The 72089-nt window shown below is 43.4% G+C and overlaps 2 protein-coding genes across 3 annotated transcripts; one reads left to right on the top strand and one right to left on the bottom strand.

The window, feature by feature from the left end:
• Positions 1-11732: 11732 nt before the first annotated feature.
• Positions 11733-33624, top strand: rps10 (ribosomal protein S10). Of its 2 annotated transcripts, none has more exons than XM_078197781.1 (6): positions 11733-12044; positions 13005-13154; positions 18393-18567; positions 26149-26220; positions 33024-33079; positions 33544-33624. In XM_078197781.1, exons 1-6 carry the CDS (start codon positions 12003-12005, stop codon positions 33580-33582), a joined length of 534 nt encoding a protein of 177 aa, XP_078053907.1. In that variant the 5' UTR covers positions 11733-12002; the 3' UTR covers positions 33583-33624. The 2 variants fall into 2 exon arrangements, with proteins under 2 accessions (XP_078053907.1, XP_078053908.1); XM_078197782.1 differs by having other exon boundaries at positions 12025-12073.
• Positions 33625-36793: 3169 nt separating this feature from the next.
• On the bottom strand, positions 36794-70243 carry LOC144479178 (polyglutamylase complex subunit TTLL1-like). Its single transcript, XM_078197784.1, has 10 exons — positions 70149-70243; positions 69934-70055; positions 64539-64747; positions 57251-57431; positions 50995-51129; positions 46579-46687; positions 40467-40610; positions 39550-39636; positions 39295-39458; positions 36794-37947 (listed from the first exon to the last, which is right to left on the bottom strand). Exons 2-10 carry the CDS (start codon positions 70044-70046, stop codon positions 37824-37826), a joined length of 1266 nt encoding a protein of 421 aa, XP_078053910.1. The 5' UTR covers positions 70047-70055; positions 70149-70243; the 3' UTR covers positions 36794-37823.
• Between the last annotated feature and the right edge of the window lie 1846 nt (positions 70244-72089).

The raw sequence follows: 72089 nt of genomic DNA, 5'->3' as shown, positions 1-72089 counted from the left end.
CGCCCCATCAACCAGGGCTAGATTTCAAAACAGATAAAGGGCCGGATTTTCCCCTTCAGCCTTCATCCCTTGAACTCCATGTTTTCTCCATTTTCCCATGCCCCTTCCTTAGCTCCTCATGTTCCCTCCATACCTCTTCCACATCCGCTTGATTGGCACCACATCCACAAACGTCCACTCCCTCCACCACCGACGCTCAGTAGCAGCAGTATCTACAAGATGCACTGCAGAAATTCACCAAAGATGCTTAGGCAGCACCTTCCAAACCCACAACCACTTCCATCTAGAAGGACAAGGGCAGCAGATAAATGGGAACACCACCATCTGCAAGTTCCCCTCCAAGCCACTCACCATCCTGACTTGGAAATATATCGCCGTTCCTTCGCAGTCACTGGGTCAAAATCCTGGAATTCCCTCCCTAACGACATTGCGGATCAACCAACAGCACGTGGACTGCAGCGGTTCAAGAAGGCAGCTCACCACCACCTTCTGAAGGGCAACTACGGATGGGCAATAAATACTGGCCAGTCAACGATGCCCACAACCTACAAATGAATTTTTTAAAAGCCTTCTATAACCCCTTTAATAACCCCCATGCTCCTTCCATATCTCTTTTCTGAGCCCCATGACCCCCATGATATCTGTATATCCACTCTCTCAGTATCCACTATGTACAGAACCAATGAGCCTTTGACAAGTCTTTGAAATGCTCCTGAAATCAACATAATAAACAAAAAGGTTTTAAAAATCTCCTTTGGAAAAATACTGCTCGTCCTACAACCTCAAAGTGTCATTAAATCACAGCCATTCAATGAATGGGGTAATGCAAATGGTATGGAAGTGGCATGGGAAGTGGGGGGGACATGTGGATAGGAGGGAGCACAGGAGGATATGGATGTGACAGAAAGATGAGGGGCAGGACCCTGAACAGCACTGATGTACAAAGGGATCTGAGGGTTCAAGTCCATAGCTCCCTGAAAGTGGCCACACAAGTGGATAGGGTGGTAAAGAAGGCTAATGGCATTCTTGCCTTTATTGGTCAGGGCACTGAGTACAAGAATCATTTGTTGTCATTTGCAGCTTTATGAAACTTTGGTTAGGCCTCACTTTGAGTATTGCGTTCAATTCTGGTCGCCACATTAGAGGATGGATGTGGAGGCTTTGGAGAGGGCGCAGAAGAGGTTTACCAGGATGTTGCCTGGATTCGAGGGTGTGAGCTATAAGGAGAGGCTGGACAAACTCGGGTTGTTTTCTCTGGAGCGGCGGAAGCTGAGGGGAGACCTGATAGAAGTCTATTAAATTATGGGAGGCGTAGATAGGGTTGAGAGTCAGAATCTTTTTCCCAGAGTTGAAATGTCTAACACTAGGGCCACGCGCTGAAGGTGAGGGAGAAAGTTCAAAGGAGATGTGAGGGGAAAGTTTTTTACACAGAGAGTGGCAGGTGTCTGGAATGCGCTGCCAGAGCTGGTGGTGCAGGAAGATACAATAGGGGCATTTAAGGGGCTTTTAGATAAGCACATTAATATGCAAAGAATAGAGGGCTATGGACCAAGGGTAGGCAGAAGGGATTAGTTTAATTTGGTGTCATGTTTGGCACAATGTCATGGGGCTGTTCCTGTACTGTATATTGTATGTTCTAATAAGGAAAATGAGGAGACATGGAAGGTGTGTGGGGGTATTGGCAAGACCTGCTATCTTTTCTTGTCAAAAGGTTCTTGACTCCGGAGCAGGTTTCCAAATCCCTTGTCACTATTCAAATAGCACGGGGGATGATTTCCAAATTTCTCCTTATAAGAAAATTATATATTTTTATAATGGTCTTTATAATGGTGACCCTCAAGTCACAGGATGTGTGTGCGGGACCGCAACCTGGTACGTTTTTAAACTGAGGATGATAACATCGATCATGAATGGAGGGATAAGTTTGAAATTCCAGCCTTCTGGGTTTCATTTTACCCATTCCTGATTCAATTCTGGGCATGCGTGGAGAGGAAAATCTCCAACCCAAGGTGTCAAAACCACACAATCCTTTACACCATTACCTTCACTAAATGCAACGTTAGCATTCATGTCGAGAGAGCTAGAATACAAGAGCAGGGATGTACTTCTGAGGCTGTATAAGGCTCAGACCCCATTTGGAGTATTGTGAGCAGTTTTGGACCCTGTATCTAAGGAAGGATGTGCTGGCCTTGGAAAGGGTCCAGAGGAGGTTCACAAGAATGATCCCTGGAATGAAGAGTTTGTCGTATGAGGAATGGTTGAGGACTCTGGGTCTGTACTCGTTGGAGTTTAGAAGGATGAGGGGGGATCTTATTGAAACTTACAGGATACTGTGAGGCCTGGATAGAGTGGATGTGGAGAGGATGTTTCCACTAGTAGGAAAAACTAGAACCAGAGGGCACAACCTCAGGCTAAAGGGACAATCGTTTAAAACAGAGATGAGGAGGAATTTCTTCAGCCAGCGTGGTGAATCTGTGGAACTCTTTGCCGCAGAATGCTGTGGTGGCCAGATCATTGAGTGTCTTTAAGACAGAGATAGATAGGTTCTTGATTAATCAGGGGTTATGGGGAAAAGGCAAGAGAATGGGGATGAGAAAAATATCAGCCATGATTGAATGGGGGAGCAGACTCGATGGGCCGAGTGGCCTAATTCTGCTCCAATGTCTTATGGTCTAACTGAAGTCATCAAACTGCAGCACTTACTTTAACTGGGATCTCAAACTACTAAGAAACAATCTTTCATGAAAACTAACATTCTATCAATGCTTTTAACTGACTGTACGAAACCGGTGGAATAACCAGGAATGCATTTTCTGGATTCTGTCCTGCCTTTAGATTTCCAGTGTCCACAATTTTCCTTTTTTAGTCCAATTATATTCATTTTTGTGGACCCAGCCTCCCCTAAAAGGGCAATATTACAAATCAACCAATAATGGGAAAGTCTGATCAACACCACATTGCTCAACAATGCTTCCTGGTGGCTGCACCAGGGAATAGCACCGGCAACAGCCTCAGAAATCCCATAATCTTTAGCATAAAATGGATCTAGACAGCTTGCTTCAAACAGAGTGGGAGGATAGTAAACTAACAATTACAAATAAAGCATCTTCAGGTTTTAAAATATTTTCTTTTTTATTAAATGCAGCCCTTCTTCCAATTTCATCAGTTAAGTTTAATACTAGCTACACTGTTCCCCAACCATGTAAATTCAACCAGTCTTAAAGGTGGAACTCCTGTTTGTAGATCCATCCAGAACACTTCTTTACAATTTAATTTTGAATTACCCTTTTCTACCTGTACTTAGATTTTTAAAAATGTATTCTTAGTTATTCCAAGCTAATTTGCAATGTTTATGCTTTACATTATATTAATTATTTTTGTTGCTGTTCTTCCACCATTCAAAGGACACACAGGTGATTGGTACTAGAAATCATAGAGTGCAGAAGGAGGCCATTCGGCCCATCGAGTCTGCACCGACCACAATCCCACCCAGGCCCTACCCCCACATATTTACCCGCTAATCCCTCTAACCTATGCATCTCAGGACTCTAAGGGGTAATTTTTAACCTGGCCAATCAACCTAACCCACACATCTTTGGACTGTGGGAGGAAACCGGAGCACCCGGAGGAAACCCACGCAGACACAAGGAGAATGTGCAAACTCCACACAGACAGTGACCCGAGCCAGGAATCGAACCTGGGACCCTGGAGCTGTGAAGCAGCAGTGCTAACCACTGTGCTACCGTGATACTAAGAGAGTGGGTCAGTTAAAACTACGGAAGTACAGGCCTAGAGTTTTAATAGAAGGCGTTCTTTAGGGAAATGCCAGGAATTAGCAGAAAAATCCATATACACTGGGACCAAAAGAGAAAACGCTGGAAAATCTCAGCGGGTCTGGCAGCGTCTGTAAGGAGAGAAAAGAGCTGACGTTTCGAGTCCAGATGACCCTTTGTCAAAGCTAAAAGGCAGAGAAAGTGGGAGATATTTATACTGCAGGGGGAGGGAATGAAAGATGAGCCATAGCCACAGAAACCAGGGAAACCAGTTAATAGCTGTCCACAGAAAGAATAAAGGGTGTGAATGGGCAAACGGCAGAGAAGCTGTAAGCTGTGACAGGCGAAGACAGGTTGGGGGAGGGGGAAGAAAAGATGGGACAGCGGTAGAATGTAGAAAAAGGGAAGTGAGGGGAGAAAAGGTAAGGGAAGGGGGATAAAATAGGGGGAAAGAGTGGGGGAAGAAAAATGACAATAAAGAAATAAAAGGTAGAGAACAGTAAAAAAATTAAATAAAATAGAATGAAAACAAAGGGGTGGAGGTGGGGTAGAGCAAATCATCTGAAGCTGTTGAATTCGATGTTGAGACCGGAAGGTTGTAAAGTGCCCAGCCGGAGGGTGAGATGCTGTTCCTCCAGTTTGCGTTGAGCTTCTCTGGAACATTGCAGCATGATGTGGAGATGCCGGCGTTGGACTGGGGTGAACACGGTAAGAAATCTCACAACACCAGGTTAAAGTCCAACAGGTTTATTTGGTAGCAAATACCATAAGCTTTCGGAGCACTGCTCCTTCGTCAGATGGAGTGGAAATTGCAGCAGGCCAAGGACAGACATGTGGGCACGGGAGCAGGATCGTGTGTTAAAATGGCAAGCAACAGGAAGCTCATTCTACCTCTGTCCCATCATTTCCACCCATGCCCACCTCCTCCCCCCCCCCCCCCCCCCCCACATCTCCATCTGTCACAGCTTACAGCTTCTCTGCCATTTGGCCATTCACACCCTTTATTCTATCTGTGGACTGCCATTAGCAGTCCTTTCCCCTGGTTTCTGTGGCTACGACTCATCTTTCATTCCCTCCCCCCTGCAGTATAAATATCTCCCACTTTCTCTGCCTTTTAGCTTTGACAGAGGGTCATCTGGACTCGAAACGGCAGCTCTTTTCTCTCCTCACAGATGCTGCCAGACCTGCTGAGATTTTCCAGTGTTTTCTCGTTTGGTTTCAAATTCCAGCATCCGCAGTAATTTGCTTTTATCCGTATACACTGGGTATCACAGACCTAAGGCTGGAAAACACAATCCTTTAGTTTTAACACACACCTATCATTCTTATCATGAGTGCTGAGGCAGCCGTATCCTCAGTATGTCTCAGTGTGCAGTTTGGGACTTTGTTTTTGGTGAGCTGACGGTCTAGCATATGCACGGATCCATCACCAAGCTCCAAGTCAAATTACTGAGAAGATCGGGTTTCAGTTGCTGCAAACCTCATTACAGCCTTGGGACAAACACAGACACAAGAACTGAATTCCAATACTGAGGGGAGAGTGGCTGCCCTTGACAGGAAGGTAACATTTAATCGAGTGTGACACTAATGAGCCCGAATAAAATTTAAGTCAATGGGGATCTGGAGAAAATGTACACACCTGGCCTGTAGAAAGACAGTAAGAAGTCTCACAACACCAGGTTAAAGTCCAACAGGTTTATTTGGTAGCAAATACCATTAGCTTTCGGAGCACTGCTCCTTCGTCAGATGGAGTGGTCTCTGTTCTCAAACAGGGCACAGACACAGAAATCAAATTACAGAATACTGATTAGAATGCAATGACATGTAGAAAGACAGTCATGATTGTTAGAGGCCCACGCCTCAGCTTAGGACAATGCTGTAGGGGTTCCTCGGGGCAGACCAACCTCCCCATTGCCAAATCAGAAGTAGGGTTGTTTGCTAATGATTGCACAGTATTCACCGCTCTTCACAGATCGTGCAGCCCATCCATGCCTGCCTGCAACAAGACAAGCTCATTACTGAAACCCGGGTGCTCAGAGGCAAATAGCATTTGTGCCACAATGATGCCAGGTAATGACTATTTCCCAAAGGGGGAACATAATCAATCATCACTCGTTAATCTTTTAGGGGAAACCAAATAAACCAACTCAAAGGAACTTAGGGACAAAGGAAAAAGGGCAGCTCCCCAAAAGGAGGGGGAACAGCCCGAACAGAAACAAAGTGCAAAGGAAACTTAAAACATCAAATCAAAATGTGATTATCGGGGTCTATAACGCACCCCAGCCCCTGCGGTGCCCAACGGGCATGGAAGGCGTCAACTGCGCCCGTGGACACCGCATGCTCCCTCTCCAGGGACAACCGGCCGCGAACGTAGCCGCGGAGGATGGGCAGGCAGTCAGGATGGACGACCCCCTTGGTCGCCCGCTGCCTGGACCTGTTAATGGCGCGTTTCGCCAGGCCCAGGAGCAGGTTCATCAGGAGGTCACCATCCCGACCCGCCCCTCTCAACTCGTTAACACTCAGCATCATTAAATCCCCAGCCACCAATAATCTGTGGACTTGATCAGAAACTCAGACTTAGTCCCAAAGTCCCATATCTCCCCCTCCACCAAATGGAGGGTGGTTGCCAGTTGGTGAATTAGGCAATTGTAGGTATTAATCCTAAATGACTCCAGGCATTCACTCATCATAACTATCTTGCGATGTGGCCAGGTGTGATTCGAACCACTGTACATTTTCTCCTGATCTCCATCCTCCTGGTTATTGCAAAGACACACAGACTATCTAATCAAATGGCAGTCCTTAGCCACTGGAGCTGCAGAGCTTTGGCAATAGCTTCTTTCCTCTTTGGAACCCATTTGTAGAAGGTACCAACCTTCTAAAAAGCATATCCTATTTCCAGTTAATGCCCTTCAGCAGTGCGAACCCAAATTTCAGAGCTTCCTTATCAGCTATCTGGGAGGCTGTGGTGAACCATCGTTGGTTCCCACTAGATAGTACTGAGCCAGGGTCTGGCCAGTACTACGAGTATGTATATATGTTGCTGTTGGGTTAGGGATGGGTTGTTCTACTTGTTGCTGTTGGGGTTAGGGTTGGGTTGTTACACCTTGTATTATAGTTATTGTGGTACATCCCAGTCGGGCTCCGCCTCCTGGGAGAGGTATAAAGGTCCCTGCTCTGGCTGGGACCCCTCAGTCTGGGATCGTGTATATAATTGGTAGCTGCCTTGTTACAGCAAATAAAAGCCTTTATTTCCTGAGCATCAAGCCTCGTGTATGATAACGCGCATCAATTTTATTTGCTGTAAATAAACTCTCGTCGAAGAAGGAAACAAAAAAGAGTATGGAGCAGATACTGAAGCCTGAACGCCTTACACGAGATCCACGTGCGGTGGGCACCTCTAACACCTTCGACCACTGGCTGAAGTGTTTCGAGGACTACCTGGCAGCCTCCGCAGCGGTCACCACAGATGATGACAGACTCCGGGTCCTCCATGCGAGGGTAAGCGACACTGTCTACCTCGCGATCCGTGCGGCCACCAATTACACAAAGGCCCTCGAGCTTCTGAAGAAGCGTTATATTAAACCGCCCAACGAAATACACGCTCGTTACCTCTTAGCCACTCGACGACAGCAGTCTGGCGAAACGATGGAGGAATACACGAACGAGCTCCTACAGCTAGCCAGGGGCTGTAACTGCAAAGCTGTGTCGGCTGAGCAGAGTATGAACGACCTCGCCCGAGATGCGTTTGTGGCGGGAGCCGGATCGTCGTACATTCGACTCAAACTACTGGAGAAAGGTAACCATGACCTTACCCAGGCAATAGAACTAGCGGAGATGCTGGAGACGGCCTCCAAAAGCCTAGTATTGTATCCTGAAGACCACGTGGAGACAACGTGGCAGGAGCAGTCGCTGATCCCTCCTCGTCCCTCGGGTTCGAAATGCTGCGTGATGGCGTGCTCACACTCGGGCCAGACGACGGCAGCAGCTCCGGGCGGCCCGCGGTGTTACTTCTGTGGGGGAGCGAAGCATACTCGGCAACGGTGTCCCGCTAAAGCTGTGTTGTGCTCTGCCTGCGGTAAGAAGGGGCATTATTCAAAAGTGTGCCGATCTAAATCTAGGAACAGCAGTGCGGCCTGCGATTCCTCAGAGCCTGGTTCTTCGTCGTCGAAATCGTCGAGGGTTTCGTCCACGTGCGAGGCCAGGACGACACCATTACGGTCGACGGAGTCGGAGATGTGTGACCACCAGGGGTCGCTGAGTTTGGCGCCATCACCCACGTGCGATCTATGGGAGTGGCCATGTTGGTCGGCACCGACCGCGAACGACCAGCAGGGGTCATCCTCATCAATTTCAACTGCCTGCAGTGGCGCTCATGAACCAACGGTGGCGTCGATCATCCTGGACCAGGCCAAGCCTCATAGACTTGACAAATCTATGATGGACATTCAGGTAAATGACCACTTGATTTATTGTCTGTTTGACAGCGGGAGCACTGAGAGCTTTATCCACCCAGACGCTGTGAAGCGGTGTGGACTCCGGATTCAACCTGTCAAACAGACAATTTCTATGGCATCAAGGTCCCGATCTGTCACCGTGCTAGGGAGTTGCGTGGTAACTTTAACGGTGCAAGGCACAGTTTACGAGCGTTTCAAGCTCCTAGTGTTGCCGCACCTTTGCGCGCCAATACTTCTCGGACTAAACTTCATGGTCCACTTGAGGAGTGTAATCCTACAGTACGGTGGGCCACTCCCTTTGCTTTCAGTGGGAGAACAGCAGCCTCCAAATTGCCCAACGCGCCCCGCCTGTAGCCTCTCGACGCTGAAGATCACCACACCCTCCCTGTTCCAGAATCTTGTGCCAGGCTGCAAGCCCATTGCGACTAAGAGTAGGCGTTACAGCGCTGAGGATCGGATCTTCATTCGATCTGAGGTTCAGCGGCTCCTCAAAGAAAGGATCATACAACCCAGCGCTAGTCCGTGGAGAGCGCAGGTCGTGGTGGTCAAGAGCGGGAACAAACCCCGGATGGTCATTGACTACAGTCAGACCATTAATCGATACACGCAGCTGGATGCGTATCCTCTCCCGCGCATATCTGACATGGTCAATCAGATTGCGCAGTACCGGGTGTTCTCCACCATAGACCTCAAGTCTGCCTACCACCAACTCCCCATTCGCCCAGACAATACACGGCTTTTGAGGCGGATGGTCGCTTGTATCACTTTCTCAGGGTTCCCTTTGGTGTCACCAATGGGGTCTCGGTCTTCCAGCGTGCTATGGACCGAATGGTGGACCAGAACGGGCTGCGGGCTACCTTCCCATACCTGGATAATGTCACCATCTGCGGCCATGACCAGCAGGACCACGACACAAATCTCCTGAATTTCCTACGCACTGCATCTCGCCTGAACCTGACCTACAACAGGGAGAAGTGTGTGTTTCGTACGCGCCGTTTAGCCATCCTAGGATACGTGGTGGAAAACGGGGTCATTGGCCCTGATCCAGACCGTATGCGCCCCCTTTCTGAACTTCCCCTGCCCACTAGTGCAAAAGCACTGAGAAGATGCTTAGGCTTCTTCTCTTATTATGCGCAGTGGGTTCCCAATTACGCGGACAAAGCCCGTCCGCTCATTAAGTCCACTACTTTTCCCCTAACGCCAGAGGCCCGATTGGCCTTTGATAAATTAAAAGCCGACATCACGAAAGCTACGATGCATGCGGTTGATGAGTCCATCCCCTTTCAGGTGGAGAGCGATGCATCTGATTTCGCCCTGGCCGCCACACTTAACCAGGCGGGCAGGCCCGTCGCATTTTTTTCCCGCACCCTCCAAGGCCCCGAAATTCGGCATTCAGCGGTGGAAAAGGAGGCCCAGGCCATTGTGGAGGCCGTCAGGCACTGGCGCCATTACCTGGCGGGAAAACGGTTCACCCTGATCACGGACCAGCGGTCCGTGGCGTTCATGTTTAATAACACGCAGAGGGGCAAGATCAAGAATGACAAGATCTTGCGGTGGAGAATTGAACTCTCCACCTATAACTATGACATCATGTACCGTCCAGGGAAACTCAATGAGCCCTCGGATGCCCCCTCGCGTGGAACATGCGCCAGTATACAGGAGGACCGTTTGCAGGCTCTCCATAATGACCTATGCCATCCTGGGGTCACTCGGCTCTACCACTTTATAAAAGCCCGCAATCTGCCCTACTCGGTGGAGGACGTCAGGTCCATAACGAGAAGCTGTCATACAGGACCTTGGTGAGGCCACACCTCAAGTATGGTGTTCAGTTTTGGTCTCCTAATCTGAGGAAGGACATTCTTGCCATTGAGGGAGTCCAGCGAAGGTTCACCAGACTGATTCCCAGAATGGCAGGACTGATGTATGAAGAGAGACTGGAATTTAGAAGAATGAGAGGGGATCTCATAGACATATAAAATCCTGATGGGACTGGACAGGCTAGATGTGGGAACAATGTTCCCGATGTTGGGGAAGTGCAGAACTAGGGGTCACAGTCTAAGAATAAGGGGTAAGCCATTCAGGACTGAGATGAGGAAGAACCTCTTCTCTCAGAGAGTTGTGAACCTGTGGAATTCTCTACCACAGAAAGCTGTTGGGGCCAGTTCGTTAGATATGTTCAAGAGGGAGCTGAACGTGGCCCTTGCGGCTAAAGGAATCAACGGGTATGGAGAGAAAGTGGAAGTGAGATACTGAAAGTGCATAATCAGCTATGACCATATTGAATGGTGGTGCAGATTCAAAGGGCCAAATGGCCTAGTCCTGCACCTATTCTCTGTTTCCAAAGCCTGCGTAAGAGTCAGTGCAGACTCAATGGGCCAAACGGCCTCCTTCTGCACTGTAGGGATTCTATGTTAACAGTAAGAGTTTTAACAACACGAGGTTAAAGTCCAACAGGTTGATTCTATGTTCTATGTTCAAGGTGTGGTCTCAGCAATGCTCTGTATGACTACAGCAAAAGATATCCTTACTCCTATACTCAAATCCTCTTGCAATGAAGGCCAGCATGCCATTAGCTTTCCTCACTGCCTGCTTTACTTGCATACCAACCTTCAGCGACTGTTCCACCATGACACTCAGGTCACATTGCACTTCCCCTTTTCCTATGATTCTATGTTCCCAGACATTACAAGTAAAGCAGACACATGTAACCTGGAAGATTAGTGTGTCCTGGATATGATGTGTGTTTCCAGGATTTGACGCTGTCTGTTGCTGAGTGGGTTTGCTGTGTGATGTGGCTCAGCCTGAGCTGCTGTTAATTGTCACTCACTGCCGGGGGTAGGGGGGGCGGGGGGGGGGCAGGTGCTTCAACCTACAAGGAAACTACAACTCCCAGCAGGCACGGAGGTCCAAGCATATCTGTCTCTAACTACACCCCACAAATTAAGCTAATGGGAAATAAATTCTTTCTCATGTTGGCCATGATGCGTTTGCGGCCAGGTGTCCCTGGAAAGGGAGCATGCGGTGTCCACGGGCATGGTTGACGCCTTCCGCGCCCGTTGGGCACCGCAGGGGTTGGGGTGCGTTATTGACCCTGACAATCACAGTTTAATTTGATATTTTTAAGTTTCCTTTCTACTTTGATTTCTGTGCGGGCTGTTCCCCCCTCCTTTTGGGGAGCTGCCCCTTTTGCTTTGTCCTGACTTAATCTGAGTTTGTTTATTTGGTTTGACCTAAAAAGAGGCTCCTCAGTCCCAATCAAACTGCCAACAACCACCTTCCCCCGCCTCACTGCGCAGGCGCGCCCGCCTTAAACCCACCCTCTGCGCCCGCCTTAAACCCCCTTCACTGCGCAGGCGCGGCCGCCTTAAAACCCCCCTCTGCGCCCGCCTTAAACCCCCTCACTGCGCAGGCGCAGCCGCCTTCAACCCTCCTCACTGCGCAGGCGCGACCGCCTTAAACCCGCCTCCCTGCGTAGGCGCGCTCACCTTATCGCCCCTGCTTCACCGCGCAGGCGCGTCCGCCTTACCGCCTTCTCCTCAAATCTGACCCCCACCCTCGAGGCCCCCAAGTTGGCTCGCGCGCCTTGTGTTTACCCCCGATTACAAAATAACGACCTTTCATATCTATTAAATTAGTGCATCCATTTGGAGGTCAGAACGCTGCTTTATTTTAAACGATTCGGGAATTGGAAGCTTGTACTTTTAATCAGGCGCGCAGCACAGGCTCCGATGCTCAGGGTCCTCAGCACAGGAGGAAGTGGCAGGGAGTGCGCATGCTCCGTCTTTTCCTGCTTCGGCCCCATGTTGAGGTGAAGGTAAGAAGAGGCAGAGAGAGTGTAAATGGGTGAATATCCCCGCCATCCTGCCCAGGGACACCTCCAGCAGCTCAGTAACGGCGCACATACACCATGTGCATTTATCCAGCCAATCATTTCCATAAACGCTGGGGTATTAATTTGGATGGTTTATGTGTTGCCTCCTAGCTGTGATGATGGAGGTTAGGCCTCAGGCTGTACCAACTAACTGAATAAAAGTTACAGGGACACGCTTCCTTAATACCTATAGCATCGCAAAGCCGTTTATTTTGTGTAGTCAACATTAGCATCGAGTTAATATTTTGCACAAGCTCCCTGGCATCAGCAGTGTGAAGTGTTCCACTTCTGTAGTTTCAAAGATAAGTTCCTGTAACAGTGGATGGTGAGCGTTTAATATTAATATAGAACATGAATCATGAGAGAAAACATTTAAGCAAAAGCAAGTCAAAAGATCCTAACTTGTTTGGAGGAGTTGTATTCTCAAGTTTGCACCTTAGTTCCTCTTGGAGTATATATTCCAAGTTGCAATGTTTTATCTGCAAAGGTAACTAAATCTAAAATCAGAACCTAACGTGATTCATTTACTTTGTTTTAGCTTCAATGTGAATGTGCAAATTCACTGTTCAGTAATAAATGTTTGGAATATACTTAATATACAAGTCATGATGAATGTATTTGCATGATTTAAGACCATAAGACATAGGAGCGGAAGTAAGGCCATTCGGCCCATCGAGTCCACTCCACCATTCAATCATGGTTGATTTCAACTCCATTTACCCGCTCTCTCCCCATAGCCCTTAATTCCTCGAGAAATCAAGAATTTATCAATTTCTGTCTTGAAGACGCTCAACGTCTCGGCCTCCACAGCCCTCTGTGGAGGCCGAGACGTTGAATAGTTTAATAGTGGGCGAGATTGTGCAGAATTCAAATATTGAAGTATCTCGTCCTGTCTTCTATCAGATGCTGATGCCCAAGAAGAACCGTATTGCTATCTATGAGCTCCTCTTCAAGGAGGGGGTAATGGTGGCCAAGAAGGATGTGCATATGCCAAAGCATCCAGAGTTGGCAGACAAGAATGTCCCTAACCTGCACGTAATGAAGGCCATGCAGGTATTGTATTTCTGCAAATACTTCCATAATTATATAGCACCTTTTAACATAAGCCATCCCTAGATGCTTTTTGGGAATATTATGAAAAAAAATTTGACACTGAGCCACGTAAGGAGATATTAGGGTAGGTAACTGAAAGCTTGGTTAAAGAGGTATGTTTAAAGAAGGAAAATGATGTGGAGGGTTGTAGGGAGGGAATTCCAGAACTGAGGGCCTTGGCAGCTCAATGCAGAGCTAATGGCAGAGGGGTTGAAGTTGTGAATGCTCACGAAGCTAATAAAATAGACGTGAATATAGCTAAGGGTTATCGAGTGGAGGAGATTATAGAGATGGGGCGTGGCCGTGGATGGATTTGAATGCAAAAATTAGAATTTTAAAATCGAGAAGTTGCTTAATAAGGAGTCATTGCGTGTCAGCGCAAGGGCGAACTGGATTTGATGTATGTAAGCACCTGGTAGCAGTTTTGGATAACCTAAAATTTATTTGGGTTAGAACATGGAAGGCCAGCCAGAACTATGTTGGAGTAGGGTTTTAGTGGCAGGTGAGTTTAGGCAGAGCGGAATTAGGAGATGTAACGGAGGTGGAAGTAGACAGTCTTGGTAATTGAGCTGATGTATGGCTGGATATTATTTTTGGGGTCTGGTTCACCCTCGTGTGGTTGCCAGGGAGAGAGAGAGAGATAGATCTAGGGTAGGGAATGGAGGTTATAAAGGTGGCTTAAGACAATAGCATTGGCCTTTCCAGTTTGATTGATATTGGAATAGTGTAGATGGGCTTTAGATTGGTTTCACAGGTCGGCGCAACCTTGAGGGCTGAAGGGCCTGTACTGCGCTGTAATGTTCTATTTCTGACCATTTATAAGCAGTGGAGTGATTGAATGAGATGGAGATGAGGCAGAGTTCGGTGTCGTCGGTATACATGTGCTAACTGATGTTTTTGACAAAAAAGTAGACAAATTCTTGCATGCTATTGCCAATCTGGTGTGATTGCAAGCTGTCCTGCATTATTCCATTTCTTTTTCAGAAGTAATCATAAGGTGGTATGCTTGGCCCCTTTGCCAGTTATTGATAGTTGAAGTACTTTTGGGGATATTCTGGACCCATGGGAAGAAAGATCCATTGTCCAAAATCCTTGGATCTGTATTTTAAAGACAAATATCAGCAGGAAATACCAAAATCCAGAGTATTGGATGTACATATGAGCGTTGTACAAGAGATAGTAGTGAAGTCCAGTTCATTGCAATTAGTTAATTTTGGCTACAAACAACAAAGGTAAGAAACTTAAAGAAGTACTCAGCAGCCCTGAGTATCACAGAAATATCTCTTCATCACAGAATTTGGAAGGCAGTGGTATAATCAGACAAAGTCAACATGGATTTACAAAAGGGAAATCATGTTTGACGAATTTATTGGAATTTTTTGAGGATGTAACTAGTAGATTGAGGAGAACCAATGGATGTTTATTTAGACTTTCAGGAGGCTTTCGACAAGGTGTCTCATGACAGACTACAATGTAAAGTTAAAGTGTTGGTGAGGCCAAACCTGGAATATTGTGTGCAGTTTTGGTGTCCTTATCTGAGGAAGGATGTCCTTGCTATAGAGGGAGTGCAGCAAAGGTTTACCAGGCTGATTCCTGGGATGGCAGGCCTGTCATATGAGGGGAGGCTAAGTCAGTTAGGATTATATTCACCTGGAGTTTAGAAGAAAGAGGGGATCTCATAGAAACTTATAAAATTCTAACAGGGTTAGACAGGGTAGTTTCAGAAAGAATGTTCCCAATGGGGCTTGTGTGGCTTTTGCTGCCAGGTAAACCTGTTGGACTTTGACCTGGTGTTGTTAAACTTCTTACTTGGCCACAGGAGACAGAGGGTAGCAGTCGCAGGGTCTTTTTCCGGCTGGAGGTCTGTGACCAGTGGTGTTCCGCAGGGCTCTGTACTGGGACCTCTGCTATTTGTGATATATATAAATGATTTGGAAGAAGGTGTAACTGGTGTTATCAGCAAGTTTGCGGATGACACGAAGATGGCTGGACTTGCGGATAGCGATGAACATTGTCAGACAATACAACAGGATATAGATAGGCTGGAAAATTGGGCAGAGAAATGGCAGATGGAATTTAATCCGGATAAATGCGAAGTGATGCATTTTAGAAGAACTAATGTAGGGGGGAGTTATACAATAAATGGCAGAGCCATCAAGAGTATAAAAACACAGAGGGACCTAGGTGTGCAAGTCCACGAATCCTTGAAGGTGGCAGCACAGGTGGAGAAGGTGGTGAAGAAGGCATAAGGTATTCTTGCCTTTATAGGACGGGGTATAGAGTATAAAAGCTGGAGTCTGATGATGCAGCTGTATAGAATGCTGGTTAGGCCACATTTGGAGTACTGCGTCCAGTTCAGGTCGCCGCACTACCAGAAGGACGTGGAGGCTTTAGAGAGAGTGCAGAGGAGGTTTACCAGGATGTTGCCTGGTATGGAGGGTCTTAGCTATGAGGAGAGATTGGGTAAACTGGGCTTGTTCTCCCTGGAAAGACGGAGAATGAGGGGAGACCTAATAGAGGTGTACAAAATTATGAAGGGTATAGATAGGGTGAACAGTGGTAAGCTTTTTCCCAGGTCGGAGGTGACGATCACGAGGGGTCACGGGCTCAAGGTGAGAGGGGCGAGGTATAACTCAGATATCAGAGGGACGTTTTTTACACAAAGTAGTGGGGGCCTGGAATGCGCTGCCAAGTAGGGTGGTGGAGGCAGACACACTGGCATCGTTTAAGACTTACCTGGATAGTCACATGAGCAGTCTGGGAATGGAGGGATACAAACGAATGGTCTAGTTGGACCAAGGAGCGGCACAGGCTTGGAGGGCCGAAGGGCCTGTTTCCTGTGCTGTACTGTTCTTTGTTCTGTTCTTTTGGTGGGGGAGCCTAGAACTCGGGGTCATAGTTTGAGGATAAGAGGTAAACCTTTTAGAACTGAGGTGAGGAGAAATTTCTTCACCCAGAGGGTGGTGAATGTGTGGAATTCACTACCACAGAAAGTAGTTGAGGCCAAAATGTCTGATTTCAAGAAGAAATTAGATGTAGCTCTTGGAGCTAAAGGGATATGGGGAGGAAGGCGGGGATCAGGTTATTGAATTCGATGATCAAAATGAATGGCGGAGCAGGCTCGAAGGGCCGGTTGGCCTACTCCTGCTTCTAGTTTCTGTGTTTTTAATTTGCCATTCTTTATCATTCCTGCAGTCTGGGGATACACCTCCCTAAATGCAGAAACTAGCAAAGGAAAATGCTGCAACTGTGGCAGATTATTTTGGTTGCTGCATAGTATTTTTTAAAGTATTGCGTTAAGTTTAAAACACCGCAGGTAGGTTGATGACCCGAGTGGACACCTTGAGGTATCGGCCTGGTGAAACTGAAGCACATGAATTGTTGCATGCTAAACAGAATTGAATGATCCCAGAACCAACAGATAAGATCCGAGCTCTGCAGTCCTGCTACATCCAGGTGTGAATAGAGGAGGAGGCTCCACAAATGTCCCCGTTCTCCGTAATGAGGAATCCCAGCCCATCCGTGCGAAAGATGATGCTGAACCATTTTCAGCTAGAAATGCTGAATGGGTGATCCACCTTGTCTTCCTCCAGAGGCCCCAGCATCGCAAAAGTTTAGTTTCAGCCAGTTTGATTCACTGCAAAAGCCATTGGCCCTGACAACATTGCTGTAACACTGGATTTACCTGACAGTGGAAAAATTGCCAGATTTCGTCCACAAAAAGCTTGACAAACCCAGTCTGGTCGGCCACAGTCCCATCAACCTCCTCTTGATCATCAGTAAAGTGATGGAAGAAGTCACTGGCCGTGCTATCAAGTGACACTTACACAGCAGTAACCTACTCACTGGTGCTCAGTTTGGGGTTTCACAAGGACCACTCAGCTTCTGACCTCATGACAGCCTTCATCCAAACATGGACAAAAGAGCTGAACTCGAGGTGGGAGTGACTGCCCTTGACACAAAGGCGTCATTTGACCGAGAATGTCATTTAAGGAGCCCTTCCAAAATACAAGTCATTTGGAATTGGGGAAAGCTCCCCTGGTTGGAGTCCGTACCTTGCACAAAGGAAGATGGTTGTGATTGTTGGAAGTCAATCATCTCAGTCCCCCGGGCATTGCTACAGCAGTTATTCTGCGTAGTGTCTTGGGCCTGCCCATATCAATCAGTTGCTTAATCGTTGGCCATTCCTCCATAACAAGGTCAGAAGTGGGGATGGGGGTATTCACCAAATGTTCAGCACCATTCCCAGCTCCTCAAAATACTGACTCCATCTGTCCCTGTGCCGCAATACCTGGACAGCTTGGGCCCATAAATGGTAAGTAACACTCAAACCCCACAAGGATGAGGCAATTGCTATCTCCACTGAATCCCCCAGTATCCCCACCTCGGGGTGCCCATTTATCAGTAACTTGACTGGACTAGCCATACAAATACTGCTACAAGGCAAGCAACTCACCTGATTCTCCAAAGCTGTCTATCTCTACAAGACGTGGGTCAGGAGTGTGATTGAATGCTCTGCACTTGCCTGGATAAGTGCAGCTCCACCAACACTCGAGCTGGACACCATCCAGGCCAAACCAGCCTGTTTGATTGGCACCCTATCCATCACCATCAGCATTCACTTCCTCCACTGCCAATGCACAATGGGAGCATTGTGTACCGTCCACAAAGATGCCCTGCAGCGAGGGTCCTTCGACTGCACCTAGGGACAAGAGTAGCAGATACATGGGAACACCGCCTGCTGGAAGTTCCCTCCCAAGCTACACTATATCCTGATTTGGGACTATATTGCCAGTCCTTCAATGTCACTGGGTAGCTCATCACCACCACTTGCTCGGGCAGTTAGGGGTGGGCATTAAATGCTGATCTCGCCAGGGACGCCCACATGAAAGAATTTAAAAAACATTCATCAATCTAGAGAAGATTATTTGCAAAATACTAAAGTACGTGGACCAGTAACTTGAAGGTTAAACTGGTAACAAGGGAATAAAAACTTTGGCTGTTGGAACCAAGGGATAGATTTCTGCTTTGGGCTAAAAGTGGCAGGCCAGTCCTTGTAGTTTGCTTTACTCATGTTACTGGTTCTGATTTCTGTAGGTTGTATTTTAAATCTGAAGAAATCGGAAACACATTGTATACCAGATATAGTGAAAGCAGTTGGAAACACCTGGTGCTAAATTGTTCTTTTTTGATCTGCAGTCTTTGAAATCCCGTGGTTACGTAAAGGAGCAGTTTGCTTGGCGACACTTCTACTGGTACTTGACAAACGAGGGCATCCAGTACCTACGTGACTACCTTCACCTTCCTCCAGAAATTGTTCCTGCTACCCTACGTCGCCAGACCCGCCCCGAGACAGCCAGGCCAAGACCCAAAGGTTAATTTTTCTGCTGTTTAATAGTACAGTTATCAACAGTATACTTGCTCAGCGAGAGCTCACTCATTTATATAAACACGGTAAGGGAACTGTGGCCAAAAAATGGCTTACGAGGAAAATTAGAAATAGTATTAGATTCAAGGAAGAAGCATACACATTGGTAAGAGAAAGCAATAGGCCTGAGGATCGGAGCGGTTTAAAATTCAGCCAAAGAGAACCAAGGGATTGATTAAAAAGGAGGAAATAGAGTATGAAAGTAAGCTGCAGGGAACTGACTGTAAAAGTATGGGTATGTAAAGAGACACGGATTGACAAAAGCAAATGTAGGCCCCTTACAGTCAGAAACAGGAAAATTCATAACGGGAAATAAAGAAATAGTTGAGGAATTAAACTCGTACTTTGCTTCAGTCTTCACAAAGGGAGACATGAATAATGTACCAGAAGTTCTGAGAGAAACAAGTTTTAGTGAGGAGCTAAAGGAAGCCAGCATTAGTAGGGAAATTGGGATTGAAAGTCGATAAATCTCCAGGGCCTGATGATCTTCATCCCAGAGTACTTAAGGAAAAGGTCCTGGAAACAGTAGATCCATTGGTGGTTATTTTCCAAAATTCTTTGGACTCTGGACTGGTTACTACAGATTGGAAGATAGCTAATGTAAGCCTGCTATTTGAAAAGGGAAATAGAGAGATAGCAGGGAACTGTAGACCAGTGAGCCTAACGTCGGTACTGGGGAAGTTGCGAGAGTCCATTATCAAGGATTTCATAACTCAGCATTTGGAAAGCAGTTGTATAATCGGACAAAGTTAGCATGGATTTACAGAAGGGAAATCATGCTTGACGAATCTGTTGGAATTCTTTGAGGATGTAACTCGTAGAGTTGACCGAGGAGAACCAGTGGATGTGGTTTATTTAGATTTTCAGAAGGCTTTCAAAGGGTCTCACATAACAGACTACTATGTAAAGTTAAAACGCATGGAATTGCAGGTAATGTCTTGAGATGGATAGAAAGCTGGTTAGCAGATGGGAAGCAAAGAGTGGACATAAATGGGTCATTTTCTGATTGGCAGTCAGTGACTAGTAGGGTATCGCAGGGATCTGTGCTAAGACCCCAACTATTCACATTATAAATGATTTGGAAGAGAGACCTAAATGAATTATCTCCAAATTTGCAGATGATACAAAGTTGGGTGGGAGGGTGAGCTGTGAGGAGGATGCACAGATGCTTCAGTGTGATTTGGACAGGCTGAGTGTGTGGGCATATGCATGGCAGATGCAATATAATGTGGGTAAATGTGAGATTATCCACTTTGGTAGCAATAATAGGGAAGATTATTATTTGAATGGGTGTAAATTGGATACTCAGCAAGACCTTGGTGTCCTCGTGCATCAGTCGCTGAAAGTAAGTGCGCAGGTACAGCAGGCAGTAAAGAAGGCAAATGGTATGTTGGCCTTCATAGCGAGAGGATTTGAGGATGGGGATATTTTGTTGCAATTGTAGGGCCATTGGTGAGGACACACCTGGAGTATTGTGTGCAGTTTTGCTATCCTTATCTGAGGCAGGATGTCCTTGCTATAGAGGGAGTACAGCGAAGGTTTACCTGGCTGATTCCTGGGATGGCAGGTCTGTCGTATGAGGAGAGACGCAAGCTGGTTAGGATTATATTCGCTGGAGTTTAGAAGAGTGAGAGGGTATCTCAGCTGGGCTGAGAAGTGGCAAATGGAGTTCAATGCGGAAAAGTGTGAGGTGATGCACTTTGGAAGGAGTAACAGGATTACAGAGTACTGGGCTAATGGTAAGATACTTGGTAGTGTGGATGAACAGAGATCTCTGTGTCCATGTGCATAGATCCCTGAAAGTTGGCACCCAGGTTGATAGGGTTGTTAAGAAGGCATACGGAGTGTTAGCTTTTATTGGTAGAGGGATTGAGTTTCGCAGCCAGGAGGTCATGTTGCAGCTGTACAAATCTCTGGTGCGGCCGCACTTGGAGTATTGCGTACAGTTCTGGTCGCCGCATTATAGGAAGGATGTGGAAGCATTGGAAAGGGTGCAGAGGAGATTTACCAGGATGTTGCCTGGTATGTTGGGAAGGTCTTATGAGGAAAGACTGAGGGACCTGAGGTTGTTTTCGTTAGAGAGAAGAAGGTTAAGAGGTGACTTAATAGAGGCATACAAGATGATCAGAGGATTAGATAGGGTGGATAGTGAGAGTCTTTTTCCTTGGATGGTGATAGCTAGCACGAGGGGACATAGCTTTAAATTGAGGGGTGATAGATGTAGGACAGATGTCAGAGGTAGGTTCTTCACTCAGAGAGTAGTAAGGGCGTGGAATGCCCTGCCTGCAGCAGTAGTGGACTCGTCAACATTAAGGGCATTTAAAGGGTCATTGGATAAACATATGGATGATATTGGAATAGTGTAGGTTAGAGGGGCTTTAGATTGGTTTCACTGGTCGGCGCAACATCGAGGGCCGAAGGGCCTGTACTGCGCTGTAATGTTCTATGTTCTATCTTGTAGAAACTTATAAGATTCTAACCGGGTTAGACAGGGTAGTTTCAGAAAGAATGTTCCCGATGGTGGGGGAGTCCAGAACTAGGGGTCATAGTTTGAGGATAAGGGGTAAACCTTTTAGGACTGAGGTATGGGGAAATTTCTTCACCCAGAGGGTGGTGAATGTGTGGAATTCACTCCCACAGAAAGTAGTTGACGCCAAAACGTGTGATTTTAATAAGAAATTAAATATAACTCTTGGGGCTAAAGGGCTCAAGGAATATGGAGGGAGATGGGGGGGGATCAGGATATTGAATTTGATGATCAGCCATGGTAATGAATGGCAGAGCAGGCTCGAAGGGCCGATTGGCCTCCTGCTTCTAGTCTCTATGTTGTATCTTCATCCAGAATGAAATGAAATGTTTTGTCATCACAGAAATTGGTGATAAGTAAGAGTGATGGTTATAACTTAAGTCCAGCTCCAGATCTACAGATGCCTGTGAGCTCCAGTGTCCAGATGCTTCTCTGGTACTCGAACACCACCTGCACATCAAAGCAGCAAATGCAGAGGCTTGATGGGGGCCATTTAACAAATCTGCAGCCTGTTTTGGCCACAGATATTCAGTACAGGAAATGTCAATAAATAACTTGAACCTTGGTGATCTTTGGTAGTTGAGATTTTGTACTCCTCAAGTATTAAAACACTTTGATCACTCAGGTGAAGCTGTGATTGGCAGTACTTGGTGTTCCATTTGTTTTGCCAATGTTTTGTACTTGAGTTGTCCAAATTTAGTGATGATAACCAGCATGTTTGTATCTCTGTGATTCATAGGCTACTCTGTTTGTCAAACACACATTTACCTGAGGCTGCTGCATTTCAAAGTAATTCACAGTACATTAAGTTCTTTCAGACTAAATTCTTTCCGACATTTCTTAAAATGTGGTGAGACACTATATTAAATGTTTAAATGAACATAGATGGTAACTTCTTGTGCTATAATTCCAGAACTCACTTTATGCCAAGATTCTGCCCATCTAAACTGAGGTTGTTCTTTCTTCGTCATCTTGATTGAGTTTTTTGAAGAGGTGACAAAGATAATTGATATGAGAAGGGCTGTGGATGTAGTTAGTCTTACTTCGGTGGTCGGTAAGTTAATGGAAAAGGTCCTTAGGGATAGGATTTACGACCATTTAGAAAGATGCGGATTAATCCGGGATAGTCAGCACGGATTCGTGAAGGGCAAGTCGTGCCTCACAAATTTGATAGAATTTTTTGAGGAGGTAACTAAGTGTGTTGATGAAGGTAGGGCAGTTGATGTCATATACATGGATTTTAGTAAGGCGTTTGATAAGGTCCCCCATGCTTGTCTCATGAAGAAAGTAAGGAGGTGTGGGATAAAGGGAAATTTGGCCGATTGGATAGGTAACTGGCTATCTAACAGAAGACAGAGGGTAGTGGTGGATGGAAAATTTTCAGACTGGAGACCAGTTACCAGTGGTGTACCACAGGGATCAGTGCTTGGTCCTCTGCTATTTGTGATTTTTATCAATGACTTGGAGGAGGGGGCTGAAGGGTGGATCAGTAAATTTGCGGATGACACCAAGACTGGTGGAGTAGTGGGTGAGGTGGAGGGCTGTTGTAGGCTGCAAAGAGACATTGATAGGATGCAGAGCTGGGCTGAAAAATGACATGGAGTTTAACCCTGATAAGTGTGAGGTGATTCATTTTGGTAGGACAAATTTGAATGCGGATTACAGGGTCAAAGGTAGGGTTCTGAGGAATATGGAGGAACAGAGAGATCTTGGGGTTCATATCCACAGATCTCTGAAGGTTGCCACTCAAGTGGATAAAGCCGTGAAGAATGCCTGTAGTGTGTTAGCGTTTATTAACAGGGGATTTGAGTTTAAGAGCCATGGGGTTATGCTGCAACTGTACAGGACCTTGGTGAGACCACATTTGGAATATTGTGTGCAGTTCTGATCTCCTCGCTATGAGAAGGATTTGGAAGCATTGGAAAGAGTGCAAAGGAGATTTACCAGGATGCTGCCTGGTTTGGAGGGTAGGTCTTATGAGGAAAGGTTGAGGGAGCTAGGGCTTTTCTTTTTAAAGCGGAGGAGGATGAGAGGCGACTTAATAGAGGTTTATAAGATGATAAAGGGGACAGATAGAGTGTACGTTCAGAGACTATTTCCTTGGGTGAATGTAGCTGTTACTAGGGGGCATAACTATAAGGTTCATGGTGGAAGATATAGGAGGGATATCCGAGGTAGGTTCTTTACTCAGAGAGTGGTTGGGGAGTGGAGTGGACTGACTGCTCTGATAGTGGAGTCGACACTTTAGGAACTTTCAAGCGGTTATTGGATAGGCACATGGAGCACACTAGAATGATAGGGAGTGGGATAGCTTGATCTTGGTTTCGGAAAAGGTTCGGCACAACATCGTGGGCCGAAGGGCCTGTACTGTGCTGTACTGTTTTATGTTCTATGTGGACTTTAATAAGGCGCTTGACAGGTCCCACATGGCAGACTGGTACAAAAACTAAAATCACATGGGATTCGTGATGGGCTAGATAGATATTGAACTGGCTGGGTTATAGAAGACAGAATAGTGGCGGAAAGGTTTTTCAGAATGGAGATCTTTAGCTGGTGGTGTTTCGCAGGGATCAGTGTTGGGACCTAAATATATATGAATGACCTGGAGAAAAATGTGGGTGGTCTGATAAGTAAGTTTGCAGGTGACATGAAGATTAGTGGAGTTGCTGATAGTGCTGGGGATTGTCAGAGAATATATATCTAGATAGATTGGAGACTTGGGCACAGAAAAGGCAAATGGAGTTTAATCTGGACAAATGTGAGGTGATGCATTTTGGAGGATCAAATTTAGGTGTGAATGATACTGTAAATAGCTGAACCCTTCAGAACACTAGCATACAGAGGGCTCGGGCATGCAGGTCCACAGTTCCCTAAAAGTGGCAACACAGGTGGCCAAGGTGAAGGCATATGGCGTGCTTGCCTTCATCGGTCGGGGAATTGAGTACAAGAGTTGGCAAATCATGTTCCAGCTGTATAAAGCCTTGGGTAGGCAGCATTTGGAGTACTGCCTGCAGTTCTGGTCACCAAACTACCAGAATTTGGAGAGAGTACAAAGAAGGTTCACCAGAATGTTGCCTGGTCTCGAGGGTGTTGGCTATGAGGAGAGGTTTAATAAACTAGGATTATTTTCGCTGGAGAGATGGAGACTGAGGGGGAGACCTGATAGAAGTCTACAAAATAATGAGAGGCACAGACAGGGTGGATAGTCAGAAGCTTTTTCCGAGGGTGGAAGTATCAATTACAAGGGGGCACAAGTTCAGGGTGAGGGGGAAAGTTTTTCACACAGTGGTGGGTGCCTGGAACAAGCTGCCAGAGGAGGTGATGGAAGCAGGCGCATTAACAACATTTAAGAGGCATCTGGATGGGTTCATGAATAGGGAGGGAATAGAGGGATACGGACCCAATGAGGGCAGAAGGTTTTTTTTTACTTTGGGCATCATGATCGGCACAGGCTTGGAGGGCTGAAGGGCCTGTGCTGTGCTTTACATTGTTCTTTGTTTAAGTTTGAGCTACTTAGAACCTTGGGGGGAGGCAGCTTATGAGCAACGATGATACAAAATCCCCAGTTGAAGTAGTGCCTATGGAGGCACAATATTTCACCTTTCACCTTAGATCGTATTTGTTAAAATTAATAAATTGCAGGAGCATAGTGTACAAGTCACCTGGACCTTTTGGGATAGTTAAGTAGGGTTTACAGGCTGCAATATGACAGGCCAGACACTTGGATTGCACCACTGGCCTAATTGTACAATTGGCTCTTATGTTAAGATTGGTGCTTTGTACACTTTGCTTCAGTGTTGTTGGCATCCTGTAAGATGGTTCAGCTGTTATTTTAATAACTTGGCTCAATGATAACATTCTCATGCCAAATCCATAGATTTGGGTTCCATACCATAGACTTGAGGATGTAACCTTGAGGTAGTTGAACAGAGGGATCTGGGAATACAGGTACAGAATTCCCTAAAAGTGACGTCACAGGTGGATAGGGTCGTAAAGAGTGCCTTTGGTACACTGGCCTTTATAAATCGGAGTATCGAGTATAAAAGTTGGAGTGTTATGGTAAGGTTATATAAGGCATTGGTGAGGCTGAATTTGGAGTATTGTGTACAGTTTTGGTCACCTAGTTACAGGAAGGATGTAAATAAGGTTGAAAGAGTGCAGAGAAGGTTCACAAGGATGTTGCCGGGACTTGAGAAGCTGAGTTACAGAGAGAGATTGAATAGGTTGGGACTTTATTCCCTGGAGCGTAGAAGATTGAGGGGAGATTTGATAGAGGTGTATAAGATTTTGATGGGTATAGATAGAGTGAATGCAAGCAGGCTTTTTCCGCTGAGGCTAGGGGAGAAAAACACCAGAGGGCATGGGTTAAGGGTGAAAGGAGAAAAGTTTAACGGGAATATTTGGGGGGGCTTCTTCACGCAGAGAGTGGTGGGAGTGTGGAATGAGCTGCCGGATAAAGTGGTAAATGCGGGGTCACTTTTAACATTTAAGAAAAACTTGGACGGGTTCATGGATGAGAGGGGTGTGGAGGGATATGGTCCAAGTGCAGGTCAGTGGGACTAGGCAAAAAATGGTTCGGCACAGACAAGAAGGGCCAAAAGGCCTGTTTCTGAGCTGTAATTTTCTATGGTTCTATTTTCTAGTGTTGCATCGGTCTTTTCATTGAAGATTTCACTTTTGAGATCAGTGTACAATGTGGAGAATTGTCCTGATTAACCAACCAACACCACTAAAATAGATTATCATGTCATTTATTTTGTTGCTGTTTTGGGGCTTGCTGGGTGCACACCTCTATTTCAAACACTTGGGAAAGTTTACTTCATTCTTTCTGGAGCATGTTTTGAATGTGCTGATGACATGAATAGTGCCGTATAAATTCAAGTTAACTCTTAATCCTTTGTCTTTAAAGGAAATTTGTGTTATAGTTACAATTACCAGGTCATTGACATCTTAAAATCTAGTAGCAGGTCTGTAGTGATGACATTGTGGAACTTTTGCAGGTCTGGGTGAGGATCGTCCAGCTCGTCTTCGTGGTGAAGCTGACAGAGACACTTACAGGCGGACTACTCCCCGTAAGTATTGATTGTTGTCATAGCGTGAATAATATGTAATTTGGGTGATGTGGCTCAATCTAGCTTGTGTTTTCTGAATCCAGGTCGATAACTCTTCGATAATGGAATTAATTGGATATCTTTCAAAATACTCAATGGCTTACATTTATATTTGCTTCCTTTCACCTTCCAGAACTCCAAAAAGCTTTCCCCTTTTGACTAAATCAACTTAAAATGTCTGTGCATTCGAAGAACACAGTAAGAGTTTTAACAACACCAGGTTAAAGTCCAACAGATTTATTTGGTAGCAGATGCCATTAGCTTTCGGAGCACTGCTCCTTCGTCAGATGGAATGGATATCTGCTCTCAAACAGGGCACAGAGACACAAAATCAAGTTACAGAATACTGATTAGAATGCGAGTCTCTACAGCCAACCAGGTCTTAAAGATACAGACAATGTGAGTGGAGGGAGCATTAAGCCAAGGTTAAAGAGATGTGTATTGTCCCTCCACTCACATTGTCTGTATCTTTAAGACCTGGTTGGTTGTAGAGATTTGTATTCTAATCAGTATTCTGTAACTTGATTTTGTGTCTCTGTGCCCTGTTTGAGAGCAGACATCCACTCCACCTGACGAAGGAGCAGCGCTCCGAAAGCTAATGGCATTTGCTACCAAATAAACCTGTTGGACTTTAACCTGGTGTTGTTAAAACTCTTACTGTGTTTCCCCCAGTCCAACGCCGGCATCTCCACATCATTCGAAGAACAGCAACTGGTGACCACAAATGTTGACTGCTCTTTTTAAATTGTTTGTCTGCAGTTAACTGATCGATTTGAGAAATAATAAGACTTAGCCCAACTAATATTTTCCCCGTGCCCTGTCCTTTTGAAGAATCTTTGAGTTTTGCTTGCTTTTGGCTCTTGCTCTATGAACCCAAATTCAAACCTTAGATTCCCTCAATCTTTTATTTTTTTCGTGTTTGTAAATTCCTTCAAATTTGAGGGGGAACAGGGGCCAGAGTGTCATCTGTCCTCGGTTCGTGAAAACAGAAAGTCCCGCACGGTTATCTTGTCTTCACCTATGAATCCTGTTAACTTTGTAGGTGGCATTTGCATGCATGGTTCTAGTGTTTCTCCGCCATGTTCATAGCGCACGCCCGGACTTGAGAGAAAAAAACATCAGGGGAGATGGTGACAAATTTACCATTTGTGTTACCCTTCTCTCCTCTTCAAATTTCAGTTTGAAGTCAGGATCAATTCAAATCAGTCCCAGTTACTCAATGTATTGTCACCCACCGTCTTTGCCTGGAACATATTGTAACAGAATTTGTGTAATTAAGACATTAACTGCTTTCCCACCGAGCAGTGACGTTTGTGTGGACCGGTGCATAGGCAGTCATTTTGTATTGGCAGGGGATGCAGTGAATTTCTTACATGTAGTTGTGTGCGCACCAATTTCTAACTGTGTTGATTGTACCTTCTCATAATGTTTCTCACTGTCTCTCGCAATATAACTGCTATTACTACCTGTAATCAGTAAGCTTTGTATAGAAAAAAGTGTGTCTTTCACTAACATAGGCATGTGTATTCCAATCAAATAATTCAGCAGCAAGCTTTGAGAGTTTAGAATAAGCAAGATCATTTATCCTCGTGTCCTTTATTCACATCTACCTTCCATACCCCAAATTATGCAATGTCATACACTCAGTCTCTTGCACATGCGCACACAGATTGAGCACAAATAAAGATAGTGCACTTGTCCAGATTACAGTTAATTCAATCGCTGGTTTATGATATCCAGTATCCTGCGTGGCAGCCCTGGGGTTTCTTGAATGGATTTGATGAGTGAAAGTTGAAGTGAGGATTTTAAGCGACAGGTTCACAGCAGGTTGCAAGGCTTCTTGTAGTTGAATGTGAGGCTGGTTCTATTGTGAACTTTGCGACTGGAACAGGTTAAGTATTCTGGCTGCTTGATGAATTGTGGCTAGTTTGAGTCTGGTTCTCAGACCAGCTGACGACTGATGTTTCTTAAAAGGCAAAGATGATGCTTTCCCTTTCCCTTGCTGCCTCGTCAGTGTTTTTCTGCAGACTGCCCTGGCCTGGTTTCGATCACTGACTGGCATCGCCCAGCTAGAGTAATTTGACAGCCTGGAGTCATCACTACACAATAGGAGATAGAGAGTCTCATTGTGTGGATAATTGGTCTTGTCAACTTTCTTTTGTTAAATTGCAAACTTGGAGACACATAGTCTAGGAGTGCATTCACTCCTGGAAGATGGGTTCACAAGAGTGTTTACGGGACAGTTTCTTAGAGCAGCGCAGACTAGAGCCAGCCTGTGAGCAGGATTTTGAGACTTTTTAATCCTTCATGGGATGTGGGCATTGTTGGCTAGGCCAGCATTTATTACCCATCCCTGAGGGTATTTAAGAGCCACATTGTGGGTCTGGAATCACAAGCAAGCCAGACCGGGTACGGGCGACAAATGTCCTTCCCTAAAGAACATTAGTGAACCAGATGGGTTTTTGCGGCAATTGACGATGATTTCATGGTCACCATTTAGACTTGATTCCAGATTTTTATTGAATTCTTCGCCATCTGCCATGGTGGGATTTGAATCTGAGTCCTCAGAGTATTACTCTGGGTCACTGGATTACTAGTCCAGTGACACTGGTAATGTGCTGGGAGATCGGGTTAAATAATTACCTCATTGTAAATGGGCCTCAGTAGCAGTGATCAGAATATGATTGAGGTTTGTGTTCAGTTCGAGGGAGACAAGGGTGGGTCCAAGACTCTTGTTTCGCATTGAAATAGGGCCAATTTTGAGGGTAAAGTGAACAAGAACTTGGGTTAAGGGATAGGTCAGTGGAGATTCACTGGCAGGTATTTCACAATATATTTTGTAACACTCGGCAAAGATCATTCTAGTGAGAAAGAAAGACAGCTAGCGAAAGTGGACTGGAAAATTAGATTTAAGGGATTGAACAGAATATAAAGAATAGTGGCTAAAAAGAGGCAGAAATTAGAGTTAGAGAAAACTAGCTAGAAATATAAAAACTGATGGTAAAAGTTTCTGTGCATATTTGAAGAGTATGCAAAGTGAGTGTTGGTCCTCTAGAGAGAGAGAGAGTCTGAGGAATGAATAATGGAAAATAAGGAAATGGCAGGTGAATTGAACAGATATTTTGCATTTCTTCACTGCAGTGAATACAAATAACATCCTTTTATTAGTGTACATGGGGGTGAAAGGGAGGGACCAAAAATAGTTACAATCACCTGGGAGAAGAGTGCTGAGGATTTTAGTAGGACTAAAATCTGACAAGTCCCTGGATCCATCGGGATCTCCTTAAGATCATAGAGATCAACTCTCCAAAAGAACATCCCACCCAGGCCCTCACCTCCCCTATTCCTGTAACCCCGTGCGTTTACCATGGCTAATCCACTTAACCTCCACATGTTTGGAATGTGGGAGGGAACTGGAACACCCGGGGGAACCCTACGCAGACACAGGGAGAACGTGCAAACTCAGCACACGGTCGTCCAAGGCTAGAACCTGGGTCATTGGCTCTGTGAGGAAGATTTTAAATAAAGTGGCTGCTGAGGTAGATGCATTGATTTTATTTATCGTACATTTCCCTAGATTCTGTCTGGTGAGGCCCCATCAGATTGGAAAACAGAGACTGTAATTTCTCCATTCAAGAGAGATGGGGAACAGAGAGCAGGAAAATAATGGACCAGTTATCTTAACATCAGTTAGTTGGAAAATTCTGGATCTATTATTAAGGAGGTGATAGTGAGACACTGAGAAAATCTCAATGCAATTGGGCAGAGTCCACACTGGTTTTGTGAAAGGGGAATCGACGTTTGACTAATGAACTGGAGCTCTTTGAGGAGGTAACAAGCATCATGGATGATGGGGAACCTGTGGTTGTAGTTAGATTTCAGTATCCAGGAAGGCCTTAAAGCATTCATGTCAAGACCTGCAGAAAATTAAGGCATTTGACAAGGTGCCACATCAAAGGTTGCTATGCAAAATAGCTCATGGTGTAAGGGGCAACATATTAGTATGGATGGAGGGTTGGTCAGTAACCGGAAACACTCGGCATAAATGGATCATATTTGGGTATGAATAGGACATGTCTTGCTAGGCATTACATTCTTTTTGTCTCGGGCAGTTGCAACTTAGTTTAACCAATGTTCTAATGGGATCTTAACGGCAACGTTTTAATGTGACAGTTTCTTTCCAAAGCTTGAAATCAGTTGTCACTCTACTGCTGATATGAATCTTAAAACCTTATGGTCCTTTGTGTGCCATTCCTTATCAAGACAATGGGAAATCCCTGTATATCAGCCTATACTGCAATTATTGGCTAACTCTAAACCATTAGAACCAAGCCAGACCCTTTCTCATGTTAACACTTGTACTTCGGACTGAATCATAATTGAGAATGCTGCCAGGCAGTTAAGAAGTGAAGTTTATTAATATAGGAAGTTCAACAATGCCATATAATTGATCGGTTATGAGAGGAACTTAAGTACAGGAGTACACCATTTAGCCCCCTAGAGTCTATTCTGCCATTCACTTGCTGATCTACAACCAAAGTCCATGCAACCTGTTTTTGTCCATATTTCTTAATATCTTTATAAACCGGACGGCATGGTGGTACAGTGGTTAGTACCAGTGACCTGGGTTTGATTCCTGGCTCGGGTCACTGTCTGCGTGGCATTTGCACATTCTCCCTGTGTCTGCGTGGGTTTCCTCCGGGTGCTCCAGTTTCCTCCCACAGTCCGAAAGACGTGCTGGTTAGGTGCATTGGCCATGCTAAATTCTCCCTCTGTGTACCCAAACAGGTGCCAGAGTGTGGCGGCTAGGGGATTTTCACAGTAACTTCATTGCAGTGTTAATGTAAACCTACTTGTGACACTAATAAACTTCAGTGAACAAAAGTCTTATCTATCACTCAGCATCAATTTCCATTTTCAGGAAGTCCTGTTCATTGCATGTGGAAATGTTCCCTAATTTCACATCTGAAGAGTCTTGCTCTGATTTTTTTATTACTAGCTTCAACCTAGATGCCTCCAACAAGCAGAAATAAATTTCTCCTAATCATATCAGATCTAAATTAAGAGGAACATGTATAAATATATGTTCCTCTTAATAGCTTCAGACAATTGAAGTGAATCGCACTTTAGTCCATTTATATAATCTTTCCTCTGGTTTACGCTTAAGAGTCCGGGTATTGTTCTAGTAAAACTGCACTGCACTCCCTCCAAGACCAGGTGTGGCCTGACAAGGACTTTGTATATCTGAAGCATGATTCCCTATCCCTTATTCTTCTCTGTACTTGTTTACGATGTGTTAGTGATCTACATACTTGGTCCCCCATGTCTCTTTGGGCCTCATTTCAGCTTTCCACCATTTCAAAATGATCCTGTTCTGTCCTTTTTTAGATCCAAAGTGGATAACGTCACATTTGCCTGTAACAAAATCCCACTTGCTGCAGTTTTACCCATTCACTTAATCTATCCATATCTTTTGTCATTGGTAAATTTAAATTTATGGATTTATATTACATCATCGAAGTCTTTAATACAGTGAATAGTTGAAGCCACAACACGGCTCCTTATACGTTTCTGCCAGTTTGAGTACGTTATCTCTCCTTCCTGCTCTTTCTCCTGTCCCTCTTCATTTCCTAAGTAAGTTGCTTTTAACTCGATGATATTCTACTTTAGTAAACACTCCCTTGTGCAGGCCTTTATTGAATGCCTCTTGGCCTATATAAATGACACCCTTGAACATTCCCCTTTTCAAGGACATAATCTGGGGCATTCGTGCATCAGTTGGTTAGGCGGCAGTTGTGGACTGCCACGCTTCTCACCAGAGTTATTCTCTTTTCTGAGCAGACTAACGTCAGCAATGCCCCCTACGACTAATCTGGAGGCAATGCAATGGATGCAGTATATAATTTTTATTGGTACTTTTGCTCCTTTCTGACTACCATTGTGAACCTCCAATTATGCTATTGAAATTGGGTGTTGGCGTTTGACGGTGTAGTAGTATGCTTACTAAAGCTTCGAGAGCTTATCTGGAAAATAGTTACCGAGAATGGCGCGTGTTGTAAGCTTCAGGAAGCAGGTTTGTTTTCAATGTTGGATCGAGTGCAGGTTTGCTGCATCCGCTGAGGTACTATGGGTCATTGTACCAGTTAAACTTTAGTGTTAACGCTTCCCTAAATAACTGCCGGTAGGATCGGTTAAGGCTTGTCACATTCTGGCAGGCTGAGGCAGACAAGTATGTAAAGCAGCCTGGAACCAGCTATTCATCCGCAGGTGCAGCAATACTCAAGTCACTGAAGAAGAAGTCATTGGAGAGGATTTCTCCTCAGTTGGGTAGCAACTTAGGGGGAAAGCTGAGGTTTTGGGTGGCGAGTGACGAGAGGGACTGGGAAAGGTATCCTACAAAATCCCAAGATTTATTGGCAATCGAAGACCAGTCCTCGGACAAGAAGCAGCTTGGGGAAAAATGCACAATCCCTTTTTTAATTTGAAGGTGACGGTCTAATTTCCTTTCTACTTACTTGGGTCAGCACACTGAGTGGATTGCCTTGAATCATCTGGCCACGTGGGTGAGATTCATTTCAGAAATTGAATTCTAGTCTTAGGCTGCCACGTCAAGTTGCTGGCTGGGTCATCACCTCCCAAGAGGGTACCTTAGGATGGATATTGATTCAAAAGCAGTGATTGCTATCGATTTGGGAATTGAGTTTAATAAAATCCGTGGATTTTTTGATCAGTAGGATTAGAGTAACATATCTTTGTTTTTACAGTTGGTTCAGACAAGAAGGCTGAAGCTGGTGCTGGTGCAGCCACAGAATTCCAGTTTGTAAGTATTGCTTTTTCAAGGTGGAGGGGGGCAGGGGGGGAAGCAATTGAAAGTTTTTGATCCAGTGGCTCAAGGAAGTGAAACAATTTCTTCCAGCAAATATGCAAAGTATCTGTCTGTTATTAATGCTGATAGTTGTAGGTGCATTGCATTATTTTTTTTAAAATGATACCCTTGTATGGTAGTTGCACTTTAATACTCCCAAACGATTGGACTGATGTAATAAGGTACTAAATTTAGTTATCTTTTTCCTGTTTCCTTTTTACTGGTCGTAGTGAGTAAAATAAGATTGACTAAAAAAACCCACTGCTTACAACTACATTGTGTATTCTCCCTACATCAGATAAGAGTTGGTAAACTATAGCAACAGAAGATTGAGTGAATCATGAGTTAGTGTTTTATTAAGCTCTTGTTGATGTATTTCAGAAGTTTGCACATTGCTAACCATCCCATTTGTTTTACAGAGAGGCGGATTTGGCCGTGGTCGTGGACAACCTCAATAAATGTGTACAATTTGTGTAAATTAAAGAATTGAAAAACATTAACCTGCTTCTGTGCTCATTATTCGTTGTACTCAAGCATTTTTGTTTGACTTGAATTGCATTTGTCTAAGGTTGACTATATACATCCAGCAGTACTCTCCCACCTCGAAGGACAAGGTCAGCAGGTGCATGGGAACACTGCCACCTGCATATCGTACATCATCGTGACTTGGAAATGTTTCCCTGGTCCTCAATCATTGCTGGCTCTTAATCCCTACCTAATAGTCCCTGTGATTATAGATACTCCCACTATACTTTAAGTTCCAATGCTGCCTTAAAGATAATTAGGGATGGATAATAAATTTTGTAAGCCAAGAATGAATAAGTAAAAACTTCCATTTGAGGAAGATAAATTAAGCCTTAGAATGGAGGCCTGGCTTCAAAACAGGGTAAGTGGTCTTTAGTTCCATCAGATTGCTTGGTGCAATCCCAGTCACTGATTGGGAATGAGAACAGTGAAGGACAGATGAGAATAAAGGCATTTGAAATTACTGGGAATATAGCTGCATGGATAAAGTGAGAAACCAAAGGTTAGCTGATTAAAAAGGAAACTTATTCAGCCTGGAAATAAATAGTGAAGTGTATTCCACTGGGTTTTCTGTTGGGGATGTCCTTTATAGACATATTGAATATTCCAGACCATTAGCTTTAAAGATGGAACTTAATCGCATCACCTTGTAAGAGTTTGTTGATGCTCATTTTTAGAAGTTTATTGGTCTGAAGTAATATCTGGATTTCATTTTAATTTTAAAAATTGTTCAGTTCGATATTCTGCTAGCTGAGATACTTGAGGGATGACAGCTGTTACTTTTTAAAAAGTGCACTTCCTGGAATAATTACTCTTAAATTGCCAGAAATTTGTTTTCAACAGTTGTCCTAATTAAATTACGGACCATTAAGAGTCTTTGTGAGCTTTGAAATAATGGCTAAAAAGTAGTTTGAACCACACAACCCATGCATTTATTTAATTAACCATAACAATGGCAAAACAGCCATTAGTTCTGTTTTGGCAAGTGTTAACATTGGTTGTCATAGAATTCCTACAGTGCTGAAGGAAGCAATTCAGTCCATTGAGTCTGTATCAATGCAGAACCACCCAGGCTCCATTCCCATAAACCCTGCTAATCCCCTGCCACTAGGGTTAATTTAGCATAGCCAATCAACCTAACTCATCTCTGGGCTGTGGGAGGAAACCCATGCAGACGTGGGGAGAATGCGCAAACTCCATAAGGTGACCTGAGGCTGGAATCAAACCTGGGTCCCTGGTGCACAGTGCTAACCACTGTGCCACCCATCACCATGTCTTAACTGGGATTTGTGTTTAAAATATGTTGGAAGAGGATGTGAAATTGTAACTGCTCTATATCTAAAGGAATGTAAACACCAGGGAACAAGGGATGGACATTTGTCTTTAGTCTCCATGACTAGTAACAGGTGGGTGACACCAGATTACCTGGACCAGAAGCCAATGGAAGAGGTGATTTTGAACTACTTGTAAATAAAGGATCCTGAAATAATGAGAAATGGGGATAAAAGTTGGAAATTTGGGCTGGAATTTTCCAGCTTTTGATGCTGGCAGCACACCCCTCCCACCATGGATTTCATGGTGAGTACATTTAATGGGAAACCCACAGGAGATTTTAAAGATCCTGGGCTTTGTAGACAAAGACATAGAATATTAAAAGAATGTAATGTTGAACTTGTACAAGACTTCAGTGGAGTTTTATTTGGGAGTAATATTGTTTAAATTGTTAAAAGATATAAGCACTGCTGATCAGGGATAGTGTCACAGCTGTAGAGAAGGTGTATGCTGTGGAGGGATTGTCCACAGTCTCTGAGTGGAAGTTCGGAGTGGGGAGGGGTCAATCACTTTGCTGGGAGTTTTCTATAGGCCGCCCAATCGTAACAGGGAGGTGGAGGAGCAGATAGGGAAACAGATCCTGGAGAGATGCAGTGATAGCAGAGTTGTTGTGATGGGAGACTTTAATTTCCCAAACATAGATTGGAATATCCCTAGGGTAAGGGGATTGGATGGGGAGGAGTTCGTTAGGTGTGGTCAGGAGGATTTCCTGACACAGCATATGGACAAGCCTACAAGAGGAGAGGCTGTACTTGATCTGATACTGACCAATGAACCTGGACAGGTGTCAGATCTCTGTGGGAGAGCATCTTGGGGATAGCGATCATAACTCTATCTCCTTTATGCTTGCATTGGAAAAAGAGAGGATCAGGCAAGCTAAGAAAGTGTTTATATGGAGTAAGGGGAAATATGAAGACATAAGGCAGCAAATTAGAGGAGTAAATTGGAAGAAGATATTCTCGGGGAAATGTACTGGAGAGGGGTGGCAGTTTTTCAAGGAATGTCTGTCTAGAGTTCTACAGTAAGAAGTTTAACAACACCAGGTTAAAGTCCAACAGGTTTATTTGGTAGCAAAAGCCACACAAGCTTTCGAAGCTCTAAGCCCCTTCTTCAGGTGAGTGGGAATTCTGTTCACAGAGTTTATAAAGACACCGACTCAATTTACATGAATAATGGTTGGAATGCGAATACTTACAACTAATCAAGTCTTTAAGAAACAAAACAATGGGAGTGGAGAGAGCATCAAGACAGGCTAAAAAGATGTGTATTGTCTCCAGACAAGACAGCCAGTGAAACTCTGCAGGTCCACGCAACTGGGCGTTACAAATAGTGTGACATGAACCCAATATCCCGGTTGAGGCCGTCCGCGTGTGTGCGGAACTTGGCTATCAGTTTCTGCTCAGCGACTCTGCGCTGTCGTGTGCCGCGAAGGCCGCCTTGGAGAACGCTTACCCGGGCCAAAATGTTGATGTGTGCAATAGGATAGCCACCATTTAATAGCTTGTCCAATGAACCTTTTGTGATGCAAGGCCATATACAGCCGATTTGATTCTCCAGTTTGCTGAGTTAGCCAATTTCAACTGAGTGTTGGGGAGGAGAACTGAATTTGATTTGAATCTTGCTGGATCAGTGAGAGAAAATAAACTACTGATACACATTTTCACAAAAGGTGGTTGGAGTATGTGGAAGTTGTATGATGGGGGACAGTTGAAGAGGAAATAACATGGTGATTCTATTGCTGGCATCGTAATAAATGTGTGCAGAAAGCAAACATGGCAGTGATACATTACACACTGAACAGTAATTGACAATAGAATAAGAAAAATAAGCAAATCCAGAAATGTAATTTAATACAATAACTCTGGTCTTTTATTGGAAGTTATGCGTTTGCAAAACATTAGTGACCAACTTCAATTCAATGAGGTACATTTTGGCTGAAAATAAATACATAAATAAAAAATAAATAATAATCAGTGCATTTCCTTTGTAAACCATATTTCTGGACAATTAAAAGATGTTGCAGTAGATATTAGAGCAGTACACAGCTTAAGGGTCAAATGCAGAACAAACTACAATGTGACACTTGTACCTGTATCTTAAGAATCTTAAAGTTAGTAAAATAATACCATAATAATGCTTCCATAAGTGGTTGCAAACAATACAGCGAGAACAGACTCAGTTCTCATTGCAAGTTAGAGTTGGAACTCTGACCCCAGTAATGCAGTCGGAACAATGCAAAGCTCAGTGTCCCAGCTTCAACAGATCTTTGGCTAAATGATGGCACATCACATTCAAATTAAATGTACACTCTGTCACTAGCTAGTTGACAGTTCTATGGTTTTCCAATATCCCCTTATTTAACCACTCAGCACTATAGTTAAATGATATGCATGAACCTGCAGCTTCATAAAGATCTCTCCTCCCCTATGACTTGTATTTCAGTGGTCATGTACAAGTTAACAAAAGCAATTACAGTTTTATGCTGAGAGAAAGTTCTGAGCATAATATTTAATTTAATAAATCTGCAACTTAAATCTTTTGGCCAAACAATAACATCGTCTCTTGCCAAGTTGATCAAACCGTTGGTCCCTTGAAGTCTGTGAACATAGTTTGCAATACTGTAAATCCAGGATTATTAGTTGTACCAATTCGTATTAAATACCTATGTGTAGTTTAGAAATATCCTTGAAAAAGTTATGCAAGTTTAATACTAGAATTGGAATGGCTTTGTGCCATGTGGATGAGAGAGAATGAACACTGGTGTATCTCTACTTGAGTATCTCTACTTGAACCATGCTTCCAGTGAAGGGCACTTGTTCTGAGATTTGATATCAGACCAATTTTATTTCCAAGTTGAAAAAGGCTTTCTGGTATCCTTCAATCTATTGCCTTTGTTGAGAGAAGGCCCTACACGAGGCTTCCCCTCACAATCCACACCCTCATTTTGTGCCAGTTCTTCATCATATCTGAGGAAAGAGTCAAAACACTTCAGGCCAAGAACTACTTGAAAGCTGGCTTTTAAATTTTTTATAAAACTTAGCATTAATAACAATTGATTCAGACTCCACAAGTTATGTTGCAGACATGAGGTTAGCTCAAATAGCAAGAGCTGAAACAGGTGATTACAGCATTGGAAGTGGTGAGGCTCAGGTAATGGGACAAACAAGGATGGAGGGAACTGATGTGAAGTTAACTAAGACCAGGAAGTTTAAGAATTCAGGAGAAATATACAAGGGAAGTTTAAATGATGATTAAAATCATAGAGGGCAAGGACTCATTCAGTGGCTGGAAATAGGGCAGAGATTTCATTAAAGAAGTTGTCAGGGGATTGGAAAGGCAACAGACAATTAAACCTTTGAAGGAAAGACTAGGAGAGAATGGATTTTTCAGGAGAAAAATATGCAAGAGGAGCAGGGACATGATTAAGCTGGGGACATGGAGCTAAAAGTAAAGCTATTGATGGAATATGTCACTGGCTGGAACAAGCCACCTACACCAAGGCTTTTAATCAGATCTAGAATGTCAATGGATGAATTCAGGATAGTGTGCATGTGGAGAGCTTTATTTGCAAGATAACTAAACAGAATGCATAATGTTCTGAACCCTTAAGTCCTTCAACTATGTGTGCCGAACATGGGTGAGATTTTCCAGCTTCCCAGCCGTGTGCTCCCTGGCAGTGGAAGGCACATGCTGTTCACTACCGGCAAGATTCTCCCGTCCCGCCGCTGTCAGAGATTTCCCGCGGGTGGGGGATATGCTCCTGGTGAGAGTTCCCACCCATATTTGTTATGGAAAGTTAAGCTCTCTCAATGGTACTAACGGACATACACAATAATAGTTTTGAAAAATAAATATGGGTAATTTATGAGGAAGTATGGATGGCTTTGCATTTATCAATAAACAAATGATACTTTCACTACCTGGTGAAAAGATTCAGATCTTTGCTGAGTTAATGGTCTTAGCTAAAAACCAGTGGAGTGGGTGCTACAGTCTAATCCTAAGTGTAAAGCGTCTACATGGATACCAAGTGAGGTCAGGGCAGGATGATAATATACAAGGTCATATTAATCCCCATGAATAATCTAGCCAAACAACTTTTCTTCCAAGGTGTATTATTACATTGTAACACAAGTCCATGTATGAGGAGATATAACCATGGGGTGAGGGGTAGTTTCAGTATTTCAGATGCATGTGGATCATGGCCACCGGGCTGGAATACTATCAGAGCTACCAGAACCAGAAGTTTTCAAATGATGTCTCAAAACAAAAGAAATAGCGAGGCAAAACATACTGCCAAAAGGCTAAAACCTTACAAGAGCTCATAGTGGCCAAGTGCTTCCTTTGGTGGACATCTGCTCCATTTGCAGTCTGGCATCTCACCATTTGGTACAACAATGTTTAAGGTGTCATTGATGAGGTTGTATTTCAGAATGCGGTCATTGGCAGTGGTAGAAGAAAGGGAAGGGGATGCGTTCACCTAGAATACAAACCCAATATAAGAAGGCAGCAGTAGAAAACGGAGCTGCAAAATTGTTTTAAAATTGTCAGAAATCACATCCAGTCATCACCTCAATGAGCCATGGCTTGAGTTTGTCATCAATGATGATGTCGTAACCATAACATTCAAAACAGTGTCGATCGTTAATCATTACCGGCTGTGAAAATTCCAAAAACATTTTGCGCGTGAGGAAAATGTCAGACAGAGAACGATACAGTGCTGCATCCTTGTGACAGACACACAATTCAGAATTCCAAAAAATTGTCAAAAGCAAACTTAAGACAATTATTCAAACAGAGGATGTGATATCTTGGATTAATCATCAAGCTTTTCTTTTAGGGAAGTGACCTGCGTGTGTGTCCTTGTCATGGCCTGATGAAGCTTTTATTTCTTGTTCAGCACTGCATCAGCTGACAGAGAGAGGGGGCTGTTAGTCATCATAAAACTGAGAATTATGATAGGATAACAGAGCCAAAGGCTATTATGGTTAACACACAGTTACATAGAATTAGAACGCACGTATTATAAAGCAGTATATTTTTACTCGAACAGGACAGCTTATATCTGTATGTTCTGGACATAATACACAAAAGAAAACAAAAAAAAAAAGACTTGCATTTACATGGGGCTTTTCACAACCACCGAATGTCTCAAAGTGCTTTATAACCAATGAATTATTTGTGAAGTCTGGTGATTGTTGTAAGGTAGTAAACACCACAGCTAATTTGCACACAGCAAACTCCCCCACACACCAAAAAGGAATGAGCAGTCTAGGACTGCAATGGCCTGACATGGAAAATCTGCCTTTAAAGCCTAGAAAACGCAGTGCTCTTCGCACTCTATTTCTGAATTCCTGCAGCCCTGTATTCCCCAGCTACTTCCACAAAAGTGTCCAGGTGTAAGGAGAAACAGGAGGTATTTACCCGAATACAGCAAGTGATTAAAAAAACACACCCTTTGAGGGAAACCTCTGTTTGATGTACTTACTGCCACAGCTTTCAGTGAGTGAACGACTATCCAGTGAATATCATCAAAGAGTTTATCAGTCACATCCTTCCCCTGTGTGCTTTCCAGATACAGTCGCAGATTACTTACTGACCATTTCCCACCATGTATTGGATTATAGTCACCCTGAAAACAGAACAATCATTATATAGTTGTGTCCCTATTTAATAGGGATAGAGAGCCTGTTGTATACGGAAGTGCGCTGGCCAGGAAGGTCCAGCTTCAGTTGCTGGTCTGCCGTGGCAATGGATATCAACCGGGACAGTGGTAGGAACAGTCTCACTACCCCTGGACTGGGGAGGAGGCGTGGGAGAAAAGAGGCGTTCCCATTCCTGAGGTAACCAATAGACCAATCGTGTCCAACAGCATTGGGGTAAGCTGTGGAGGGTATCACAGCAAATGAAATTACCAACATGAGGTATGGCCAATTGGTCGAGGTGTTAGGGAAACGCCAGTGAAGCTGTTCCACTACAGGAACCATAGAATCATAGAAACCCTACAGTACAGAAAGAGGCCATTCGGCCCATCGAGTCTGCACCGACCACAATCCTACCCAGGCCCTACCCCCATATTCCTAAACATTTTACCTGCCAATCCCTCTAATCTACGCATCCCAGGAATGGGGCAATTTTAGCATGGCCAATCAACCCAACCCGCACATCTTTGGACTGTGGGAGGAAACCGGAGCACCCGGAGGAAACCCACACAGACACGAGGAGAATGTGCAAACTCCACACAGACAGTGACCCAAGCCAGGAATCGAACCCAGGACCCTGGAGCTGTGAAGCAGCAGTGCTAACCACTGTGCCGCCCCAACATGAGTAAACGCTGTAGAGAAAAATTGCATATATTTTTCTATGAAGTAGAACAATAACCTTTACTTAAGTCTGTCAATTTTGTAAATTCTCATTATATTGAAGCTTGATTCACGTGTAAGGTATTTGTTCCTATTAATCCGAAAAGAAATATCTACTTTTTGTGCAGATACCTTTATGTATCCCAGTGATCACACCAAGCACTCTGGCTGGTAAAGTATGATCAGCTGGAGGAGAAAGTCCATCTTTGTATTGATTACAGGAGTTGGGACGTCTTGTTGAAGTTGTACAAGACATTGGTAAGGCCACACTTGGAATACTGTGTGCAATTCTGGTCACCCTATTATAGAAAGGATATTATTAAACTAGAAAGTGCAGAAAAGATTTACTAGGATGCTACCGGGACTTGATGGATTGAGTTAAAAGGAGAGGCTGAATAGACTGGGACTTTTTTCTCTGGAGCGTGGGAAGCTGAGGGGTGACCTTAAACAGGTCTATAAAATAATGAGGGGCATAGACAAGGTAGATAGTCAATATCTTTTCCCAAAGGTAGGGGAGTCTAAAACTAGAGGGCATAGGTTTAAGGTGAGAGGGGAGAGATACAAAAGTGTCCAGAGGGGCAACTTTTTCTCACAGAGGGTGGTGAGTGTCTAAAACAAGCTGCCAGAGGTAGTAGTAGAGGCGGGTACAATTTTAGCTTTTAAAAAGCATTTAGATAGTTACATGGGTATAGAGGGATATGGGCCAAATGCGGGCAATTGGTATTAGCTTAGGGGTTTTAAAAAAAAGGGCGGCATGGACAAGTTGGGCCGAAGGGCCTGTTTCCATGCTGTAAACCTCTATGACTCTATCTACACTTTAACAATACATTCCAAAACATTTGCATCTGCTATCTTGACGCCGTTCTGAAAAAGTTGTCAACTTGGGGCTGAATTAAAAGCAAGATTTTTTTGCCACAGGAAAAGGCCATTAGGATCAGCAACTTTCATTCTATGCTGTGACCCCATGGGTTAAATCTGCCTCTAGTCAGGTCACAAACAACTCTCTTAACAGCGAAGAGAGAGAGGACCCTTGTCCAATCATTTGAACACTGGTTCCGGAAGTAAAAAAGAGTAGCATGGAAACCCAAAACACAGTAGTTCCATCAGCTTTCATCTGCAAACCGCTGACCACCATGTGTCATTACCGTGGCTGGCTGGATTCAGGAAAGGGCAGCTTCAAAAGTAGTGAGAGAAACGACAACGCTGTACAGCAGAGTAGCAATTTGGGTAAAGATTGTGGATCAGGATGAGACAGAGAGCTTAACAAAGGTAACATGGCATGAGCGACATAAGGAGAGGTCAGGGGAAAAAAAATTATCGGCACTACATCTGAATATGCAAAACATTTGTAACAATGTAAATTAATTAATTGCGCAGATGGAAATGAATCAGTTTAATCTAATAACCACAACAAAGACGTGATTGCATGGTGACCAAGGTTAAAGAAAGACTCTTCCAGACAGGTATTTGCAGGATGATCAGGTGTCTCAAAGCTTTACAGCCAATGAAGTACTTTTGAAGTATAGTCACTTATAATTTAGGAAATGTGGCAGCGAAGCTGAACACAGTAAACTCCCACAAATAGCAAGGTGAAAATGGGCAGATAATCTGTTCCTGTGATGTTGATGAGGAATAAATATTGGCGCTGGACATTGGGGTTAACTTCCCTTCGAAATAGTGCCATGAGGTCTTTTACATCCACCCAAGCAGGCAGGTGGAGCCTCAGTTTAATGTCTCATCCGAAAGATGGCACCTCCAGCATTGCGGCACACTCTCAGTACTGCACTGGAGTGTCATCTTTCGTTTCTTGTGGGCAAGCTATGGAGTGGATCTCAAGCCCAGAACCTTACGACTCAGCGCAATCAACTAAGCTCCAGCTGAACACTCCAAGACTTCTGTAAATGGTAGGCACAATGGAGGAGGTGGGGTGGCCCTAACAGTAAAGGATGCAATAAAAATTGTAGAAAGAATCTTGGCTCAGAGATCAAAAGGTAAAATCAGTTTCGGTGGAGCTAAGAAACAGCTGGAGCCATAAACCTTTTGGGTTTATAGACTTAGTTTAGAGGTTCCCTAATAGTAGTTGTGGTGATGGGCAGAGTATAAATCAGGAAATTAGAGCTGCATGGATCATGATTATGGAGGACTAAATTCCTCGTATAGACTGGGAAAAGGGACTGGTTAGTTCAGTTGGCGACAGGGCTAGCTTGGTTCAGCGTGGGTTTTATTCCAATTCCCGCGAGTGCCTGTCACATACTGAAAACGAGGGTGGAAGGCAAGAGCAAACCCACCACTGAGAAAAACCGCCAAGAAAACCTATCCGGACGCAGCACCAGCAGGCAATATGGCAAGGACCCTTCTTTGGACAAACTGCACATGAACAAATGAGACAAACAAATCAAATTTGCAATACTGGTGCAGAAGGCAGGTTCATGGAATTCATTCCAGATCATTGCGGCAAGGTATCAACGAGGGAACAAGCTATTTTAGATTTATTTTTCAATGAAGCAGGGAAATTAATAACCTTGTCGTAAAGAAGCCTATTGAGAAGCAGTTCATAATACATTGAATATTATATAGAGTTTGAAAGTGATTTAGTTACATCTGAAATGAGGATCTTAAATCTGAATAAAGCAAGCCCTATAGATATGAAGGGAGAGTTGGCGAAGGTAGATTGTGAAGCTAGATTAAAAGGTTTAACAGTAGATGAGCAATAGCAAACACTTAATGAATTCATTATACACAACAAACATATACTCTCTTAAGAATTAACATTCCTCGGGATAAGTGTCCTCAGCCCCTTACTATTTTCCTTATACACGTTTGACTGTGTGGCCAAATTCCACTCCAAGTCCATTTTCAAGTTTGCTGATGACACCATTGTAGTGGGTCAGATCTCAAACAATGACGTGATGGAGAACAGGAAAGAGATAGAGAATCTGGTGAAATGACAACAATCTCTCCCTCAAATGTCAGTAAAACAAAAGGAAATAGTCATCGACTTCAGAAAGCCGAGTGGAGAACATGTCCCTGTCCACATCAGCAGTGGTGTAGAGGAAGTGGTCGAGAGCTTCAAGTTTCTAGGTGTCGAGGTTACCAACAACCTGTCCTGGTCCCTCTACGCCAACATTATAGTTATGAAAGTCCACCAATGCCTCTACTTTATAAGAAGGCTACGGAAATTTGGCATGTCCGCCAAACTTCTCACTAATTTTTACAGATGCACGATAGAAAAGATCTATCCAGATGTTCTGGATAGATCCTTTCCAGATGTATCACAGCTTGGTATGGCTCCTGCTCTAATCAAGACTGCAAGAAACGACAAAGGGTCGTGAACGTAGCCCAGTCCATCACACAAACCAGCTTCCAATCCATTGACTCTATCTACACTTCTCACGGCTTTGGAAAAACAGCCAGCATAATCAAGGACCCCATGCACCCCGGACATTCTCTCCTCCATCTTCTTCTGTTGGGAAAAAGGTACAAAAGTCTGAGGTCACGTACTAACCAACTCAAGAATAGCTTCTTCCCTGCTGCTGTCAGACTTTTGAATTGACGTACCATATATTAAGCGGATTTTTTTCTGCGCCCTAACCGTAACTGTAACATTATATTCTGCACTCTCTCATTTCCTTCTTCCTGTGTAACATATAGAAACATAGAAGGTCGGAGCAGGAGGAGGCCATTTGGCCTTCAAGCCTGCTCCGCCATTCATTACGATCATGGCTGATCATCCAACTCAATAGCCTAATCCTGTTTTCTCCCCATAACCTTTGATCCCATTTGCCCCAAGTGCGATATCCAGTCACCTCTTGAATACATTCAATGCTTTGGCACCAACTACTTCCTGTGGTAATGAATTCCACAGGCTCACCACTCTTTGGGTGAAGAAATGTCTCCTCACCTCCGTCCTAAATGGTCTACCCTGAATCCTCAGACTGTGACCCGTGGTTCCGAACTCTCCCACCATCGGGAACATCCTCCCTGCATCTACCCTGTCTAGTCCTGTTAGAATATTGTAAGTCTCTATGAGATCCCCCCTCATTCGTCTACGTTTTGTCTATAGCGCACAAGAAACAATATTTTTCACTGTATCCTAATACACTTGACATTAATAAATCAAATCTAATCAAACGTAGCTCAAGAGAAGCCAAAGGTAGTATTAAAGAAGAGGCTTACAAGTCTCCAAAAATAGTAAGCATGGTTGGGAAGATTTTAGAATTCAGCAAAAGAGGACCAAGAAGTTGATAAAGAGAAGGTAGGAGGACAGTAACCTAGCCAGAACTATAAAAACACACTGCAAGAGCTTCTAAGTATGGAAAAAGGAAAAGTACAGCAAAATTAAATGTTGATCCCTTAGAGAAACCTTAATGGGGAATAAGGAAATGGCAGAGATGTTCAACAAATCAGGCAGATGACAAAAAAAAATTCAGAAATAGTGTGGAACCAAGGGCCTAAGAGTGAGGAACTTAAATAAGTTAGGAAAAAATACTGGAGTAAATGTGACTAAGAGTCAACAAATCCCCGGGACCTGATGGCCTACATCCTAAAGTTTTAAAAGAGGTGGTCACTCTCGCTCCCTCCTTTCTCTCCCACTCCGTCTAGTTTAACATCTCACAGCCAAAAGGTCAGTTTAACATCAAACAGCCAGGAAGGCATTGTAACATCGAAGAACTGGAAAAGTCCATTTTACAGCTCAGTCTAAGAGGCCATTTTAACATCTAAGAAGTCTTAGAGCCAAAGTACTGCAGGAACTTTCGCAAAGGCAGTTTAAATATCCACCTTGTATTGTGTGGTAACTATAAACTGGACTGGACTTACTGATTTATTTAACTTGGATGTTGTTTGGGAATGTGAAAGTCTTAAGGAGTCAGGGATCACAGATATATGTATTTTGGAAATAGGGATAATTTCTATATAAACTGTGTGTGTTTAGTAGTTCATATATTTGGATTGTTTTCAGAGTGTTATTGCCCTAGTTGTGTGTATTCGCCTATTCTTTAGTTTAGTAATTGTTACATGATGACTGGGCTTATTCTCACTGGAGGTTTCATACAACTCCTCACACTATTCCAAAACACAACTATGCACCATCATGAACCGATGTTTGAATTTGAAATGTCTTCACAGATAACGTCGGTATCATTTGTGGTCTACTCCTGCTCTTTTCTGCCCCCCATGTTTTTTTTTTAAAAACATTGGTCAATTCACCACTCAGCATGCAAGACCTAAGCAACTTACCCCATGTTTCTGCACGGACACATTTGTAAGATGCACAAACATGTTATCTAATTCACTGGTGCTTGGGGTGTACTTCATTGTACAGAAACGACAAAATCCCAGCCGATACCTGCAATGTAAAGGAAATAGAATGGAAATTTGCCCTAAATGGAAATGTACTGCCTGCTAAATTTCCAATGTCACATTTCAGTAATATGTAGTAATAACCTTTCTTAAAATTAGTAGGAATTTAACAGATTTTGCTTAATTAAGTTCACCCAGTCTCACTGAGTCCTGTCTACCTTCTGCATTAGCTCATGGGCAGGTTATTTTTATACAACACCTGGTAGAAGTAATCAATTCTCAATTAAACGTTACAGATCACAGATCTTTCGATTAATGTTGCAGTCTTGACCAACTTATGTCATTGAACATCAATTTTCCATTTGTTGTAACCAATCAGTACTCTTTGTATCACAGCAGACTCTGTGTAATACTCTGCAATTCATTCTGAATTCTGTCCTGTTTCACATCTGAACAATCCTAGGTGAATACTAATAATGATCCCTTTACTATACTTAATTGATTGTGTAGCAAGTACAGTGGAACCCTGATTTAACGCACCCCGATTTAGCGTGAATTCGGATATAACGCGATGAACATTGGACCCTTTTTTTCGCTCACAATTGGCAAATTTAGCGCGACCCCGCTTTTTTCGCGATAACATTTTATAGACCCCAACCATCGCGTTATAACGGGGCCGCGCTGTAGTAAGAAGGGATCGAATGGCTCCTTTCTTTCAGGATGAATTTGGTGGACCTGCTGTTTTCCTCATGGATGTGACTTAAAGGGTGAAGTTTTCCTGTCCCACCCTCAAGGTGGGGGGGGGGGGGGGGGGGGGGTGTGGAGGATTGGAGCTGGCAGGACACAGACCATGCAAAGTCTGTAAAAGGCCAAATCAGAAGATGAGGTGATATTCCTCCAGCTTGTGCTGGATTTCACTGGAGTATTGTAGCAGGCTGAGGACAGAAATGGGAGCATGAGAGCAAGATGGCGAATTGAAATGGCAAGCTACCGGGAGGTCGGGATCATGTCTGCGGACTGAGCGAAGGTGTTCCTCAAAGCAGTCACCAGGCAGATTAGGTTTAATGGTTTATCTCCACCTGTTAAATATTTCAGGCGATCACCTTGGAAACAAGATATGTAGTTCATTCATATTCCCTTGGTCATTATCCTTGGGTCTGTGCAAATATGGTGACTCAATCTCAATGGACTGAAACGTTGAAGGTATAGTGATGCAAATTGGATCGTCATCTTTAGCTGTGAGCTCAAGTATCCTTTAATCTTTTTTTAAATGTTCAATTCGGGTTTCCAGTCAGTTAGTTAAAAATCATTATTTGACACAAGGCATATTTTTGTGACATCAGGAAATATTATTTGTTTGTGAAACAATTTATGTTGCTAATCAGAAAACTGCACAAGACATTGCTTATATTGATCTAGGAAATGAGACTTTTGATTTTCCAGTGTTCCGACTTCCTAAGAACTTATAAGTCAGAGTCTAAAACAGTGCTGGTTCTTGCTAAATATGTGATGAACAATCTTGGAGATACATATGGTGCATTTAAACAGGAGAGGGCAGAAACAGGCTGGATTTAAAAGAAATGGGAGCCGGAATAGGTCTTTCTGCTCATTGAGCCTGTCCCAACATTCAACATGATCATGGCTGGACTGATTGGAGTCTTAACTCCACTTTCCTTCCAGTTCGCCCACAACCCTTGACTAACCGGTCAATCAAAAATCTGTCTAATTCAACCATGAATATACTCAGATCTCCCACTCACCTGACGAAGGAGCAGCGCTCCGAAAGCTAGTGGCGTTTGCTACCAAATAAACCTGTTGGACTTTAACCAGGTGTTGTTAGACTCCTTACTGTGTTTACCCCAGTCCAACGCCGGCATCTCCACATCGTATATTCAATGACCCAAGAATGGGTCTGTGAAAGAAATTTCAAAACATGCATCTCAGCTCAGAGCAGAAATTCCTCCTCATCTGTATCAAATGGAGTATGTAGATTAACCTCCCACATGTATGTTCACAGATTTCCTTACACTTGCTATTTCATTTCCCTACAGTATCGGTTTATTTTTCAATGCCTTAATGCAACAATTTGAGAGGTTTTTTTCTAAACTTCAGGGTAGGCATGTTCTTAAATTCCAGATATAAGCAGTTCATTACAAATCAATTTGCCATATGAGGAATGGTTGAGGACTCTGGGTCTGTACTCGTTGGAGTTTAGAAGGATGCGGGGGGGGGGATCTTATTGAAACTTACAGGATACTGCAATGCCTGGATATAGTGGACATAAAGAGGATGTTTCCACTAGTAGGAAAAACTAGAACCAGAGGGCACAACCTCAGGCTAAAGGGATGATCCTTTAAAACAGAGATGAGGAGGAATTTCTTCAGCCAGAGAGTGGTGAATCTGTGGAACTCTTTGCCACAGAAGGCTGTGGAGGCCGGGTCATTGAGTGTCTTTAAGACAGAGATGGGTAGGTTCTTGATTAATAAGGGGATCCGGGGTTATGGGGAAAAGGCAGGAGAATGGGGATGAGAAAAATATCAGCCATGATTGAATGATGGAGCAGACTCGATGGGCCGGGTGGCCTAATTCTGCTCCTATGTCTGATGGTAAATCTGTTCTGAGCAGGTGTTTTACTTGAAAGAAAGCCTCATGATAAACACTATCTGTCACATTACTGAACTCTCAAGTTTCCCTCATGGTTCTTGGATGCTGATTTATTGTGTCCTTTCTAAGACAAAGGACTGTTACCTGCAGTGAAAAGAAGTTTAGAGTCAGAACTGCCAGTCCTATGCAGACTATTCCTGATCTATCCCTAATAGTGATGAAATATTTAAGACATTGAATGTTCCAAAGATTTGAGCAGCACGATGACACAGTGGTTAGCACTGTTGCCTCTCAGCACCAGGGACCAGAGTTCAATTCCGGCCTCAGGTGACTCTGCCTGTGTGGAGTTTGCACATTGTCTATGTGGGTTTCCTCCCACAGTCCAAAGACGTGTGGGTTAGGTTGATTGGCCATGTTGAAGTGACCCTTAGTATCAGGGGGATTAGCAGGGTAAATACATGGGGTTATGGTGATAGGGGCCTGGGTGGAATTGTTGGTGCGGGCTTGATGGGCCGAATGGCCTCCTTCTGCACTGTTGGGATTCTATGAAAGATTTCCTTCAGACACTTACTCCCTCGCTGTCCATGTGGTTAAGCGGAAAGTTTAACTAAAGCAGTAGTTTAGCCGCCATTTGAAATATAAACTGCAAATTTCACTCTGATGCATCTCAGCTCAGGCTACTGGGTAATTTGCAAGGTGATGTCTTTGCTGATGAAGATGAGTTTTATAATTGTTTGAGTCATAGGATTGAGTTATCGGATTCCTTTTAATTGCATTTAAATTTGTTTTCAGAAAACCCCGAATCGGACGGGATAAAGATAAATTTGTGCAACATAGAAAATCCTCCAGTCTGCTGATAAGCTCCTTGCATCATGAGTCTGTATTTATAAAATCTGTATTCTGCGGTTGGTATTTTTGTATCACACCACAAAACTAAAAGCAATTTTCTCAATATCATCCCAGAATACATTTCTGTAATGCAATATGTTGTCCATGTACAGCAATTTTACAGCAATATGAAGCTCAATGTATGGATCCGCACAGTAATAAATCATTTGACTTGCCAAAGGCTAATATTACATTATCCGTCAAACCCTTCAGATAGAGAACGTGGGGCCTGAGGGAAATGTATAAAGACGTGAATCATAGAATCTCTACAGTGCAGAAGGCGGCCATTCGGCCCATCGAGCCTGCACCGACAACAATCCCACCCAGGCCCTAACCGTGTAACCACATGCATTTACCCCACTAATCCCCCTGACGCTAAGGAGTCATTTTAGCATGGATAATCCCCCAAACTTGCATATCTTTGGACACTAAGGGGCAATTTAATATGGCCAGTCCACCTAACTTGCATATTTTAGACTGTGGGAGGAAACCTGAGCACTCAGAGAAAGCCACACAGACTGGAATCAAGACTGGAATCAAACCCTGGCGCTGAGAGGCAGCAGTGCTAACCACTGTGCCACTTAAATCCGTTAAAAACGTAGAAAGTAGCATTTTGATTAAACTCCACCAATGCACTGATTTCCAGGCTAAAGCCACAACTCCCAAAATTCTGAAATGATTATTTTCTTTGCTCTATTTATATTTGAGAATTTTATTTTTTGACGAGTGGATTAGCAGACATAAAATCATTAAACAAATTATTTGTTTATGATATATACTCAAAAGAAAAAGTCTTATATTTAAACTCTCTACAAGAATGTTAGGCCCAGAAGTAATAAAATTGAATATTTCCACACTTACATATAACATTTTAACGGTCGATAGGAGGTCGCCAACACATACAAGCGTAAATCAAACTTCTTTCCACCAATCAGCAGTGGGTTGTCTATGTACAATGAAATGACATATGCCTCCTTCCCAGCTGGAGATATAAACCTGCAAATTAATGAAGATCAGTGGTTTGAACCTTCTTGTTCACAATCTTTAAAAATACATTAAAGGTGGTTTGGGAAATACAAATGGTGTCAAGATACTGGAGACATAAACGTCAAAGCAAAAACCTGCACTTGCAACCTCTGAGTCTATTTCATTACCCTATCTCTTAATTTTGAGGCAGATTCCACAGAACTATAAAAATACATCGAGTGAGATAATACAGCAAATTGGCACAATTAGAGCAGTGACTTGTCCCATTTCCCAATCCCAGTTCTGATATTAAGCTGTAAATCAGTATCAAATCAAAACTGTCCATTTATTTAATGACCCTTAAGTATTTAGTATAAAAGGTCTATCACATACAGAGTTATTGGGAGACTGAGTATAATACTGCCCACAGTGATGTAAGAAAGTGCATGACCCATAGCCATGGGTCAGTATGGAGTAGAGACATGTAAGGATCTAAACATGGAGATAGTTCCTAACCTGTACACTTTACTGTACATGTGTAAATAGATCTAGTAGCTAATAAAGGTTCACAGTTAACCAACGGAAACTTATTTAAGACACACCATTCGGTAACCAACATCCTCCCCAACAGGTTGGCAGCATGCTGAAATGAACAGAAATGCTGGAAGGCTAAGAAAAAACCTCAACAAAGATTCTGACCTGAAAGAAGCTCCCAAGAGGCACCGAGTGCACATAGGAAAAAATTAACAGAAAACACTCCAGAGAAAAGGCCTGGAAGCCAAGGACAGAGATTTATACTGCAGCAGTAGACTCCACTGAATCGCCCATGGAAGTCCAGCTTCAGAATGAAGAATCGACAGAACCTACAATGTTGAACTAAATCTTTTAAAGTTCCAGGCAGCAGCTAGTCATAGAATCCCTACAGTACAGAAAGAGGCCATTCGGCCCATCGAGTCTGCACCGACCACAATCCCACCCAGGCCCTACCCCCATATCCCTACATATTTACCCGCTAATCCCTCTAACCTACGCATCTCAGGACACTAAGGGGCAATTTTAGCATGGCCAATCAACCTAACCCGCACATTTTTGGACTGTGGGAGGAAACCGGAGCACCCGGAGGAAACCCACGCAGACACGAGGAGAATGTGCAAACTCCACACAGACAGTGACCCGAGCCGGGAATCGAAGTCCAGAGAGCCCTTTCACTAATCCATTGTCAGAAGCACTGTTTGAAAGAAATTTGCAGTTAAAACCCAATCCCTGACTTGGAGTCTCAATATGTGGCCTCCGAGCTTGCCAAAGAAAACAAGAGGAAGCGAAACATTAATTAAAGATCCTGGGAAGACTGCCACTGACCAGCTCAGAAAACAGCAAGAATAAGTTTGAATTTGGCCACTTTGTTACTCAGCAAAGCAAACCACTGAATATATGAAGTCGGCAGACAATTGATCATGGTTGAAAAAGATTTTTTAAACAAGTGTGCCATTTTGCGGAGCCCACCAAAACAGGCAAGCATAGGAAATCCCTTTGTTTCTGAGTGAATGGTGAAGCATGAGTAATTGTGCTGTTTGTATTAACGACAGCAATATTCAGTCAAGTGGGAGAGGAGCATTTGCAACATTTAAAGGAACTGTTTAATCTACAGAGAGAAGCCAATTTAGTTGTAAACGGGGCTAAAAGTGAACTTACAAAAGTGCAAGTTACATATTTAGGCCACACTGTTGGATGTGGACAAGTGGCCCCACAAGATGCAAAATTAAAAGCTATTGTGTAATTCCCAGTGCCTACGACAAAACAGGAAGTTTTGAGATTTCTAGGCATGAACGGATTTTAGCAGAAGTTTATGCCAAATTTTAGCAGTGCAGTTGACTGAATTATTATAAAACAGAAATATTCCAATAGATGCAAGAGTATCAGAATGAATTCAACAGCTTGAAAGCTATACTAACTACCACATCTGTTCTAGCGGCACCCAATTATACAAAGCAGTTTAAGTTATCTATTGACGCCAGTGCTGTGGGTGTTGGTGCTGTGATGAACTAGGAATTGAAACACCATTCGGATGTTTCTCACGGAAGTTGAATGCATATCAGAAGAAATATTCATCCATTGAAAGAGAGAAATTTGGGGTAAATCTTCAGATCCCACTCACTTTGGGAATCGAGGTCCATTGACCTCGGATGGGAATTTCTGGTCTCTGGGTGGGCGCAGTCAGAAAATCCCGCTCCTTAAGTTTGCTGTTTGCCTTGCAGCATTTCTAAATTTATGTTGCAAGCAATTCTTCACAGAGATAATTATTTATACCGATTACAATCCTTTGTAATTTCTGGAAAAGTTTCAAAACCAGAATGCCAGACTGTTAAGGTGGAGTTTGTTACTGCAACCATTTAATTTACAAATTATACATGTGGCTGGATGAGAAAATTTAATTGCAGATGCGTTGTCAAGAGTTTAAAATTCAAAAGAGCTTGTAATTTGAAAAATGAAGTGTGGACTGAAACAAACTCTATTTTTATAAAAGACTGATTTGATTTGTCACATGTATTAACAGTGAAAAGTATTGTTTCTTGCGCGCTTTACAGACAAAGCATACTGTTCATAGAGTAAGAAAGGACAGACTGCAGAATGTAGCATTACAGTCATAGTTTGGGTGTAGAGAAAAATCAACTTAATGCAAGGAAAGTCCATTCAGAAGTCTGACAGCAGCAGGGAAGAAGCTGTTCTTGAGTCGGTTGGGACATGACTCAGACTTTTGTGTCTTTTTCCTGACGAAGAAGGTGGAAGAGAGAATGTCCGGGGTGCACGGGGTCCTTAATTATGCTGGCATATATCTGTGTATATTTTCATGTAATATTTTGTGCGTACAGATAAATATACTATGTAAAATGGGTTGAGAAAAAACCCATCTTTTGGAATTATGATGGTTCATTTTTCCATGACGTTGGACGTGTGAAGAAAGAGGGCATTATTTTAGTATTTTTGGGGTTTATTGGGTTATTCTGTGAAGCAGACTTGTTGGAAGGGTGTGTATACATAATTTAATTAAGTTGGGGACTGGCTGTCATAAAGGGTCCAGGTGTGAAAGGCAAGCACTTGAAGTTGACCCTTCTATAAGTAAATAAGACATGGGTGGAAATTTGTATTAGGAGATAAAGGAGAATTTGGATTTTTAGTTGTTAAATTTCAAAGTGATGTAAAAGGGATTTACAACTTTAAAAAGGTCATAAAATAAAAGAGGCAAGGTTATAAAATTTTATTTTATTCAAGGGGGGGCAATAGGGAAAATGTAAAAGATTTTTATATTCTGGGAAAGGTAAATGTCAAGGAAGGGTAAAGAGAATAAAATAAAAAAGAAAACTGGGAGAGGTTAGGAGCTGTATTTGGTGAAGGGGGGGTGGGGTGTAGTGAGTCATGTAAGATCTCCTGGAGTGTGTTCTGTGCTGGGACAGAACTGTGAAGAAGCAAAGTGGGTTTCCAGCCAACCCAGAAAAGTGAGCTTGTCTTTTCCAGAAAGCGGGGTTTTGTTTTAATGGGTTTTTAAAAAATTTCCACAGCAGAGTAGGAGAGGAAGTGACACCCTGTGACATGTCTCCCTTCAACAACTGTAGATTTGCCTTATGGTATTACTAGACATGGGTTTGTTGCCTTAAGGGGTGTTTATTTGTGAGGCTAATCAAGTAGGAAATCTTCTTGGGAAAATTAGTGTTACTAAACATTTCGACTGTGTAAATACAATCTTGTATGTTTAAGTTTTATTTTCTTAATAAATGTCTTAATTTAATATTTAAGATTTCTAAACATTTTACTGGAATTTGTAGCTTCTGACTTCAGTACTCATGGTAAAAATGCAAAAAGAAAAGCATTGTGACAGCTTGCCAAGATTTCCTTTGGAATTTGATTTGCACAGCTCTTACCCACTTGCCAGATCATAACACTGGAAAAGAGGAAAGTAATCAATAGTCTGGCTGGAAGTGTGGAACAAGTGAGAATTAAGGTTCCATTGTGGAAATGTGAATGAATATACTCTCTGGGATGTCCCACATGGCACAAGAAGAAACAAGGGGATGAATAGAATGTTCAAACACCCCACAAGAAACAAGTTAGAGTAGCTGCAACCACTGATTAACACAACAACTAAACTGACAACATGTGGTTCAGCAGGAAAAAATAGAAAACAATGAACGCATACCTAGATGCCCGCCCAACCTCCAAGCCAACAGAAAGTGCCAGCAACAACAGAGCCTACAGAACTGTCAATGCGACTTAGAAGAGTTATAAAGCCTACAGACCATCTGAAGCTTTAAATTCAAGGACTTGAGGGGGGGGGGGGGGGGGGGGGGGGGGGGAGTAAGGCAGCAATAACGTTGTAATAGTGCTAATGTAATAATAGCAATAATGTAGTCATGACAATGTAAATGTGAGACTGAAAACAATTTAAAACATGAAGTAAACTAGTATAACTCCATATACATTGGATAAAGACTTGAGGGGGAAGCATAGTATAAGGATTTGGCACTTGCAGGGTTAATGAGGGACTGAGTACAGTACTGCCCTCAAATGACGTAAGAAGGTACATGACCCAGGCCCAGTAGTCAACGTGAAGGTAGCTCCAAGTCTGTACCATTCACTATACATGTATTGATTTATCTTAAATTAAATTCACTGACTTTTCATTTCAAACTTAGAATGTTTTTGTACCCAATTCAAATTCAGCACAAGTTTGTGACAATGAGAAAAAAAAATCTGAATCAGGATTGAAAATCGAATTCAAACACGTACTAATTCGACAAGAGCAAGTGGCTTGAGTGTTTGTTTTTATTCCACAAACCATTCTGCCTTTACTCTTGTGGTTTAGAATATATTAATTTTTTTTTTTTACAGCACTTGTAATCCATTGGCAGCCATCTTACCCTTATCTACATTTTCTTTTTTAGGGTCAGGTGGCAGGCACAGCAGCAACAAGTAAACTTCCCTCTGTGCTACAAGTACTAATCTGGACAGAACTTCACCAATGGGAAATCCTTTTCATTTCATCAATCTCCAATTCACCTAATGGTCTGTATGCTGAAAAGCTAGAAAGATAATAATCTCTTAGGAACTGCTACAAAATGTTGGCTAGAGTTGCTTTGAAACAATATAATAGGCATCCTAGAAAAGGCAGTAAAATCTCAAGAACTCCATCTATGGCACCCAAGAAAATTCTCATTGGTTCTCTTTCACTTGTGTGCATGAGCCCAATAACCTTTAAAAGCCCAACAGGATAGTTTTAAAGAAACAAAAAGGACATCGATGGCACGTTGCAGATGTGATGTGGAGATGCCGGCGTTGGACTGGGGTAAACACAGTAAGAAGTTTAACAACACCAGGTTAAAGTCTTTAACCTGGTGTTGTTAAACTTCTTACGTTGCAGATGTCAGCAAGATGGATGCAGAAAGGAATGGAGTACTGCCACAGTGGCTTTCATGCAGGAAGATAAAGAATTTTTAAAAAGACAACTAGAGACCAATGCATCTCAAGTCACTTTCATGGATCTTCCAAGGCTGGTTGCAGGCTAGCACTGGCAGAGACCTGGGAATGGATGTGTGCCCATTTCAGGAGGAGCGGATAAGGCTGGTGCAGGAAGTGGCATTCATGTTGTCAGGATAGAAAAATAACTTTTTTAAAGTTCATTTTATTAGTTTACATTAACACTGCAATGAAGTCACTGAAAATCCCCTAGTCTCCATACTCTGGCACCTGTTCGGATACAGTGAGGGAGAATTTAGCATGACCAATGAACCTAACCAGTACGTCTTTTGGGCTGTAGGAGCAAACCCATGCAGGCAAGGGGAGAACATGCAAACTCCGCACAGAGAGTGACACAAGCTGGGAATCGAAGCCAGGTCCCTGGCGCTGTGAGGCAGCAGTGCTCACCAATGTGCCACCTTGCCGTCCCCAATGGGATATGAAAGCTTTGAAATTAATTTCAGATTTTTTTGGCTCACACATTTTTGACTCATCAAAATCTTGTAGAAAGCTCTGATGATTAAATCTTTGAGCATTGTACACATGTTAACCAGTCCACTATCTATTCCTTTTTTTGGATGCTGCTTAGTTCCTTCTGTTGGCAATAACGCCAGCGACAAATCAAAAACAAAGTCATTCTTACGTAGTAGTCCTGCTGTCACGTGACCACTTCTTAATTTGGGAGAGTTTATTGATGAGAAAAATTCCCTTCCCTTGAGCTTTTCCACATGGCTTCATTATCCATGTGCTAGTTGGGTTCTTCCGGAATTCCTCAACAAACAAATTGTAATCTCCAGGAAGCATGAATGTAACCGGGATAAAATCTGAAAGATAATTATATCACATTGTTGATAAGACTGAGAAATCCCAAAGTCTTTGCTTTCCATCTGCCTCCACAGTGTTTAGCATCAGCAATCTAAACCTCACTTTTTCTTTGCATGGTTCATCGGTTAAAAAAATTAAAACCATGTAAAAAATCCTTCTGTCACATCTACTAGCTGAATGGCTCCTTTGGCCACCTATTCTTAATTTCCCGTTTCTCCTGCTTGGGTCTTGCCTCAGAATGTGATACACTTTGGGGCATTTAACTATATTAAAGATGCTATATAAATCTGTTATTGTTAAGAATGGGGGAAAAAGAGAAATAAAATCAAGATGATACAGACTTCACAGATTCACATTTTACCAACTGTAGTTTTGCTCTTAAACACTTACCAAAAAAATAAATAAAATGTTGCAAGTACTACAATCTCCATGCAACATTTAACACAAAAGGGGGAATATTTTGCCCCAAGATGAACACTGAAGGAAAAGGGGAGGGTTTTGTTTTGATTGGGTGTGTCCAAAATTGCACGTTCAAGGCCTGATGTAGGTTGACAAAAAAAGACAAAGAATTTGACCAAACTAGCATGTTGTTCAGACAATTATTCAAAACAATGATTGTGATATAAAAACACACAGGTACTTGCTGTGTAGAAAATTTTAAGGACTACTGTTGGGAAAAGGATGAGGGAGTTTAACGCTGTATCTAATGCAGAATCATTTGATTCTGAATCACCTGAACATTATCACCTTGAAGACACATTTCTACTATCACGGTAACAATTACCACACCATTTTAAAAACAAGGTAGCTGGAAGCCACTCAGATTCTTCCCATTACTGATATCTCTGGTGCAGCCAAGCAGATGTGGGTATAATACATCTTTTAAAGAAATAGGTTCACCTGAATGTCACTGTTTCAATTTAAAAAGGCAAGCAAAAAGGAAGCAGTTTTAATACAATTGCTGGAGTATAATTTTTTTTAAAGAGTATTATGTGTTATGTATTTCTACATGCAATATTGAAGCCACTCCAATTCCTTATTTTGCTAATGCTCACTTCTTACTAACTGTTCAGCAACAAATTATATCGCAGTCAATGTCCCAAACCATTTTATAGGGGCAAAATGGATCGCAGCAAAGGTAGGAGGTGTCCTAAAACGGTAATTAAAAATTTTGGTTTCAAGTGGGATTTTGGCAGCAGGATGAGAAGTGCAAGACAGTGTGATTTCAAAAGTTCCAGTGATTAAAGTTTAGAAAGCCAAAGGCTCTCCCAACACTGGGCAAATTAATAGAAATGGAGGTCACGTAGAGGAGATAAGAATTGATGAGCAAAGTCATGGCTCAAGTATAGAGCTGGAGGATGTTTCAGGCGTAGTAACAAAGCACATTTTACACAGAAAACAATCCGAGGGGTTTCACACAGACACGAGGGGAAAAAGACACCAACTCAAGCAAGAAGAAAGAAACATTTGTGAATAGAAGCTTCAGAAAAGAATTGCTTTTTTAAAAAGGAGGGTCTTCAAGAAAGGAAGGGTGGTGACGGGAGAATTTTAGTAAGAAAATTCAAGTGGGACCTAGGCTGCAGAAAGCACAGCTGTAACAGGATGAGGGGTAGAGGAAAAGGGAGAAAGAGGGATGCAAAAGAAGCCAGAGACCAGAGCTTTTGCAAGGGCTTCCAGGGCTGTAGGAGACTACAAAAAAAGGGGAGAGAGTGAAGAATTTAAATGCAACGGTAACAATTTGGAATTTGATGAACTGAGATTGGGAGCCAAGGAATGGTGGAGGTAATGGGGAAGCATGACTGGGTGTGCAAAGAATACCAGCTCAAAGTGCTGATTTGAAGACCAGAAAGGAAAGAACTACAGTACAGAGGTGAGGAAAGCACATCAAATGGTTCTGCTCTTCCCAGCATTTAGCTGGAGAAAGTTGTATCCCATTTGAGGCTCAATGGCAAGGGTTTGAAGCAAGATTGAATAGGACACTGAGATTGATTCAAAAATAGGCAGGATTAAAACCAAAGATAGAGATTTCAGTGTCAACAGAAGAACGATTTTCAATTGTAGATAGGTCTGGCTTATTTTTTACTTTGTTGGATAAGCAGGGCAACTCAAAGACTGTTGCTTGAAATAAGGGTGGTGAAAAGGTCAAATTGTGTGTCATTTGCATTCATATGGAAATACACCCCATGCCTGCAGATAATGTTACTGACTAGATACATGTAAATGAAAGGGAGTGGGGTGGCAGGGAGAGATTCCCCTGAAGTAACAACAGGGACTGGAGAAGGAACCTTGCTTATGATACCACACTGGTCATCAGAAGGGGTAAAGATGGAACCAAGCAAAGAGATACATGGATAAATAATTTTAGGATGGTGGATAATAGGTGATCAATAGTATGTTCAGTTAAACAAATCAGCTTATAACTTCATTATTTCCATTCGCCAATTACCAGTTTGGCACTCAGGCATTTTTAGTACTGCCTGTTTTTTAGAAATGTATTCCTCATGATACGCAATGATAGCCTTAAGGAAAATGCATTACACTTAAAATAGGCTAGTGAAAATGCTAAATCTACAAACAAAGTTGTAAAGTTTTAAAAGTTTAAAGTTTTAACGTTTATTTATTACAATTAGGCTTACATTTGTCACAAGTAGGCTTAAATTAACACTGCAGTGAAGTTACTGTGAAAATGCCCTAGTTACCACACTCCAGCACCTGTTCGGGTACATTGAGGGAGAATTTAGCATGGCCAATGCATCTAACCAGCACGTCTCTCAGACTGAGAGGGGAAACCCACGCAGACAGGGGGAACGTGCAGACTCTGCAGCCGGAGTCACCCAGCCAGGAACTGAACCTGGGTCCATGCGCTGTGAGGCAACAGTGCTAAGCACTGTGCCACAGTACAAGTTTTTAGCTTTTTTTAAAACCTAGAATGGGTGGGCTGTCTTATGGGGAAAGATTGGACAGGCTAGGGTTACAACTGCTGGAGTTTAGAAGAGTAAGAGGTGGCTTGATTGAAATACATAAGATCTTGAGGGGTCTTGACAGAGTAGATGTGAAGAGGATGTTCCCTCTTGTGGGAGAATCTAGAACTAGGTGTCACCAAGGGAGGGTTAGAAACATAGAAAAACTACAGCACAATACAGGCCCTTCAGCCCACAAAGTTGTGCCGTACATGTCCCTACCTTAGCAATTACTAGGCTTACCTAAAACCCTCTATCTTACTAAGTTCCATGTACTTATCTAAAAGTCTCTTAAAAGACCCTATCGAATCCGCCTCCACCGCCGTTGCTGGCAGCCCATTCCACGTACCCACCACCCTCAGTGAAAAACTCACCCCCGACATCTCCTCTGTACCTACTCCCCAGCACCTTAAACCTGTGTCCTCTTGTGGCAACCATTTCAGCCCTGGGAAAAAGCCTCTGACTATCCACTCGATCAATACCTCTCAACATCTTATATACCTCTATCAGGTCACCCCTCATCTCTCCAAGGAGAAAAGGCCGAGCTCACTCAACCTATCCTCATAAAGCACGCTCCCCAACCCAGGCAACATCCTTGTAAATCTCCTCTGCACTCTTTCTATGGCTTCCACATCCTTCCTGTAATGAGGCGACCAGAACTGAGCACAGTGCTCCAAGTAGGGCCTGACCAGGGTCCTATATAGCTGCAACATTATCTCACAACTCCTAAACTCAATTCCCTGATTGATGAAGGCCAGTACAACATACGCCTTCTTAACCACAGCCTCAACCTGCACAGCTGCTTTGAGCGTCCTATGAACTCGGACCCCAAGATCCTTCTGATCTTCCACTCTGCCAAGAGTCCTACCATTAATATTATATTCCGCCATTCTATTTGACCTGCCAAAATGAACCACCTCACACTTAACTGGGTTGAACTCCATCTGCCACTTCTCTGCCCAGTCTTGCATCCTATCAGTGTCTCGCTGCAACTTCTGACATCCCTCCACACTATCCACAACACCTCCAACCTTTGTGTCATCAGCAAACTTACCAACCCATCCCTCCACTTCCTCATTCAGGTCATTTATAAAAATCACAAAGAGTAAGGGTCCCAGAACAGATCCCACTGGTGGGGCACTCCACTGGTGGGGCACTCCACTGGTGACCGACCTCCTTGCAGAATATGACCCATCTATAACCATTCTTTGCCTTCTGTGGGCAAGCCAGTTCTGGATCCACAAAGCAATGTCCCCTTGGATCCCATGCCCCCTCACTTTCTCAATAAGCCTTGCATGGGGCACCTTATCAAATGCCTTGCTGAAGTCCATATATACTACATCTACTGCTCTTCCTTCATCGATGTGTTTAGTCACATCCTCAAAAAATTCAATCAGGCTCGTAAGGCATGATCTGCCTTTGACAAAGCCATGCCCATTTAAAACCGAGATCAGGTGAATCTTTTTTATTGAGATGAGTCTTTGAAACTCTTTCCACCACCTTTTCAGGAAGAAAGTCTTTGAATATTTTCAGAAGCAGAAGTGCATAGATTTTGGAAGCGAGGAGGAGATAAGTTATTGGGGGTAGGCAGGATGCAGATTTGAGGTTACCATCAGATCGGCCATGATCTTATTAAATGGTGGAACAGGCTCGAGGGGCTGAATGGCCCATACATACTCTTTGTTTTTATGGAAATTCACTTGTTCAATGTGTGCATGTGAAAACAAAAGTTGTGTTACATTGTACTACGACACAAGCTGGACTTCCTTGTCCTAGCAATGTTGAGTTGGCCTTAATTGCCAACTGTAAGATGGTTGCACTATTGCTGAAATATTGCTTGTACACTCCCACCTTGCAAGCTCTGTAAAGCGATTTATTTTCCCAGTACAGCTTTTCTCTTGGAGCCTTTCCCAATAACTTAGAGCATTATTCCCCAGAAGTTTCTTAAATGCACAATAAAACATTATTTACTCATTATTTTCAGGCAGATCTATTGACTGAGATTTATTAGCATTGAGAAAAGAATCCTGCTGTCAACTACAATATCCTTTCGATCCATCAACTCTTATGGAAAAGGGTACCGACCTCCACCTAAACTGATTGAACCCAGTCCAAAACCCTACTGTTCAGCATGACAATCTGAGGTTTCCCAAGGGCATGACATCAACTAACTAAATATAGAACAGGTGTCAAAACTGGAACATTCTAAAAATCTCAGCACAACATCGGAGAGCTTATTGTGCAAGTTTTAACATCTATAAAGTTTGATACAACTTCTAAACTAGGATTTTCCTATACTGAATGCGTGGCTTCTGGTAAAAATTTATCTTTTTTTACTCATTCATGGAACATGGGTGTCGCTGACTGGCCACCATTAATTGCCCATCCAGTTGAGAGTCAACAACATTGCTGTGGCTCTGGAGTCACATGTAGGCCAGACCAGGTAAGGATGTCAGATTTCCTTCCCTAAAAGACATTAGTGAACCAGATGGGTTTTTCCGACAATCGACAATGGTTTCAGTCATCAATAGATTCCAGATATTTTTTATTGAATTCAAATTCCACCATCTGCCATGGCAGGATTCGAACCTGGGTCCCCAGAACATTAGCTGAGTTTCTGGATTAATAGTCTAGCGATAATACCACTAGACCATCGCCTCCCCTATTCAAGTGAATTCGATGGCAATCAGAACTATTCTATTTTAATCAACCAAGAGATACAATTATGAGATCAGCAAGTGTGTCCAAGGTACACAACATGGTAAGCAAACAATCCCTCATTTGCATTGATTTTATCAGCTTATGTTTTGCTTCATTGAAAAAAATCCAAAACACTTTCGCACTTTGTTTAACCTTCTTGTGTAATTGGGTCTGAAAATGCTGGGTAATTTTACAATGGCTGCTGTGAGCCATGCGTTTGTCATATGACCCGAATTACCTGACTGGTGTCAACTACTAAAGTCATTGTTTTCAAAAAAATTTGAATCATTTTTGGAGATCTTTTGGAGTAAAGATTGAATTAAATGTACATAGTTACAACCTTGCATGCTTTGCAAGATTCAAGTTGTCTAGACTAAAGCACTTGTCACCACCACCACCTGGGTACATTGATGTGGCATTGCAGATATACACACCATACGTGATGTAGCATTGTAGATGTATACACACACATGACAATAGAACAATAAAAGCTTGGGGGGGTGGATTCACCGGGACCTCTGCAGGAAGGCCTGGTGAAGATTATAATTGCTGGGTTTGAGGCATGATGCTCCAGCCTCCTGCCACTGGGCAGGATTTGGTGCATTCATGTTCATGCTCCATTACCTTTAACTAGCCTTCTGATTGACAAGTTGGATCAATTACCCATCAGCCAAGAGCTTTGTTTGTTTCTCTTCATGATTGAATGTATTTGTTCCTGACTGCAATGTTTATAAACATTCTGCCTTTGGCTGACAGGTTGGATCAATTATCATGAGGTTTTAGTTCCTCTTATTTTAACCACAATGTTTGGAAAGCACCCTCATGTCTGTGATGTAGGGGTCGGGGGTGTTGACCCATTCTTTCAGTGGTGTTTGGGGGGGGGGGGGGGGGGGAGAAGAGAGGTGGAGGATGTCCCTCTGTAGAGGGGTTGGGGTGCTCCCCTTGTCCATGGGGGTTGGCATGTCCGTAGTGGCGGGCAGGGGGCCTGTAATATCTCATTTCTCCCAACTGTAGAGGGGAAAACAGGCAGATTGTAAATCAATCTTTCATTTTATCTACACCAGCTTTGTGACCAACTGATAAGCTTAAATAATCACAGGTTAATCAGCTTATCAAAATAGTCAGTATTTGATTGTTTTTTTAAAAAAAATGGAAGGTCACAGTCATTAGTTTAACAATGAATAAAACTTGAGGTAGCTTTTTGGGGCTTTGTTTGTTAACTAAACTATAGAGACAGACACATGTTGGCCAAAAATTTCAATATGAATAACATTAGTGCTGGACAACATGTAGGGAAGTTGAAACAATAATAGTGACTATATTAAACTAATGTAAAAAACAGAGGATACTAAAATAAACTGGGTGACAGCCTTATTTATTTCTTGGCTGGTGTTCACAGCCATCTGAATAAATTTCTGTTATCACATTCAAGGTTTCTGCACTTACCTAGATGAACATATTTCCCATTGTCATCTTTCTCCACAAGTGGACTTGCTTCCCTCTCCAGCTCTCGCCGATAGCGCTTGATATTCTTTACCATGAGATCCTTCCGTGTCAGCTCATAATGGTTTGGAAAATGGTTCACAATTTGGTCATCATTCAGACGGTAGCCATTTTCAATGCTGAAAACATTTCGAATTGTCTGTACGCTCATCCTAAGAGAGCAACAGTAGCCATTACATTAGTTTTAAATATACAAATTTCAGGACATTTACATTTCAAGAATATAAAATCCTTCCTGTTACTAATACATTCTATATACATTAATAATACATTATTTCCTATCCAATTCCTCTTGCTTTGATCTCTGCACCGCATACCAACTCCAGTTGAGAGGCCTTGTTAGGAATGGGTTAACAGACCTTCCAATTAAATCCTAATTTGATGTCAATTATTCAGTAGAAGTCACTGATATATATAAAGGGGCCACAGGTGACACTATTGGTTGGTGGAGAATTGTGTGTGGAGTTGGATCAAAGAAATAAAGGGATTTTATGAAGAAGCAGAACGCGTGTCTCCATTACTCTACTGCAACGGAGAGGCTCAAACAGGCCTTTACCAAAACTGCTCACCAATGACTAGCAAACCACTAAAATATGTGTTTCACCGGTGCTGAAAAATTCTTCTCCATTGAGAAGGCAGAGTTCCAGTTACACAACGTTCATTTGAGATTATGGATTTGTTCAAATTATTTTTTACTGCATCCATCCAATTTTAACAAAGGAAATTAACAGCTGCAATTATTCCAAACACTAATAAATTCCTTTGGCGTTAATACTATTTGGGCTCATTAATTTAAAAACGTCATTCATATCGAAGAATTTGAGGAACGTTTTCTTTCCCTTTAAATCAACGCTGACTAGATAGTACTAAACCCGCTTACATCCTTCTTACAACAATTACTTCCATCTATATAGCTTCTTTAGCATTCCTTGGAAATTTTACTCTGCTATCAGACAAAATTTATTACTGAGTTATATCAGGAGATATTAAGACTGATAGCCAAAACCTCGGCCAAAAAGAGGTGGGCTTTAAGGAGCATCTTAAAAGTGGAAAACGGTAAAATGGAAATTCCAGAATTTAGGGCTAAGATAACCAAAGACACAACTACCAATCGTACAACTATTAAAACTGAGGATGTGAAAGAAACCATAACTGGCAGAGATCTAAGGTTTGTAGGACTGGGAAAGGATGGATTTAGATTTGGTGATGAGGACGACTATTTTAAGAATGAGCCATTTCTGGACTGGCAGCCAATGTAACTCATCAAGCACATGGATGGTGGATGAACAGGACTGGTGCAACAAGTGTCTTGGATCAGTCTAAAAACAATAATGGAGGATGAAAGATGAGGGGCCACCCAGGAGTGGAATATTCAACTCACAAAGGCATGGATGAGGCTTTCAGCAGCAGATAAGCTGATAAAGGATGAAGTCAGGCAATGATACAGAGTTGGAAGTAGTGACAGAGGAGGATAGGAGATTGGAAGTTCACCTCAGGTCAAATACAATATCAAGTTTGTAAACAGTCTGTGTTAAGACTTAGATAAAAGCCAGGGGGAGCAGTGGAATTGGTGGCTAGAAAATTGACTTTGCGGTGAGGATGGGACAGAATGAGCGGATTTTCCCATGGCAGGCGGGATGGGAAAATTCCGCTGGACAATAGGTAGTTGGAAGAAATTTCTGTTCATCCAATACTGGCTTTTTGACAAGCAGTGTGACAAATTAGAAACAATGTAGGTGCTGTTACAGTTCCATTGAATTGGCAGCACTCTACTACTACCACCACATGTGTAGACAATAGGCTTTGCCAAGATTTGAACAAAGTAGTTTCACTTTCCAAAACAAGTCACTTGATAGAATCAGGAGCCAAGATCCGTTAACTCAGCACTGACAAGGAACTGATTCTGGACTTTACTGGTCTGACACCTCTTATTTTCTATGTGTTGCTATGTACCACAGTAAGCAGCGCATTTAAGCATTCCTACAAATATTTTACTGTACGATTCATTTCTTTTTGCTGTCTCCTTCATTACAGTTACTTATATTCTCTCATGTCGCTCCTTCCAATGTTAACTAGCTGAGTTCTACTTGCAAAGTCCATTGGAGTGTGCATGTAGTAGCTTGATCCCTCACCAGCATGGATGCAAAATAAAGCATTTTAAAAATCCACCACTGCAAAAACTGAAATTTCTGTTCCATTTTCATTTCTGCAAGTTACTGAAAAAGCCATCTGAGCAGCCAAAAACTCAATGGAGCTGCAACTATTTGCATCCAGTTTCCTGGGCATCATACAGAATAGGAGCAAGCATGTTATACAATGCCAATGATCCCCATGTCTGTGGATGTGGTCACCAATCGAAACATATAAACAAGGATGAGAAGAGTGTCAAGGATAGGCTCCAGCGAATAAAGAGAAGCCACAACTGCAAATGTTGTGGGCACAATCACACAGATAAGTGTAGAGTCAGGCAAGGGCCACTGTGCTACACAGTGAAAGTGTGGCCTTTGGAGAAGCCATGGGCACTTCAAAGCCCGAAGAGAGGTCAAGGAGTAAATAATGCACCATCATTAAAGTCATCAGGAGGAGGAGTTGGGAAGTTAGCAGTTAGATGGGGAATAGAAGCAGGTGAATATCATGAACAAGTTGATCTTGGGAGAGTGAAGGTGAGAAATGAGAGAACACATGAGTAAGCAACTGAGAGAGAGAGAGATTCAAGGCTAGGGTAGAAGATGGGCGCTTGGAAACAGGTTTAATTTGATAGGCAAGGAAGAGGGAGAGAAGCAGCAGAGACAGCTAAATACAGAGGTTCAATCTTAGGAAGAAAGATGTCCATTAACTCTTTGTATGTTTTTGGAAGTGACGGCAGATGGAAAAAGATTACTGAGATGGATGGAATTAGAGGAAAGAAGCCAGGGCTTATATTTTCCCTGCCCTCTTTTTTTTAGGTCAAACCAAATAAACAAACTCAGATTAAGTCAGGACAAAGTAAAAGGGGCAGCTCCCCAAAAGGAGGGGGGAACAGCCCGAACAGAAATCAAAGTACAAAGGAAACTTAAAAACATTAAATTAAAATGTGATTGTCAGGGTCAATAACGCACCCAGGCAGGGGCAAATCCGAGACTCGATTGGTGAAGCAGAATGAGACTTCCTGGAAGAGAAGTTCATTTAAAGATAACTCCATTTTGTAAACATTCTTCTTTTCTGTTTTCAAAAATATTGACAAACATCCAGAATGGTGATTGTCATATGGGTAATGTTTAGAAATGTGTTTAATTAAATGAATTATCTTCCACACTGACTGCGCTGCTTCATTCTCTCTGGTTGTATCACAGCTTGGTATGGCTCCTGCTCTGCCCAAGATCGCAAGGAACTACAAAAGGTCGTGAATGTAGCCCAATCCATCACTCAAACAAGCCTCCCATCCATTGACTCTGTCTACACTTCCCGCTGCCTCGGCAAAGCAGCCAGCATAATTAAAGACCCCACGCACCCCAGATATTCTCTCTTCCACTTTCTTCCTTCAGGAAAAAGATACAAATGTCTGAGATCACGTACCAACTGACTCAAAAACAGTTTCTTCCCTGCTGCTGTCAGACTTTTGAATGGACTTACCTTGCGTTAAGTTGATCTTTCTCTACACCCTAGCTATGACTGTAACACTACATTCTGCACTCTCTCATTTCCTTCTCTATGAACAGTATGTTTTGTCTGTATAGCATGCAAGAAACAATACTTTTCACTGTATGTTAGTACATGTTGCAATAATCAATCAAATCAAAAAGCTTTGTTTTGAAGTCATCTCAGACCTCAAACATCTGATTGACACTTCAGGTTTTGCATCAATGCCAAGTTGAAAACCTCACACCAATGTTTAAGAATCATAGAATCCCTACAGTGCAGAAAGAAGCCATTCAGCCCATAGGGTCTGCACTGACCACAATTCCATCCAGGCCCTATATATTTAACCCCATACATTTACTGTGCTAATCTCCCTGATACTAGGGTCAATTTAACATGGCCAACCTAACCCGCACACCTTTGGACTGTGGGAGGAAACTGGAGCACCCGGAGGAAACCCACACAGACACGGGGAGAATGTGCAAACGCCACGCAGACAGTCACCCGAGACCAGAATTGAACCCGGGTCCCTGGTGTTGTGAGGCAGCAGTGTTAACCACTGTGCCACCCAATGTTGTGTTAATACAACATTAAGAAGAAATAAATTCAAAGACTATTTCCTCGGGTGGATGGAGCTATTACAAGGAGGCATGACTATAGGGTTCATGGTGGGAGATATAGGAAGGATATCAGAGGTAGGTTCTTTACGCAGAGAGTGGTTGGGGTGTGGAATGGACTGCTTGCAGTGATAGTGGAGTCAGACTCTTTAGGAACATTTAAGTGGTTATTGGATAGGCACATGGAGCACACCAGGATGGTAGGGAGTAGGATAGCTTGATCTTGGTTTCAGATAAAGCTCGGCACAACATCGTGGGCCGAAGGGCCTGTTCTGTGCTATGTTCTAAATAGGTGCTCCTGGAGGGTAGTCTGCAAAGAGACATTTATTTGTCACAAGTAAGACTCACTGCAATGAAGTTACTGTGAAATTCCTCTAGTCGCCACACTTCAGTGCCTGTTCAATGCACCCTAACCAGCACATCTTTCAGACTGTGGGAGGAAACCCACGCAGACACGGGGATAACATGCAGACTCCGCACAATGACCCAAGCCAGGAATCGAACCCGGGTCCGTGGCGCTGTGAGGCAGCAGTGTTAACCACTGTGCCACCCAATGTTGTGTTAATACAACCTTAAGAACAAATAAATAGGTGCTCCTGGAGGGTAGTCTGCAAAGAGCAGAGACATTTATTTATTAGTCACAAGTAAGGCTCACTGCAATGAAGTTACTGTGAAATTCCTCTAGTCGCCACACTTCAGTGCCTGTTCAATGCACCCTAACCAGCATGTCTTTCAGACTGTGGGAGGAAACCGGAGCACCCGGAGGAAACCCACACAGACACGGGGAGAACGTGCAGACTCCGCACAATGACCCGAGCCGGGAATCGAACCCGGGTCCCTGGCGCTGTGAGGCAGCAGTGTTAACCCACTTTGCCACCCCACAGTTTAAGTAAAGCAGAGAACCTGAAGCTCTAACACGGCGCTGCGGCATGAAGGTGGAATCCACCCCAACAGTGACCATGTTAAGCACCCACAGAGGCAAATGGAGGGTCTTGGGGACAGCTCGCCCATCAGGTTAGCAGTAAGTTTATTTTATAAAACCTCAAGACAAAATAGTGAATAAATGACAGTTTAATTGAGAGCAGCAGCTGTGCCTCACTCACCAGTAGAAGTTCCAGTCTTCATCAGGGGATGTCTGACTCCAGCCCCTCTTCTCAAAATTATTCACAAGCACCGACTTCTCGATGTCTGTCGCCCATTTTACTTTCCCGGCCATAGGTTCAAGCTAAGTGAGGAAAAATACGAGAGCCGGTTAATTAACAAGACACGGGAATGGCAGAAGGCTTTGCCCGCGAAACAAGGCAATTTGACAACTCACCTCAGTCAGCCTGAGGAGAGCGGGCTGCAGGGCCCGCGCCGCGCGCACCAACGGACGCCCCTCCCTCCCGCGCCAACCAAGTGGACTGCATACGCATGCGCACAGCTGTCACGCATCATGGGATTTGTAGTTTGTTGTTCCGGGCATCCTGGGATTTGTAGTTCCTCTCGCTGTCGGCGCCCAGTTTGACCTCCCGACGTATCCCGGGGGGGCAGCGCGGAGATGCTCGCCATGGGAACCAGCCACCTGCCTCAGCTCAGATGGGGAGAGGTCAATCTCAGAGCTATCAACAAGGATGTCGTTTAAAGTTTATTTATTAGTGTCACAAGTAGGCTGACATTAACAGTGCAGTTGCAGCCACACATTAACACTGCAAGGAAGGCAAATGCAATGTTAGCATTCATGTGGAGAGGGCTAGAATACAAGAGCAGGGACGTACTTCTGAGGCCGCATAAGGCTCTGGTCAGACCCCATTTGGCCTCTTTTAAGGTCAAACCAAATCATAGAAACCCTACAGTGCAGAAAGAGGCCATCTGGCCCATCGAGTCTGCACCGACCACAATCCCACCCAGGCCCTACCCCCACACATTTACCCGCTAATCCCTCTAATCTACGCATCTCAGGACACTAAGGGGCAATTTTCGCACGGCCAATCAACCTAACCCGCACATCTTTAGACTGTGGGAGGAAACCGGAGCACCCGGAGGAAACCCACGCAGACACAGGAAGAATGGGCACATTTCCATTCTATCTGACGAAGGAGCAGCACTCCAAAAGCTTATGGTATTTGCTACCAAATAAACCTGTTGGACTTTAACCTGGTGTTGTGAGACTTCTTACTGTGAACTCCACAAAGACAGTGACCCGAGCCGGGAATCGAACCCAGGTCCCTGGAGCTGTGAAGCAGCAGTGCTAACCACTGTGCTACCGTGCCGGTAGCACAAACTCAAGTTAAATCAGGACAAAGTAAAAGGGGCAGCTCCCTAAAAGGAGGGGGAACAGCCCGAACAAAAATCAAAGTACAAAGGAAACTTAAAAACATCACATGATAATGTGATTATTAGGGTCGATAATGCACCTCAACCGCGCCCGTGGACACCGCATGCTCCCTCTCCAGGGACACCTGGTCGCGAACGTAGCCGCGGTAGAGGGGCAGACAGTCAGGATCGACGGCCCCCGTATTGTGAGCAGTTTTGGGCCCCGTATCTAAGGAAGGATGTGCTGGCCTTGGAAAGGGTCCAGAGGAGGTTCACAAGAATGATCCCTGGCATGAAGAGCTTGTTGTATGAGGAATGGTTGAGGACTCTGGGTCTGTACTCGTTGGAGTTTAGAAGGATGAGGAGGGATCTTATTGAAACTTACAGGATACTGCGAGGCCTGGATAGAGTGGATGTGGAGAGGATGTTTCCACTAGTAGGAAAAACTAGAACCAGAGGGCACAACCTCAGGCTAAAGGGACGATCCTTTAAAACAGAGATGAGGAGGAATTTCTTCAGCCAGAGAGTGGTGAATCTGTGGAACTCTTTGCCGCAGAAGGCTGTGGAGGCCAGGTCATTGAGTGTCTTTAAGACAGAGATAGATAGGTTCTTGATTAATAAGGGGATTAGGGGTTATGGGGAAAAGGCAGGAGAATGGGGTTGAGAAAAATATCAGCCATGATTGAATGGCAGAGCAGACTCGATGGGCCAAGTGGCCTAATTCTGCTCCTATGTCTTATGGTCTAAGTTACTGTGAAAATCCCCTAGTCACCACACCCCAGTGCACCTACCCTGCACGTTCTTGGACTGTGGGAGGAAACCCACACAGACACGGGGAGAATGTGCAGAACTCAGCACAGATAGTGACCCAAGCCGGGAATTGAACCTGGATTCCTGGCGCTGTGAGGCAGCAGCCTTAACCATTGTGCCACTGTGTGTAAGAGTTGTGATCAAATAGACTGAT

This window comes from Mustelus asterias, chromosome 25 (assembly GCF_964213995.1).
Source record: "Mustelus asterias chromosome 25, sMusAst1.hap1.1, whole genome shotgun sequence".
Classification (NCBI taxonomy): Eukaryota; Metazoa; Chordata; class Chondrichthyes; order Carcharhiniformes; family Triakidae; genus Mustelus; species Mustelus asterias.
The sequence above is the reverse complement of the archived record's forward strand: the minus strand, read 5'-3'. Positions and strand labels throughout refer to the sequence as shown.

Bases quoted from the DNA above. Each gene is read 5' to 3' on its own strand.
- rps10 (XM_078197781.1), top strand. From the start codon at position 12,003: ATGCTCCGTCTTTTCCTGCTTCGGCCCCATGTTGAGGTGAAG. The intron at 18,568-26,148 runs GTTAATTTTTCT...GAACTTTTGCAG, and splicing joins AGCCAGGCCAAGACCCAAAG to GTCTGGGTGAGGATCGTCCA. The intron at 26,221-33,023 runs GTAAGTATTGAT...TTGTTTTTACAG, and splicing joins TTACAGGCGGACTACTCCCC to TTGGTTCAGACAAGAAGGCT.
- LOC144479178 (XM_078197784.1), bottom strand. From the start codon at position 70,046: ATGGCCGGGAAAGTAAAATGGGCGACAGACATCGAGAAGTCGGTGCTT. The intron at 51,130-57,250 runs GTAAGAATGACT...ATTAATTTGCAG, and splicing joins CGTGACAGCAGGACTACTAC to GTTTATATCTCCAGCTGGGA. The intron at 37,948-39,294 runs GTAAGGTTTTAG...CTCTTTCCTCAG, and splicing joins CTTGGCCACTATGAGCTCTT to ATATGATGAAGAACTGGCAC.